This window comes from Erinaceus europaeus, chromosome 1 (assembly GCF_950295315.1).
Source record: "Erinaceus europaeus chromosome 1, mEriEur2.1, whole genome shotgun sequence".
NCBI lineage: Eukaryota > Metazoa > Chordata > Mammalia > Eulipotyphla > Erinaceidae > Erinaceus > Erinaceus europaeus.
Genome location: NC_080162.1, coordinates 81,279,163 through 81,350,698, shown reverse-complemented (window position 1 = coordinate 81,350,698; position 71,536 = coordinate 81,279,163). Strand labels below are relative to the sequence as shown.

The 71,536-nt window shown below is 46.2% G+C and overlaps 1 protein-coding gene across 1 annotated transcript; it reads left to right on the top strand.

Moving 5' to 3' along the window:
- Nucleotides 1–14,192: 14,192 nt before the first annotated feature.
- Nucleotides 14,193–62,911, top strand: TGM2 (transglutaminase 2). Its single transcript, XM_016187505.2, has 13 exons — nucleotides 14,193–14,350; nucleotides 18,656–18,835; nucleotides 26,478–26,720; nucleotides 29,528–29,646; nucleotides 38,818–38,946; nucleotides 39,889–40,066; nucleotides 46,204–46,339; nucleotides 47,519–47,622; nucleotides 50,390–50,632; nucleotides 54,352–54,624; nucleotides 59,291–59,451; nucleotides 60,392–60,528; nucleotides 61,702–62,911. Exons 1-13 carry the CDS (start codon nucleotides 14,341–14,343, stop codon nucleotides 61,850–61,852), a joined length of 2,064 nt encoding a protein of 687 aa, XP_016042991.1. The 5' UTR covers nucleotides 14,193–14,340; the 3' UTR covers nucleotides 61,853–62,911.
- The last annotated feature ends 8,625 nt before the right edge of the window (nucleotides 62,912–71,536 follow it).

The window sequence follows — 71,536 nt, the reverse complement described above, 5'->3', positions numbered from 1 at the left end:
CCCAAAACCTAGATATATACCAGTTTCTGTGAGAGAAAGCATATGTTCACACATATCCATAAACTACTACAAAATATATACCTGAAAGCAGAAGTACACTAGAGTTTGCAGTGAATATCCCCCTAACACTTCCTCTCCACCATTCCAAGCTTTGGGTCCATGATTGCTCAACAATTTGTTTGGCTTTGTATGTTAACTCTCTTTTCAGTCACCAGGTTCCAGATGTCATCAGGATGCCGGCCAGGCTTCCCTGGACTGAAGACCCCACCAATGTGTCCTGGAGCTCCGCTTCCCCAGAGACCCACCCTACTAGGGAAAGAGAGAGGCAGACTGGGAGTATGGACCAACCAGTCAACGCCCATGTTCAGCGGGGAAGCAATTACAGAAGCCAGACCTTCCACCTTCTACAACCCACAATGACCCTGGGTCCATGCTCCCAGCGGGATAGAGAATGGGAAAGCTATCAGGGGAGGGGATGGGATATGGAGATTGGGTGGTGGGAATTGTGTGGAGTTGTACCCCTCCTACCCCATGGTTTTGTTAATTAATCCTTTCTTAAAGAAAAAAGAAAAGAAATAAACTAATAAATAAACACACACACACACAAAAAAAAAGAAAGTAAAAAAAATATTGCTTGATATTAGAAATCTTTTGCAGCTTAGTAGTTTGGTGATGCCTTCATGATCAGAAGCATGCATGCTTTATGAGCTGCATTTAATTAGCCTAAGGTAAAACTGGCCTCGTTACCTGTAGTTTCTAAGTCAATTTCCAGGACTGATCAGTGACGCTGAGGGCTTACTGTAGCACAATTGTTCTCGCTGGTGGTGATGTTTCGAGTGGCTTTCACTTCTCTCTTTTGGCTCCTCTGTGTTTTACAAATTTGAACAGTGAGCACACATTAATACCAATTAGGGAAAAAAAACCACAGATGTTCTGCCAAAGCCACAGAACACAAAACACGCCTGCCTCACTTCCCTGTGCTCCACAGGACCTGGCACAGAATGGGGCTCTGGATTCATTGCAACCCAGGTCTGGTGACCAATGAGTGCTCCTCCAGTCACAGCCTGAAGGATTTCTCAGGCGTTCCCAAGGAGCCCAAGGCTAGAACTGAGCATCAAGATAGTCTTGACTCTAACACATCAGTGCTTTTCTCCACAAAAGTGAGCCAAGTATCAAACCACATGTCCTTTCCCAAGTGCCAGTCTCCAGTGCCCGTGGAAGCTGGGCCAGGGTGAGGTCATGCACTAGGCTCTTTACAAGCTAGATCAGTGACTCAGCCCTGCCCATCCTGTGCACCCATCAGGCCTGAGGGCCATTGATGCTTTGGCCAGCCAAGCCAGCAAGTGGGCCTGACGTCACTGCAGCCAGCAAGGCTCAGTCAGGGAAATGTGTTGTGGGTTCTGGGAGAGACACACGTGTCCTCCAAAGCAGTCCCTCTAAATCATGGGTAATCCCTCAGTAGGTAGTTTGTTAAGGTGTTAGATCACGCTAAAAGTGGCAAAAGGGGGCTGGGCAGTGACACACCTGGCTGAATGTGCAGGAGTTACAATCTGCAAGAGGGAAGCTTCACTGGTGATGAAGCAGGTCTATAGGTGGCTTTCTTTGTCTCGCCGTCTCTATCTCCCCATATTCTTTCAGTTTCAATCTGTTCTATCTAATAAAAGTATTTTTTTAATTAAAGGAAAAAATTGCCACTGGTGAAGGGAGTAGTGGATTCATAGTGCCTATGCCAAGTCCCTGGATCACTCTGGTGGCAATTAAAAAACAGAAAAGAAAAGAAAAGAAAAGAAAAGAAAAGGAAAGGAAAGAAAAGAGTGAGCAAAAGGAGTGTCCTGATGAGTTCTATGACATCCAGAGCCACACTTGAGCCAGTAAAGGCCAAATGTTCCTACCCCACCAAGAGCCAGCTCTGCTTCACACTTACTGCAGGGGACAGAACACCTGGTCATAGCTGGTCTTCTTCCTCCTCAAGACTTTCCTGAGCGTTGGGGGACATATTATTCAGCGGGGATCATTGGCCAGCACTTCATGAATCACACTGATTAGTCAGACAGGAAAGCTGAGACTCCAGAGCAAATGGGTTCTGGTCCTGGTTGTACAACTAGAAAAGGGAGGGGTCTGGCAATGCCTCACACAGTTGAGCACACATGTCACAATGTACAAGGGCCCTGGTTCAAGCCCCTGCTCCTAATGTGCAGAGGGAAAGCTTCATGAACAGTGAAACAGTGCTGCAGGTGTCTCTCTTTCTCTCCCCATATTTCCCCTTCATTGATTTCTCTCTATCTCTAGCAAATAAATAATAAATAAAACAAAAATTTCAAAAAATAAACAAGGATAACAAGCATGAGGGCACTGCATCTATCATGGTCTTCAAACTCAGGGCAGGGCCAAAGGGGAGAAACAGAAGGTTGGGGACCATTCCTATAGGCAGCTTTATTTCACAGGACACCTCCCACACATCTCCCACACTCAGGCCCAGCACCAGCTACAGAGACAAGGTGAAAGAAAACATTTTCACTCCTAACAGACTGAAAGCCTCATTCCCCTTTCTGGTCTCAATTTGCCCAGCTTAAGAATGCCACCCAGGGATCTTAACAATCACTAAACCCCAACTCTAAAATTGCCATGATTAATAATTTTATCATCTTCACCCTCAACCTTGGCCTTGACCATGTGTCTCACCTGATTAAAAGCCTGCCTGTGGTTCTCTATGCCCCAAGTTTGGAGTATGAGACCCAACCCTGCTGGGGTCTGCCACCCCCGCTTCAGCAACCTTAACATTCCCTCCAGGTTCCTCTAAACTCCAGCCCCACTGTGCGACTCCCCCTTCTCGAGAATGCCTCACACCAATACCCCCTCTCTGACCCTGCACACAGAGATGAAATCTTCCTATTTGCCTTTGCCGTCTTGCAAACTCCTATTCGTACCACAAAGCCCCAGATTAGCTCACCTCCTCTGTGAGATGTGCCCAGATCTGCCACACAGAAAGATTCTTGGCCCTGTCAGGGTTCCCTCAGACCCCCATACCCTCTAAAGAATTTATGGGCATTACTGCTTATGCAATGAATACCCCCATGGCCCACTGAGAGCTCTTTGGCAACATGAATGGTGTCTTAGTCATGACTCAGGATACAGTAGAATTTAACAGATGTTCAGTAAACCATTTTTGAAGACTAGAACCCATAGTGTGAAATCACACATCTGAAACTTAATAGTTTTGTAAAGCTTATCTAAAACATTAATGAAAGGGGGGGGCATAATTAAACCCATACTCTGCCTGTAACTCCATGGATCTCTAGTCTGGGTCTCAATGTCCCTAACTACAGAATGGGAAGGTTGAGGGCGTCAGGTGGTAGTGCAGTGGGTTAAGCACACATGGCGTGAAGCACAAAGACTGGTGCAAGGATTCCGGTTCGAGCCCCTGGCTTCCCACCTGCAGGGGAGTTATTTCACAGGTGGTGAAGCAGGTCTACAGGTGTCTATCTTTCTCTCTCCCTCTCTGTCTTCCCCTCCTCTCTCCACTTCTCTCTGTCCTATCCAACAATGACAACATCATCATCATCAACAACAACACTGATAACTACAACAACAATAAAAAAAAAGAGCAACAAAAGTGAAAAACTATTTAAAAAATGGAAAGGTTGGATGGGGGTCACAGTATGATGTGCATGACCTTTGTCTCCCCGCAAATTGTGATGAGCCAGAAACTCTAATGACTCAACCAGTTTACATAAGAATGAGTCTAGATAAAGAGGAAATTGAAACACAGAAGTTAAGCAACCTCCTGGGCCACACAGCACCTAATTCTGTGCACCAAATCTTCACCCTTACTGCACTGAGTTACCCAAGTTCACTGCAGCCTGCCCACCATTCAAACATAGCTCATGTGGCTTGGGCAAATGCTGTGCCTTGGCCACCATGACAGAGAAGGAGCATCTCAGATAACAAGACTAGCAGAGCAAAATCTCCAGATGGGAGCAGGTTGAGGTGGGAATGGGAGGACAATGAGGGAATATGGAGGGTATTATAGGAGGAGAGGTTAAAAAAATGGAATGACAATGTGGAGGTCTTGGGAGCCTGATGAAAATGTTGATTTCAATCAGAGTGAAATAGGAAGTGGTGCAGATTCATGAACAGAAGAGTGGTATAATCTAACTTATATTTTAAAAGAAATAGTTTTGAGAGCCAGGCTGTGGTGCACCCAATTAGGCACACACATTAACACGCATAGGGACCTTGGTTCAAGTCCCCACTCTCCCCTCAACCCCCGAAGAGAAAAAGCTTTACAAGCAGTAAAGCAGGGCTGCAGTATCTCTCTCTCTCCATCTCTATCTCCCCCTTTCCTCTAAATTTCTTTCTGTCCTAGCTAAAAAAAGAAAGGAAGGAAGGAAGGAAGGAAGGAAGGAAGGAAGGAAGGAAGGAAGAAAAAAAAGAATGGAAGGAAGGGAAAATGCAGGCACCAAGCCCCAGTGGTAACCCTTTTGGCAACCAAAAAAAAAAAGTAAAAGGAACACTTCTGACAGCTGAGTAGATGGATCACATAGGGAGCAGGGAAGTCTGATGTGGGTAAAAAGATGCTCAGAGGGAGTCAGGAGGTAGCGCAGCCGGTTAAGCGCACGTGGCGCAAAGCGCAAGGAATGGCGTGAGGTTCAAGCCCCAGCTCCCCACCTGCAGGGGAGTCGCTTCACAGGCGGTGAAGCAGGTCTTCAGATGTCTGTCTTTCTTTCCCCCTCTCTGACTTCCCCTCCTCTCTCCACTTCTCTCTGTCCTGCCCAACAACGACATCAGTAACAACAACAATAATAACTACAATGATAAAACAAAAAGGGCAACAAAAAGGAATTAAAAAAAAAAAAGATGCTATGACTTAGGCCATGATGGTGGCAGCAGATGTAATGCTAGATATTGGAGGGTTTTTTTGTTTGTTTGTTTTTTTGTTTGTTTTTGCCACCAATGTAGTCACTGGGGCTTAGTACTGGCACTATAAATCTACATCTCTCATTGGCCTTTTTTTTTTTTTTTCCATTTTTCCACTTTATTTCATAGATATAGAGAAGTTGATGGGAAGTGGAAAGAGACCTGTTGACCTACTTCACTTCTCATGAAGCTTCCCCCTTGCAGAAGGAAAGTGGGGGCTCAAACCCAGGTCCTTGTGCAGGATAATGTGTACACTCAACGAGGTGTGCCACTGCCCGGTTCCCTCTGCAGGTATTTTAATAGGCAGTCATCAGGAGTCTCCTGGCATGTTAGGAACTGGTCTGAGCATATGGAGGGGCAGTCATGGTTGATTCCAAAATTTGGGGTCAGATCTGAGACAAATGGAATGATGGGAAATCTGGGTCTGGAATGAAGAGTGAGGACCAGGCTGAAGATGCAAATACAGGAGCCATAAGTAGGCAGGTGATATCTAAAGCTACAAAACTGAATTCCTTGCACAGTGACAGAAAACCACTTGAGGAAAATAACAATTCGGGGCCATAAGGAGGTGGTAAAAAAAACCACAAGAAGGGGTAACAAGCACACAGAAACTGAACATAATGGGTGCACACTGTCATCAGCATTCCCTTTCATTCACACCCCAGAGGTGACATAAAGAGAGCAAATGGGATGAAAAGAATGAGTCACAGAAATGGTCCACACATGTGAGCTTTCTCTTAGGTCCACTGCTACCCTGTGCAATTAGTCATATATCTGGAGTGGAAGGTTGTTACTCTTGTTATGCCCATTATTTGGATGAGAAAACTGAGGCATCAAGACATAAAGATTTGCATAAGGTAGTAGGCAGCTGGGTATTGCTGAACCCTGATGCCCTCCCTCTGCCCTGCATCTGGGCTTTGCATTATACCCGGGCATCCAGGAAGGTGGTGATGTGATATGGGGACATGGTGTATCCTGATGTAGGATCAGACTCCAGTTACTCGACTGTCAGCTAGCCAGCTGTCTGCCTGCACATAGGGAAGCATAGGGTTAATCTCATTTGAGCCTCTAGAATGTGCACAGAGTAATTCATTTTATTTCAAGAAGCTTAAAAAGAAGAAGAAGAAGAAGCTAGCCTGTGTCAGGTCTTATTTAGAAACCTGAACATTCTGAAAAATATTGACAAAGAGAGGGGCTGCTTGGGTTAGAAGAGTTTCAGCAAAAGGGGTGATGATAATTCAAAGTGACAGGGGCATTTTTTTTCCTTAGGCTGGGAAGGCAGAAGGTGCAAATTGCTCCCCTTTTTTTTTGAGGGGGGGAGGTCAACTAGCTGGGGTGCAAGCATGGGAGACCATCTGCAGAGGGGCACAGGTGGGTGCCAAGGGATAGATGCTGGGTTCCCTCTCCCTGGGGGCCCCTCCCTATTCCTTCCATTCGTGTATCAGAGGACTCCACTTTTAAAAGTCACAGCATGTGGATATCAGAGGCTCCAGGGACATCATAAATTTGTCAGTTGATTCACTCTTGTCATCTCTCACGTGGACAAACTGAGGCCTCAGAGAAATGGAGTGAAGTCTTTATTAACATTTGTTAGAATCTGCTCTGTGAAACTACTTCCTTTCCACCAATTAGGATAAGGACTTAGGAAGGCAACTGGGATTTAAGTCCCTTCTGTGGAAAGTTGTTTAAACTCCTTGAGTCTTAGTTTCCTTGGTAAAAACAAGGACAGTTATCCGTAGGACCCTCACTCCACCCTCTCTCAGATTCCATGGGAGAATTAGATGATGGAAATGCAGGTGGATTCATTTAGCTCTTTGGCAGCATGACTAGGTGCAAACTCAGGGCAACTTAACAACATTCCAAAAATTCAGTTGAAAGTTTATGGGGATAATTCACAGGTATTTACCCAAAGGAAATGAAGACATATGTTCACATAGAAGTCTGTACCTGTATATTTGTAGAAGATCTGTTTGTAATCTCCAAGAACATACCAAATGCCTTTCAGCTGACCAATATATCAACTATGATGTCATCAATCAGTGGAACACTACTGTACAATAAAAAGGAATGAATTTCCAAGAGTCACAAAGCAGATGAATCTCAAAATGCATCGTGTTGAATGAAAGAAGCCAGACTGGGAAGGTTAGATAGTGTGTGACTCCATTGATGATACTCTGGAAAAAGCAAGAGTGTTGTGCACTATCTCACAATGGGAGGGTGCCTTCAGTTTGGTTGGTTTCCCTGTTGCCACAAGGGCACAATATTTATAGTTCCCTAAATTTGCCAAACAATTCCCTGGGTCTTGCTCCAGGACCTGTAGCTTCTTATAGCTCTAAGCAGCAGCCTGAGCTCCATCTGTTGAAGCCACTTGGTGACTAAGTGGTTCCATGCTGGCCCTTTAAACTTGCCACATAGATTTGACGTGATTGCCAATATGGCTCCCACTGACAATACTGTGCTGCATTTCTCCTGGAGTTCTTCTCTCCCTACCTTCCTGCCCCACTGTCCACACAGTCACCAACCTTCAAATAGCGATGTTTCTATACCAGAAACCACAGTTTTTCTCTGATGAAATTCAGAGTTAGTTAACTGTAATATTTGTTTTCTGGAGGAGAGCCAACTTGTTGAAACTAGGTTGCCATAAGTCCATCCTGGAAGTTTGGAGGGTGCCTTCAAAGCTCTGAGATATCTCCATTGGATGGGCTATTCTGGGGAGAGAAATGAATTAAAGTCTTAAATTTCAGGCTCAATCAAAATGGCAGATACTGGCTAATCTGTTCACAACTGAGAAGACTGTCCCATGGACCTGCCAGGACTGGTTCCCTGGACATGCTTAATGGAGATTATTCTTTGCTCAGAAGTGACCTACTTCTGTATACTGCCATTATGATGACAACATTTCTACCCTATAGTGCCATGTTGGCTGGACCTGTATCCAACCCAACCAGGACCTGACCAAATATAGAAGGAAGATAATAATAATAATAACAATAATAATAAGACAGCAATAATTTCTGGGGCCAGAGGGGTACCAGTACCAGCTTTCCATAGGCCCACCCACTGCTACCCTTACTACTGACTCATTTTGCTCATAAATATCCCCTCTCCTCATCTTTCAGGGAGGATTTTAATCTTAAATTTCCTCTTCTGTGATCCACAATAAAAATTTCTGAAAGACTTACCTTCTTTGATCCAGTTCAGGTCAGACAAGCATCTAAAGTCCCTTTGACCAATCTGGCAACAAAACAATCGGAACAATAACAGTGACTGCCAGAGAGAGGAGGGGAGAAATGCCTGTGGAAGGGACTAAAAGAAATGTTTGTGGGAGGTGGGTGGCAAACCTCTATGTAATTGTAGTGTGGTAGCATGGCTGTACATGTTTGTCACTCAACAACAACAACAAAAGGTGAATTGTGATGCAATAACTGATTTCTTAAAAAAAAAAATCTAACAAAAAGTTAAAAGGCCTCACTAGAGAAAGTATAAGTGAAGTAATTCTGGGAATGAATCAAAGAGAAAGCACTTGTTTTTTTTTTAATTTATTTCTTTATTGGGGAATTAATGTTTTACATTCAACAGTAAATACAATAGTTTGTACATGCATAACATTCCCCAGTTTCCCATTTAACAATAAAACCCCCACTATGTCATTTATCATCCTTCAAGGACCTGTATTCTCCACACCCAGCCACCCCCACCCCAGAGTCTTTTACTTTGGTGCAATACGCCAATTCCATTTCAGGTTCTACTTGTGTTTTCTTTTCTCATCTTGTTTTTCAACTTCTGCCTGAGAGTGAGATCATCCCATATTCATCCTTCTGTTTTTGACTTATTTCACTCAACATGATTTTTTCAAGGTCCATCCAAGATTGGCTGAAAACGGTGAAGTCACCATTTTTTACAGCTGAGTAGTATTCCATTGTGTATATAGACCACAACTTGCTCAGCCACTCATCTGCTGTTGGACACCTGGGTTGCTTCCAGGTTTTGCCTGTTACAAATTGTGCTTCCAAGAACATATGTGTACACAGATCTTTTTGGATGGATGTGTTGGGTTCCTTAGGATATATCTCCAGGAGAGGAATTGCAGGGTCATAGGGTAGGTCCATTTCTAGCCTTCTGAGAGTTATCCAGACTGTTCTCCACAGAGGCTGGACCAATTGACATTCCCACCAGCAGTGTAGGAGGGTTCCTTTGACCCCACACCCTCTCCAGCATTTGCTGCTGTTACCTTTTCTGATGTATGACATTCTCACAGGAGTGAAGTGATATGTCATTGTTGTCTTTATTTGCATTTCTCTGACAATCAGAGACTTGGAGCATTTTTTCATGTGTTTCTTGGCCTTTTGGATCAAAGAGAAAGCACTTGTGTTGAAGACAAAAAGGTTCAAAATTATAGGAAAGTCTGGTTAGCTGAGTTTGGGTCTCAGTCTCTGCCCTAGTTAGAATTGGATAGGGCCATTTTTGACTAACAGCTCCATTAAGCTTATACAGAAAAGGGCAGCTACCCAGAAGCAAAGTGGTAGACCAGCTATCTCTAAAAAGAAGACTCCATTGATTGATGAAGCAACTCTGAACTCTGCTCCTCCAGGATTAAGGGCAAATCTCCCTTCTCCTGTGACAATAGACATGGTGAAAATTGGGTTTCATACTAACTGGGTCAAGTTGAATGTTACTTCAGACCTATAAGCAGTGGGTTCAGTCAGTCACCAGAGTGTCTCATCTAATAGACAAGAAAAACAAGTGGTCAGTTTGGCCAAAAAAGAGTTCAGTTTAGTCAAACAAGCTCAGCCACTGCCCTAGAAGGTTATTCATTTCCATGAAAGAAAGTGTGTTTGATTCTTATTGACTGAACTGGGTGTGTCAGGCAGACACAGCAATGACTCAGTCTGAGTGGGGAAGATGCTCAGGAAGGCTGGAGAAGAAGTGGTAGTTCATTCTCAAATTCCCTGGCAGCCCCAAATGGCCGTGAGAACTTAGCCAGCCAGCCATCCTAAGACAACTCCACTGCATGAAGTTCTAGCAGAATCTATTAAAATTATAAATTTTGACTTCTAACAATCTCCCACTGTCTTTTCAAAGTTGTGTAACCTTAGAAAAATCATTTCATTTCTCTAAACCTCCTTTTACACAAAGCAAACAATTTTGGTGGCCAGGTGGTAGTACACCTAGTAGAGTACACATATTACAATATTCAGGGACCCTTGTTCAAGCCCCTGGTCCCTACCTGCGGGGGGGGTGGGGAACAACACACACATATCATGAGCAGTAAAGCAGTACAACAAGGGTCTCTCTCCCCATTCCCTCTCAATTTCTGACTCTATCATAAATAAATTAATTAATTAACATATTGTAGAGGCCAGGTGGTGGCGCACCTGGTTGAGCGCACATGCTACAGTGTGCAAGGGCCCAGGTTCGAGCCCCTGGTCCCCACCTGCAGGCGGAAAGCTTCACAAGTGGTGAAGCAGGGCTGCAGGTGTCTCTCTGTCTCTCTCCCCCTCTGTCACCCCTTTATCTCTCCATTTTTCTGACTATCTCTATCTAATAAATAAAGATAAAAAACATACTATAAAAGATCTTGAAATTCACTCTTTAAGTGTGTGTGTGTACTTCATAAGTATTTTAAGTTATACACAGGGCAGTGAAGTAAACAGAAATTCTTAGTAAAGGCATCCAAACTCTAAACATCAGATGTGGTGACTCTCAAACCATAAATTTCCTCTTTACTTGCCATGTGTTGTACTTGTGGGTTTGGTTTTGTAAGATGGCACCACTACTGACAAAAGCATTTTCTAGGTTGGTTGTAGGTTTGGGGGGGGTTACATTTATTTTTTACTTTTATCTCTGCTTTTACTTTTTTCCATGTACTTAGCCAGCATTTCATTATTTTGGAATATTTTCATCATTTATAAAAGCTTAGTCATAAGTGTACAGTAGATTATTCTTTTCCTTTTTTAGATTTAATATTTTTAATTACCTTTATTTATTGGATAAAGGTAGCCAGAAACCAAGAAGGTAGGGGTGATAGAGAAGAAGAGAGGAAAAGAGACCTGCAGACCTGCTTCACCACTTGTAAAGCTTCCCCCCTGCAGGTGGGGACTGGGGGCTTGAACCTGGGTCCTTGCATACTATAATACGTACACTCAACCAGGTGTACCACCACCCAGCCCCTAGACTTAATCCTCAATTACCTAAGTGATACATAAAAAGATTCCCTTCCCCCTTAAAATGTTTCTTGTCTTTCAGGGGGATTAAACCACCTTTAATCATCATTATTTTCACCCCACCCCAGTCATGTTCCCCAATACAGTTCACACTACTATCAGTAGTTTGGAGTAGTCTTTCCAAATTGTCTTGTGTATCTCTGCATTAAAAAATTTAACATATATTTATGTATCTTTCTTCCTAGAGAATGAGCAGATCATGGAGTTAGATTCCATATCATGTTCCCAAGTTGCGTCTTTGCTTTGTGATATGATTTGGAATCATTCCCATGTCCATAAGCAAAAGAGTCCTTGTCCTGTTGTTGTTTTTTTTAAAAAAAAAAAAAAAAAAACTGCTGGGTATTATTCCTGGGCAGCATTTATTTATCCCTCCCTCTTTTATTGGGCATCTAGGTTGGGGTGGGTTTTTGCCATAACATTGTTGCAAAGCCCCTGCTTGTATACATCCCTTGGGCACACTCACAAGTGTTTCTCTTAGTTTTTGATTTGAGAATGAGGTAATATTTGCAATATTTATTCTTCACTTTTTAAAAATCAGCGATATAAAACAAAACATGCTACTGAGATAGAATTCACATCCCCCAAATGTTTACCCATGGAAAGTATGCACTGTGATGGTATTTCTTTTTTGTTTATTCACAGATTTGTGCAACATTTCCTACAGTCTATTTTTAGAACATTTTCTTCACCTTCAAAAGAAGCCCTGTTAGCTCTCATTCCCCAGCCGCTCAGCTCCTAACATCCAATAACTTGTGACTTTACCTATATTGGGCGTTTCAGACAAGTAAACTCATTTAGTATGTGGTTTTTTGTGCCTGACTTCTTCCACTGAGCACAGTGATTCTGAAGTTTATCCACATGGACCATCAAATAATCAACCTCTCTTTTTAGCCTGATGTAACATCCTCATAAAAAGTCCTTGAAGGGGTTGTAGAGATAGCATAATGGTTATGTAAACAGACTCTTGTGCCTAACACTCCAGAAAAGTCCCAGGTTCAATCCCTCACACCACCATAAGCCAGAGCTGTGCCTCTCTCTCTCTCTCTCTCTCTCTCCATCTCTCTAAAAAAATTAAATAAATAAAATATTTTTTAAAAAATCCTTGAAGTAGGCACGCTAAGATCACTCATGAATGCATGTGGCAGAGCTGAATATGAACTCAGATCTGCTGAGTTCTGATGAACCATGCTGCTGCCAAGTGAGTGAGAAGTAAATGAATGAATGAGTGAGTGAGTGAGTGAGTGAGTGAGGAGTTGGAAGTGTCTTGTGGGCTCAGTGTGAGTATCACAAAGTCCCTTTACTCCCAGGATACCTCTGAGACACTCATGTCTGCTGGTGACTGTCTTAGAGGCTGGACAGAGCAGAACTACTTAACCCAACACAATATGGCCACAGGCACTGCCAACACTAGAGCCAGGGCTGCTAGTGCAGGCTTCCTGGCAGCTCCTTCTCCTGGTACCTCTTACTTGAGTGCTGCTTCTCCCCCAACATATCAAGTCGCCATTCACCTCTCTGAAGCTTCTATTTCCATCTCTGTAAAAGCCCTCAGAGCTGAAGTGGCACTGTGAGGACAAGATTCATCACCAGAAGTGGGGAAAGCAGATGCATTGTGAGGAGGCAGCCGAAGATACATCACCAGGTCAGTTTCTCCCTCTGCAATGTGAACACTCTGGGAGGACATCCCCATTCAGGTGTCTTGTTGTCTGTTCCCACAGTTTGGGTCACCCACAGCCATTAGATCACTACCACACACCCTCTCTGAGGGCCTGAAAGGTCACATCCCCTTCCTTGACCTCTGCCACAAACCCCCTGATCTATCATCCCTACCTCATTTCATCCCACCTCAGGGGAGTCAGCCCTTCCCTGAACTCCTTTTGGCCAAACGCTGCTCATCTTCCATTAGTCACCAATTGCTAGAAAAGTTGCCCTATCATGGACCCACCCACCACTGCCCCTCCGCCCTCTCCTCCCAGCTAAGCCATCCAGGGTAATCTCTTACCCAGGCACCCTTATCCCTGAGAAGTGACTGATTCCACTCAGGGCCTGAGAGACTAGTTAGGTTGTGTGAACTCATGTAATCTCCTCAGCCTTTCTGAATCATACTCCTTTCCCCCTCCTTCTCTCCCCTCCTTTCTTTCTTTCCTACCTTCCTTCTTTCCTTCCATTTTGCCCTTCAATTCATCTCTTTCCTCCCTCTCTGATGACACAAAGACTTGCTGAACATCTACCATACATCCAACAGCAGGGCTAAAGCATGAATTGCTGCCCTCAGAGACCTCACTTTGCAAGGTCTGTAAGATCAAAGGTGAACCAGGCGCTGAAGACCCTCCCTGGGGGAAAGATATTCCTGCCAACAGTGTAGCAGGGCTCCTTTTCCTCCACACTCTCTCCAGCATTTTGTTTCAATCTTTTGTATGAGGGCCATTCTCACAGGAGTGAGATAATAGCTCATTAGTTTTAATTCGCATTTTTCTAATAAAAAGTAGTGTTGACCTGTCCCCCCGCATCTGTCTACTGAGTTACTGTACATCTTCTTCTTTGAAGACACAGAGTTCCTTTCAGTGCCGTAAGTACCTCCTGCCTGGTGCCTGAGCTCAAACCAGAACACACACACATACATACACACATGACAATACAGGCACCCTGCCCAGCCCTGTGTGTGTCTTCTAGATCCCTGGTCTGACCTGACTGTGCGTCCCTCTGTGTGTGTGTCCAGGTAAACGGGTGTGTGTGTGTGTGTGTGTGTGTGTGTGTGTGTGTGTGTGTGTGTGTGTGTGTGTGTGTGTGTGTGTGTGTGTGTGTGTGTGTGACCTGACTGTGCGTCCCTCTGTGTGTGTGTCCAGGTAAACGGGTGTGTGTGTGTGTGTGTGTGTCCAGGTGTCTCTGGGACCCCAGGTTTAGCTGTGTGTATAGGGTGTCTGATCTAGCCCGTGCTGCCCCACCCTGAGTTCGCCTCGTTCCCCCAGGGGGCGCCCTTGCCCAAGCGCGGCAGCCTACCTCCAACCGGCCCTGGGTGCGTCCCAGGAGGGGTGTGAGCCCAGAGAGAGGCAGGTCGCTGCCTTCCCACAGCCCCACCCCGGCCCGCCTCGCCAGCGGCTATAAATTCCCTGCTATCCCAACCCCGTCTTGGCTGCACACAGGGGTCTCCTTGGAGGGTCCTACCACCAGTTGGACGAGGCACTGCACCCCCTACAAGACCATGGCTGAGGGTGAGTACTGGAGTGAGTGGAGCCACCGACCCTGGGATCCCCGAACTTCTTTGGTGCCTGGTGCCACAAGAGGCACGACCTGGGTTTGACTTGATTCAAGAGTTTCTGAATGGGACAGCAGCTGGGGCAAAGCTGAGAGAGGCCTGCCTTCTTGGTTCTGCTTGGGGGAGCAGCGACAGAGGCGGGGGTGGGGGGGGTGTCTCTGCCCTCCCCCCCACACACACCCATAGCCATTAACCCTTGCCTCCCTGAATCAGAGGAGGCAGCGGAATGTGTTACAAAAGTGCTATCCTTAACCCCCAGCCCAGAAAAGGTTGTCATTTGTCCTTGTTAGAGCTGGCTCAGTCCCTGTGGTGCACCAGGTGCAAGACATTGGCCTGACCTCAGAGCACTTCTTCAGGATTAGTCCCTGCCAGCCTGGAGGAGGTATGTTTGCCTCTGGTGCTGCATGCCCAGCCTTGATAGCTGTTTGGCTCCAAGGGTAAAAGGGGAGGTTGCAGCATCCTGTGGGGGCATAGGCTGAGGGCAGGCAGGTCCTGTTAGGTTTCTTCTTGTCCTCAAGTTCAGCAACCCTAGTCCCCAGCCACTTGTTGAGTTTCAGTTTCTCTTCCTGTCAAACACAGTAACTCCAGTACTTGGGATTAGGATACACTGATTTCCTACCTGCTTCCTGACATACACATGCACACACACAGTGGGGAATGCCCCTGCATTGTCATTGCAGAACCAAGAGTCTGGGCTGCCCGAGGTCAAGTCCACTTTGAGTTGGCCCGTGCACAACTGCCATGCCAGGAAGGAGATGTGGTGAGAAAGACTTGTGGAGAGGAAGACTTGGGGACATTATGTGGCCCTCTCTGACCTGCTGTGTGGTCTCAGGTCACTTTTGTGGGCCCAGATCCTCAGTCATGAGATCAAAAACAGAGTTGCAAAATGTCACCTAGGTGATCACTTGTCCTCAATGCAATTGTCTCCCTGGTCCCCAAAGATGAGGTTCAGTGAGGAGATGTCGGTTATTATAATGGCCCATCATCTTTACTACCAGCAACCCGCTGGCAAGGAAGACTTCAGGTCTCCCTTGCTACAAAGATCCTGTGGTCCTAGACCAAAGTCTTTCTGCACCTTGGAACTAAGTGTGCTTTTTTGGAAATGCTTTCTCAGACAATGACATACACAAAATCGCCCATCTGTTCCAGAGCAGGGAATGACTATCTTTGTGAGGCTTCTGAGGCAGGGGACAACAAGATGCTTCTTTCTGCTGAATCTCTCTGGGGTTTCCGTTTTTCCCAACCAGTGTTTCCTCACCCCAGCAAACCAGTAGGAGGGTCTCTCCTCTTGTGATTGCCCTCCACTGTGTAGGAGGTGAAAGAAGAGGAAAGGAGGGTGAGGGAGGAATACGGAGAAAATGAGGGGGACTGAGCTCCTAGTGAAGTGCTCACCAGGGCAGGCTCCAGTATCAGATCCCAAGTGGACCTGGGCCACATAATGTCTCCCTCTGCAACAAAGAGGCAGTGATGAGCATGGTGTTGTGAGCTTTTAACTGAGATTATCCACGGAGAAACCTTGGGTAATCACTGAACCTTAAGTTTGCACTTGGGCAGGAAACCCAGATGGAAGTCCTAATGGAAAGACCCATTCTGAGTGTGGCTGGGCAAAGCCCCCAAACTCCTGAGAGGGCCTTGCCACCTACCTCCTCCCCTCCACCTTCCTAATCTTGCTCTGGGGTGGGGCAGGTGGAGTTTGCTAAGATTCATGAAGTTCACCCAGCTCTCTCGCCCCCAACACTACTCGTCTCCTACCCCTCATTTCTGCTCCTTCTGAAGCTGGAACTAAAACTTCACATATCAAGCTCCTACCTGGGGGCAGAGGTAGGGACTCTTAACACCCTCACCTTGACCTCACAGCAGCCCTTAGAGAAGGAGGCACTGAGAGGGAGAAAAACTTGTCTAAGCTCACAGAACAACACAGTAAAACTGAAACACAGGGGCAGAGATTTCCCAAACCTCTGTCATATTTGTTTGTTTGTTTTAGATAGAGACAGGGAGAAATTGAGAGGAAAGGGGGAGAAAGAGGAGAGAGAGAGACACCTGCAGCACTGCTTCACTACTTGTGAAGCCATCCCCTTGTAGGTGGGGACCAGAAGCTTGAACCCAGGTCCTTGTGCACTCAATGTGTGTACTCAGCCAGATGAGCCACCACCCAGTTCCACCCCTGTCACTTTATTCTGGAAAATATTGAGCACATATACAAGTAGAGAGAATAGTATAACACATATATCTGTTTTAATCATCCAATCCCACTAACTGCCAACTCATGGTAAGTCCTGCTTCCTTCGACACACCCTACCCCACCTCTCATAGCCCCCAATATCATTTAATTTCATCTGTATGTATTGTCTCAATGTTTTTCTCTAAAGGATAAGCACTTTTTAAAAAATAAATAATCAAACTTAACAGAAAGTTTTTAAAAAATATTTATTTATTCCCCTTGTTTTTATTGTTGTAGTTAAAATTGTTGTTATTGATGTTGTCATTGTTAGATAAGACAGAGAGAAATGGAGAGAGGAGGGGAAGACAGAGAAGGAGAGAGAAAGATAGACACCTGCAGACCTGCTTCACTGCTTGTGAAGCAACTCCCCTGCAGGTGGGGGGCCGGTGGCTCGAACCAGGATCCTTATGCCAGTCCTTACGCTTTGGGCCTCCTGAGCTTAACCAGCTGTGCTACCGCCCGACGCCCAACAGAAAGTTTTTAATACCGAACCAGTAAGATAGCTCACTTGGATAATGTGTTTGCTTTGTCAAGGGTATGACCCAGGTTCAAGTCTGGTCTACATGTTGCTGAAGGAAGTTTCTGTGCTATGGCATGTTTTTCTCCTATTAGTTGATTAATTGGTTGGTTGGTTGGTGGTTTTTATCTCTGCCTCTGTCTTTTTATCTGAAAAAGTCAGCCTGGAGCAGTGAAGTCTGAGTGACGACCAAAACTAAATAATAAAATTAAGTAAATTCCTTTTTTTTTTTTTTGGTGGGGGTGGGGGAAGGGGCTGGGGGGCGGACACGAACATAATTAGCATATTAAGTAAATTCTGTACTGTTACCACTATTTCATCAATGTTCACATTTCTAGCTTTCCTATGCATGAGGTGTATGTTTTTAAAACAGAAATTTGTTTTGTTTTGTTTTTACCAGAGCACTGCTCAGCTCAGGTTTATAAGGGTGCTAGGGATTAAGCCTGGGACCTCAGAGCCTTAATATGAAAGATTTTTTTGAATAACCATTATGACATCTTCCCAGCCCCCTATTCAAACTTTTTTTCACCACAGCTATCACTGGGACTTGGTGTCTGCACCATGAACTCATAGCACCCAGTGACCACTTTTCCTCCCCCTACTCCTTTGTATTTGGAGAGAAATTGACAGGGGAAGAGAGAGATAAAGAGGGAGACAGCAAGCGAGACCTCTGCAGCAGTGTTGCTGCTCATGAAGCTCTCTCTCTCTCTCTCTCACACACACACACACACACACACACACAGGTACTAGAGTCTTAAACCCTGATCTTCGTGCATAGTAATGTGTGCACTCAACCAGGTGGCCACTGCCCAGCTCCAAAAATACAGGGCTTTAAATATATTTTTTTATGTCTCCTAAATCTCTTTTAGTCAACAGATTATCCCTTCAACTTTTTTTTTTTCACTTTCTTTCTTATAATTGATTTGTTAAGAAAACTAGATCTGCAAGTTCCCGGCATGTGAATTTAGTTGAGTGCATCCTGGTTCTGTGTTTAACATGTTTCTCAGTCCTCTCGGTCCTCTGGGTTTCCTATAAATTGAAAACTGAACCTAAACGGCAAAGCCTATGTAATTAATCCCAGTCAAACACAACCTGTGTTTTACCAAAAGAACCCTTCCCATAGAGTAGCAGAGCTCATGTTTCCTAAGCATCTATTATATGCCAGGAGGTAGAGAGGGAGAGACACCTGTAGCACTACTTTACTATTTGTGAAGTTTCTGTTACAGCAGGTGGGGACTGAGGACTCGAGCCTAGGTCCTTGTGCATGGTAAACTGTGCATTCAACCAGGTGCACCACCACCTAGCCCCTGAATAATTTTTTTTTTAATTGTTATTAAAGGACTTCGGAAAACTTGACCCCTGCCACTCTCTGACAGGGGGAAGGGTTGGTTGCTCAACTCAAGGAGGCCGGTTTTTATAGAAACCCAGGAGCCCTGCACCTGGGCACCACTGGTATGTAGTTGGTGGTCACAGCTGGCAGAAGGGTGCCACCGTAGCTCATGCCTCTGCTGCTGTCTCCACAGAGCTGGTTCTGGAGAAGTGTGACTTGGAGCTGGAAGCTAACGGCCGTGACCACCACACGGCAGACCTGTGCCGAGACAGGCTGGTGTTGCGGAGGGGCCAGGCCTTCCGGCTGACGCTGCACTTCGAGACCCGGGGCTACGAGGCCAGCATGGACAGCCTCACCTTCACTGCGGCCACCGGTGAGTGCCCCCAGCACTGCCCATACCTCCCCTCCTGTCTAGAATGTCCTGTCCTGGTGTTTCATTGTCCAGACACAGGACAAATGAGATGGGATGTGTTCAGGGTAGTATAGCCATAGACCAGAGATAGCACAGAATGGGTGACAACATTCTTCTCTGCCCCTGGGAAATTCCCAGTGGTCACTGATCCCTGTTACAGAAGAGGAAGCTAAGTCTCTGAAAGCCCAGTAATGTCATTCTAGGTCACCCAGCCTTTTAGAAAAGCCATTCCTGGCTGTGACTTTTTAGGACATTGGGCTCCTAAAAAGCTTTTGTCACTGGGGGTGGAGGGCTACTCTGCCGACCTGTAGACATCCTGCCTGCTTTTTCCCACATCAAAACAATGTTTCCGCTCTTATCAACAGCTCTTCTGAAAATCCATGCAAGCAGGCCAGGCCTCTGGGATCAAGCCCAAATCTGGTCAGGGTAGTGGAGAGAACCCAGCTGGCTCTCATCCTTTGAGTAGGCAGTTTTGTGTTCCTATAATTCCTCCCCCAAACTTCTCTGGAAGGCTAGTGAGGCAGCCAGGGTTCTGGCGCCAAATGGACTGCCTCCCTGCTGTGTGACTTTCAACAAATGCCTTAGCCTCTCTGAGCCTGAGTGATGTGAAAAGCCTGACTTGGGGGCCCTGTTGACATCATGGGCTATTGCTGGCTTTGCCCCTGGGCAAGAGATGGGCAAGAGGACATTGAGGCCCTTGTCACCTCATCTTCAGATGATCAGTGGCCTGTCTTCTATTGTCCCATGTTTCAGGGCAAGTGGCCTTCAATGCCAAAATGACTGGCTTATCCAGTCCCGTTAACTACCAACCCGTACTGTTTCCTGCACCACCCACAGCCCCTTATTGTTTGGAAGTGAATCCCAGCTCTCACATCTCTCTCTTCCTAATATTTGTTCTATTGATTCAATCTATGTAGATTTAATTTCTTTTTCAATTTTTATTTATTTTATTTGCTAGGACAAAGAGAAATTGAGAGAAGAGAAAAGGGATACATATATGGAGAGAGAGAGACCTGCAGCACTGTTTCACTACTCAGGAAGCTTCCCCCCTGCAAGTGGGGACCAGGGGCTTGAACCCATGTCCATATGGATTGTAACATGTGCACTTAACCAGGTGTACCATCACCATCCCCACACACATCTCTTCGTCTGTACATCTTTTTAAGAAATAAACTTAACAGAAATTCCTCAATACTGAGCCAGCAAAACCAGGCATCTGCAGGGCCCCAGGTTCGAGCCTGGCCTCTGTTGCCATGAAGGAAGACTGAGTTAGCCTCTAGTGGGAATGGCTCCCTCAAGGTCAGTGAGGTACTGCCTTGCTGGCTGGGGCTCTAGCTCAAGCGTGAGAAAATCCAGCTCTTTCTGAGGTCTCCCAGGGCTCAGGGGCAGCAAGTGGGAGTTGAACCGCCTGGCCAAGGCCCACGTTTACCTGGAGACTGTTTGATAAGGCTTATCACAGCACACAGACCAACAGGACATCCTCTTCATTCCTTTCCACACTCCCCACCCATCCTCGCAGGGACACACCCACTCCCCAGGGGCACCTCATACACACACACACACACACCCAGCACCCTTGGGGCACATTTTGACAGATCTGGGGCCCCCTGATCTTTCCAGCCTCAACTTTCCCCTCTAGAAAGCAAATGGTTGGAGTATGTACATGACAGTTCCGGTCAGGAAAGCCAGGCCTGGGATAAACCCCCATACCTGCAGAGCACCCACCGCATGCAGCTGGCATCTTCCCTCCCTGAGGCGTAATGAGCCTCTTTTTTACAGATATACACACTGAGGCCCAAAGAGGGCAAGTTGCTAGTGCAGGTCACTCAGTGAGTTGTGGACAAAGCCGGATGGATCCATAACCTGACCCCTAAGTTAAGGCACTATGTTGCTGTGACCCAGCTGTAGTCCTGTTTACCTGGTTAGGAATGGGGCCTGGAATGGAAGGGGAGTGGCTACTGGCCTAAGCAGCCTGTGACCTATGGTTTCCATTATTCCTTCTCCTCTTCTTTCTCCTCCTCTTCTTCTCTTTCTCCCCCTTCTCCTCGTTCTACTACTACTTTGTCTACTCCTCCTTTTTTTTTTTTGTGGAGCTGGAGTCTTCCCTTGAGCAATTTCACTAGCTCCAGGCTACTTTTCCATTGAAACGGAGACACACCACAACACTGGAGCCTCCTCTAGTGTCATCGCAGCTCCCATGTGGTGCTAGGACTTAGGTTTGTGCCACATGCTTGACAAGGCATGTGCCCTACCTGCTGAGCTATCTCTCCAGCTATCTCTCATTTTCCCTCTTCCACTGTCAATATATCTCCCCCTCCCCCTTCCTTCTCCTTCTTCTTCATTTGTTGAGGCAGCCTGGCATGAGGTAATGAGATTCCAAGTTCAAGGCCAGAGGAGCTACGAAACTGACCTTCTCACCCCAGTAACTAATCTCTGTTGTCCAGTCTCTACAGTCTTATCTCAGAACTGAGCCAAACAGCCTTGACCACGTCCACAGCCACTGCGGGCAGCTGCAGAGTATGTTGTATCTCTGGGCTCACTCAGAGTCTCTGTCTGAGTGACCCCGGGCGGGTAGATGGGTGGGGAAGCCACAGACACAAGACACAATAGCAGGAAGTCAGGCCTCCCTCCTCCAGGGTTGACTCTGGTCAGAATTCAGCCCGGTCCCCACCCCCCACCCCCCGCCTGATCTGGGCACCTTCTTCCTACATTAGAACATTCTAGCTTTATGGTCAGCATGGGCTACCTTCAAGGAAGTGGAGGCCCAAAGAAGAGACTGAACTGGCCAAGTAGCTCAGAGAATGGAGAGAGTGGCCCAGCCCTGAACCTCCCCACATGCTATGTGTCCCACCCAACCAGCTGGAGATGGCAGGCTCTGTAATGGGATACAGGCCAGTCAACAAACACCATCCTTGTTACAGGAGTGAAACTCTGCTTCCCTGCAAGGAGGTGTGTGTGGGTGGGGGGTGTTTGAAGGGTGATTGGGGAGTGAGGTCACCCTGAATGGGTGAAAGGAGCCCTTACGAGGCTCATAGAAGGCTTGACTCTGGAAGGTTCCCCTCAACCACCCCCACCCAGCCCTCTGCCATGTGGTGTGGCATAGTATCCAGGCCCCCAGGGTAATCTGTGTCCCATTGAACCCTATGGTGTCTCTGGTCCCACAAAGTGCCTTGTTTCAAAGTTTTCATAAGGAGTTTTCAAAGCCTGTTTATATGAACAGTGACAAGACTTTAGGGACAGTCTGTCTTCATGTCATCCTCCAAGCTGTCCTGCAGGAAAGGGTGTGTGGGTCCATGTGTGCATATACCTAGCTGCAACTAGGACAAAAGAAAGAGAGAAATGTCCTTCCTCTTTCTTTATTTCTTTCTCTCTTTCTTTCTTTCTCTCTTTCTTTCTTTCTGCCTTCTTTCCTTTCTTCCTCTCTTTCTTTCTTTCTTCCCCCTTTTCCTCTAGAGTTGGCATGGGGGGACAAGGGGAAGGAGGACAGAATTAGGCAGCATTGGGGCCTGAGAAACAGCCTGATCTGGTCTCTCCACATCCCAAGTCCTGAGTGCTGTGTGACCTTGGCTTAGTCACCAGCCCTCTCTGATCAGCAGTTTCCTCAACAAAGAAGAAAATGTGCTTATTGTTGGATTATTGTTTAAATGTATTTATTTTCCCTTTTGTTGACCGTGTAGTTATTATTGGTATCATTGTTGTTGGATAGGGCAGAGAGAAATGGAGAGAGGAAGGGAAGACAGAGAGGGTGAGAGAAAGACAGACACCTGCAGACCTGCTTCACCGCCTGTGAAGCGACTCCACTGCAGGCGGGGAGCCGGGGTCTTGACGTGGGATCCTTACACCTGTCCTTGAGCTTTGCACCATGTGCGCTTAACTGGCTGCACTACTGCCCAACCCCCCTATTGTTGGATTATTATCTAGAGCTTGGTGCCTGCAGGACAAATCCACGCTCCAGGTGGCGATTTTTCTGTTTTTTTTTTTTGCATTATTTGATAAAGCAGAGAGAAATTGAGAGGGGAAGGGGAAATAGGGAGAGACAGACAGGCACCTGCAGAACCTGTCTTATGGCTCATGAAGCTTCCCTCTTGCAAGTGGGGAGCAGGAGCTTGAACCCAGGTGTTTGCACATGGTAGCATGTGCATTTTACCAGGTGTGCCACTGCAGGGCCCCCAAGAAATGTTTTCTGACTTGTCCCAAAGGCTGACATGTCAATAGTGAGAGTCTATAGAACCTGGCCCAGGTTATCATGGTGACCAGAGAGTTGATCATCCAAAGGGGGCATTTCAGAAAATGAAGCAGCACCATTGATAAGTGTGCTAGGACCACAGACATGAGCTGGGTGGCTGGGCTGAACAGGCTCCCACTGGCCTGGCTTTATCCTTCTTGGTCTCAGTTTCCCTGTCTATAAAGTGATCAATCTCCACATTTCACTCCAGTCTTTAAAATTTGTTTTTTGGCCTAAGAATTTTAACTGGGTTTTTTGTTGGTTTGTTTGTTTTATTGCCACCAGGGTTATCACAGGGGTTCAGTGCCTGCATGATAAAGCCACTGCTCCAGGTGGTCATATTTTTTTCTTTTTATTATTTTTTATTAGATAGGATAGAAAAAAATTAAAGAGAGGGAGAGACAGATAGACACCTGCAGTAACACTTCACCACTTGTAAAGCTTCCTCTCTGTAGGTGGGGAGCAGGGGCTAGAAGCCTGGTCCTTGCACATGTATGTGCCTGACCCCAAGAATTCTAATTGTCAATGACTTCTTTTGTCTGTTTGTTTGCTTGCTTGCTTGTTTTTCTTTTTCTTTTTAATTTTTTATTTATAAAAAGGAAACATTAACAAAACCATAGGATAAGAGGGTTACAATTTTGCACAATTCCCACCACCAGAACTCTGTATCCCATCCCCTCCCCTGATAGCTTTCCTATTCTTTAACCCTCTGGGAGTATGGACCCAAAGTCATTGTGGGATGCAGAAGGTGGAAGGTCTGGCTTCTGTAACTGCTTCCCTGCTGAACATGGGTGTTGACAGGTCGATCCGTCTGTCTCTCTCTTTCCCTAGTGAGGAAGGGCTCTGGGGAAGTGGACCTCCAGGACACATTGGTGGGGTTGTCTGTCCAGGGAAGTCTGGTCGGCATCATGCTAGCATCTGGAACCTGGTGGTTGACAAGAGAGTTAACATACAAAGCCAAACAAACTGTTGACCAATCATGGACCTAAGGGCTAGAATAGTGGAGATGAAAAGTTGGGGGGGGGGGAGTCCTCCATTTTGTAGGTAACTAGTAGACATATTTTAGTTAAATTCCAAAGACTCTGTGGCTATACTAGGGTTTTTTTTTTCCATTTTCTTTTTGCCCCCGAGCCTGAAATCTGATATGCCAATGGATCCAAGTTATTGTCTGGGGAGATAATGAGATGGCTGGAAAAGGGACCAGAAAGCTGGATCAGGGAAGAGAGTAGCTCCCTAATATGGGAAAGGGGTATAAATATTGTTGACTGTAAACCCCACCGATTTGATGTGATCTGGGGTCCATATTCAATTTAGGAGCCTATGTGACCTCTGCATCCCTATAGATCCGAACTCTCATTCTGTGGTCATGAGTAGGAACATTCCAGGCTGCCCTAATGTCGACCCATCTTCCTCAGGTGTAGCATAGAGTATGTTGTCCATATTCCCTTTGGAGGATGGAACAGTCTCTACCATTGTTGATCCAAGTTGAGGGCAAGGTCCTATGGGGACCCACAAAGGGGGTCTATTGTGTAGTTCCTGGTAGAAATGATCGGTAGCAATGGAGAGAGGGATTTATTTGAGGTCTAGGCCCATCAAGTCTGTTTGGGAATCTCAGGACTCCCCGATTAGGGCCCCAGCTAATGGAGTGGCCTGCTAGTGACTAAAGAGTCATCATTAAAGTATGCCAGTCTCTTGCCCTTATTCAGCTTTTGCAGTCCTTGTTTTGATAAGGTTAGCTTTGGAGTGAGTGAGAGAACTGTAATATGTTAATGGTTTCTTTTGAAAACATCAAGGATAGCTCACATCTATTGTGCCAATGTTATGTGCTAGTCACTGTTTCAATACTTTCTCACTAAGTTTGCTAAACAGTCATAGGAGCCAGTAGTAGAGATACCTATTAATTTATTGAGGATTGTGGCCAGGCACTCACAGTGTGCTTTTATATGCCTCACCTCTGAATCTCACAGTGGCTTTATGTATAGTGACTACAGTGGTGCCATTTTACCAAAAAGGAAGCCAAGGCACAGACAAACTAAGCGAATGGCCTAGAATCACAGAGTCAGTTTCTGGCCTATAATCAGACCTTCCTCAGCTTGTGCCATAAGCACATTTTCTTCTTTGATGAGGAAACTGCAGATCGGAGGGGGCTGGTGACTTAGCCAAGGTCACAGGACCAGAGTGGTCCAACGGGTTTGGGGCATGGAGCGACCAGACCCAGGCTGGTTCTCAGGCCCCAGTGCTGCCTGATTCTGTCCTCCTCCCCCTTGCCCCCCAATGCCAACTCTAGAAATCCAGGAGCTTTTAAAGGCTTACAGCTGGATCCTGGCATTCAGACAGGGCCTGGGAGGCCTGTGTCATGCGTGTTAGTTCATGGTTATATTTAGGCCTCCTGTGGGTTGGGCTGTTGGTGAAGAGGCAGGCCCCTCCAGTGAGTAGGCCCTCATGGTGTCAGTGGAGGATGGGCAGAACTTCATGGAGGAGCTGGAAGAATAAAAATAAACCTTCCTTGGAAGCAGCCCAACTGAGCAGAGAAGGCTCTGTTTCTTTTCTCAACTATTCAAGAGGGTGACCAGCCCCCCTCAGCCTCCCATGACTCAGCCCCCTGCCTGTGCCAGGCCCTTACTTCCCCTCCACCTGAGAAGTGGCCATTTGAAGTCTGGCCCTGTCTCTCCCTGAGCCCTGAGAAGTCTGTAGGGAGTGACCCAGAGCTCCAGGCTCAGATGCTAACTTTGTCACATGCCCCTGGGACAATCTTCTCCAAGTCCATTTTCCTACATGTTCTGAGAACTTCCTGCTCAGAGGAAGCAGGAAAAGATTAAGAACACCTCACTCAATGAAAATGTGGTCTGGGATGCTCATGCCCAGATCCAAGGTGTTGCCCATGGCATACAGAGGCCAGAGGCCGAAAAGGTCCCAGAAGGCAGATTCCTGATGGCTACACCGACCAACAGCAAGGGGGAGATCACATGTGGCTCCATGTTGCTCAAAAGCTGACTTTCCTTTTCTGAAATGGAGAGCAGGTAAAGGCTTCAGGCACCCAGTTCTGCCCATGCTGCAGATAGGCACATTGAGCCCATATCAGGCATGTTCTGGTCCAGAGTCACACAGGCCCAAAGCAGGGGGGCTGAGACCAGACCTCACGCTGTGTGTCTCCTCTTCTGAAAGCTGTCTGTCTGCTCAATGACCTAGTGTGTGCCTGCAGTTCCTATATATTCACTCGAGTTTGATGCTCACTTTACAGAGGAGGATGGCACCTCATGCCAAAGTCCCCTAAGTGCTTAATGATGGGAGTAGACCCCAGATCACACCCCAGCCTGAACAGCCCTGGCTCCCTCCCTGCCCAGCCTTGGCTCATGGTGCTGCTCTCTTCCTTCATAGGCCCGAATCCCAGCACGGAGACCGGGACAAAAGCTCGATTCTCACTGTCCAGTGCCGAGGAGGAAGGCGCCTGGGCAGCCGCTGTGCTGGACCAGCAGGACACAACACTTTTCTTAAAGCTCAGCACCCCGGCCAATGCTCCCATTGGCCTGTACCACCTCAGCCTTGAGACCTCCACTGGCTACCAGGGCTCCAGCTTCATGCTGGGCAACTTCACTCTGCTCTTCAATGCCTGGTGCCCAGGTAAGTGGTACTGCTCCCTTGGGTAGGGTGGGGACACAGGCAGAACTAGAGGCTCCCATGGAGGTGCATAGGGTGAGAGGAGGATGGGGAAGTCATGCCAGTGCTGTGTTTTGCCTCACAGAACCTCCATGCTATGAGGCCATCTGTTATTCCTATTTGCAGATAAGGAGCTGGGTTTGTGGCAGCCCATCTTGCTTTTCCAGAAGCACACAGAAACCCAAGGCTTCCCACCCTATGGCACTGTGAGCATGTTGTGGAGGTGGCCTGGGTGCAGAACCCCCACTCAGGTGCCCAGCTGATGCCCAGGTCTGGGATCTGTTTGAGGCCTCCTAGGATGACTTGGGTGAAAGCAGCTAGGAGACAGACAGGAGCACTGTGGTTACTTCAGTGCCTGCTTGTACACTGGCTCAATTCTTCCTCTCAGCAGCCCCAAGGGGTGGTGTCAGGTCCACTTTCCATAGGCAGGAAATAGGCTCGGAGTGGTTAAGTGGACTTTGGCAGCTCCTTTAATAAGTGGGCAGAACCTGATGAAACTTGAGTCAGAGGGGAGAACTCAGAATGCTGAGGAGACCTCAGAAGGAGGGAGGTGGTGGGGCTGCCCCTCACTTCTCAGGCCTCAGAGTCCCTCTAACTCACAGGGTAGTTGAATTGGAAGGTCTCCTTCCTGCTTCTCTAGAGTAAGGTAGGAATGAGGACAGGAATGTAGGTGCTTCTCCTCAGAGCCTGGGCCTGGGACAGACCCTGTGGTCTCCCCAGCATCCACTTCTCACTGGGCCGCAACTGCCGGGATAGCCTGAGGGTGCTTCTTCCCAAGCAAGTGCTCTCTGGGTTGGAGAGAACTTGACTGGAGCCAACCTAGTAGGCTGCTGCGTGGGAGAGGGATCAGGAACTCCTGCCAGGCTAGCGTTGCAGGAGAAAGACTCTGGGACTCTCAGAGCTGGAAGGCAATTCCAAGTGTGTTCAAACAGAAGAGCAGCTGTATATATACTTGCCAAGTAGGGTGGAAACAGGATGTGACATAGAGAGGGTGGAGCGAAAAGAGAGTGGTGGAAATCAGGGTGTGTCTAGGAGAGGGGGCGGAGCAAAAGGAGTGTGAACCAATGGGGATTAAACCAATGCCCTGCAGGCAGGGCGATTCTAGTGGTTATGTAAATAGACCTCCGGGTTAAGTAGGGGGAAGCTGTGTACTGCCCAACACTCAACTTTATTTTATTTTATTTCTTTTTTTTTTTGCATTTGGGGGCATTTTACAACATATGTGAACAGAAAGATGCCTCTTTATTTTCCCCTTGTACACATTGTGCCTTTTGTTCCTTATTAGAAGAGTAAGATGTAAGCTGAGGAAACAACATACTAGTTTTGCAAATGACTGTCATGCCTGAGGGTCCACAGTCCCAGGTTTAGTTCCCAGCACCACCATAAGCCAAAGCTGAGCAGTGTTCTGGAACCTCTCTCTCTCTCTCTCTCTCTCTTCATATATGTAAATATATTGCTCTCGAGAGTTGGGTGGTATCGCAGCTCCTAAACACACGTGGCACAAAGCACAATGACAGGCGTAAGGATCCCAGTTCGAGCCCCCGGCTCCCCACCTGCAGGGGAGTCACTTCACAGGCAGTGAAGCAGGTCTGCAGGTGTCAAATATATATATTACTCTCATTAAAGTAAAATATAATACTTTTTTAAAAGTAAAGCAAGAAGGGAAGACATCCTTTCTGCAGATACACAGAGAAGTAACTCCCCTTTATGCCACTACCTTAGGGAACACAGCTGTCCACCATTTTGGCAGGCTGATGCACCTCAGATTGGGGTATGTATTTTTGGAGACATAACTGTCTTTACAGATTTCTCTCTGTCTCTCTCAAGCATAAAAGGATCCCACAGAACAGATTACCCACCAACCTAGTTACTTCCCTCTATAATGTATCTTCAAAGACTTTCCACATAGAAAGGAGGGTCTGCACACATCTGCTGGCTCTTCAGAAGAGTCAAGAATTCCCAGCAGGGCCTGGTCCCACCCCTGGGGCAGAAGTCACCTCGGTTGTCTCATCACTGGCAGGTGTCGCAATGAGTACCCTGGCCCCGGTGGCCCTGTGGCCAAATGGAATGGCTCGAGAGACAGAGGCAGCCCTGCTTGCTCTTGTGTGCACTTTGATTTCCCTCTGCCTGATCCAGTAGAAACTAGTTGGTGGAATGTGGTGGTTTTTGTCCCCCCTCAATAACATCTCAGGGTTTTCAGAGTTCAGGGGACAGGGTTCAGGGAATGTCCCTGCCTGGCAGGTTAAGGTGGTGGTCAGCCAAGCAGTGTTGTGATTAACTTGACCCACATCCTAGGGCAGGAAGTTGGGCATTGGTGGGGTGGGGTGTAGGGCCGAGAAAGCACTCTTCCTGGAGGACATAGTGTGTGCAGGCTTGTGTCAGGGCCAGCTGGCCTCTGAGCTCCCTCCAGGGAGCCACTTTGCTCATGTGAGAGGCTTCTTCCCCTCAATGGTACCCTCTCTACTAGACTGAGCCCCGGTTGGGCATGGGGATAATTTGATGAGCACTGACACTATCACTGGGGAGGTAGAGGACACCGTGGCTCTTTTCACCCTTTCTCCCACTTGACCAGGGATGCAGAGTCATAGCTCCTCTGTGAAGGCTGATGATGACTGCAGTGTCAGAGCCTAAGAGGTGAAGAACTCATGGTGTTCAGTCACTTTCAGGTTTACTTTCTTCCCAGCTGTAAGAGTGAGCATAGCTGACCATCCCACAGAGCCTTGGTGGGGGGCCCCAGCACTGAAAGCCCTCTCTCCCCTCCCTTCCCGCAGCGGATGCCGTATACCTGGACTCAGAGGAGGAGCGGCAGGAGTATGTGCTGACACAGCAGGGCTTTATCTACCAGGGCTCCGCCAAGTTTATCAAGAACATCCCTTGGAACTATGGTCAGGTAGGTCTCCCCACACACCTCAGCCCCACAGTGTCAGAGACAGCCAAAGCCTCCAAGATGTGAGAGGAACTTAGAGGAGCCCACCCCTATGCAGTCTGGAGCTCAGAGAGGGGCCGGGCCAGACCTGACATCACAGAGCAAAGACTGTCCCTGCCCACTGTGGGAGCTGCACCCCAGGACTAAAAGTGGTGAGAGAATAAGGGAAGCCTTTAGGAGTAGTGGGTGTGGGAGGTATATGATGTCTCATTTTCAGACAGTAGGCAGCACTTGGAAAATGTTTACCACATGCTAAACATAGGCAGCTTTAACTCATTGTCTAGATCAGTGTTTCTTTTTATTTTGCCTCAATCCCAGGTTTCACCACTCCAGGCTGACTTTTTCAGACAGATACAGAGACAAAAGGAGAGAAGGAAAGATGCCACTGCACCAAAGCTTCCCTCTTTTTTTTAAAAATTTATTTCTTTATTGGGGAATTAATGTTTTACATTCAACAGTAAATACAATAGTTTGTACATGCATAACATTCCCCAGATTCCCACTTAACAATACAACCCCCACCAGGTCCTCTGTCATCCTTCATGGACCTGTATTCTCCCCACCCACCCACCCCAGAGTCTTTTACTTTGGTGCAATACGCCAATTCCATTTCAGGTTCTACTTGTGTTTTCTTTTCTCATCTTGTTTTTCAACTTCTGCTTGAGAGTGAGATCATCCCATATTCATCCTTCTGTTTTTGACTTATTTCACTCAACATGATTTTTTCAAGGTCCATCCAAGATTGGCTGAAAACGGTGAAGTCACCATTTTTTACAGCTGAGTAGTATTCCATTGTGTATATAGATCACAACTTGCTCAGCCACTCATCTGCTGTTGGACACCTGGGTTGCTTCCAGGTTTTGGCTATTACAAATTGTGCTGCCAAAAACATATGTGTACACAGATCTTTTTGGATGAATGTGTTGGGTTCCTTAGGTTATATCCCCAGGAGAGGAATTGCAGGGTCATAGGGTAGGTCCATTTCTAGCCTTCTGAGAGTTCTCCAGACTGTTCTCCACAGAGGCTGGACAATTGACATTCCCACCAGCAGTGCAGGAGGGTTCCTTTGACCCCACACCCTCTCCAGCATTTGCTGCTGTTACCTTTTCTGATGTATGACATTCTCACAGGAGTGAAGTGATATGTCATTGTTGTCTTGATTTGCATTTCTCTGACAATCAGAGATTTGGAGCATTTTTTTCATGTGTTTCTCAGCCTTTTGGATCTCTTCTGTGGTGAATATTCTGTCCATGTCCTCCCCCCATTTTTGGATGGGGTTATTTGTTGTCTTGTTGTTGAGTCTGGCAAGTTCTTTATATATGTTGGTTATTAAATGCTTATCTGATGTATGGCATATAAAGATCTTCTCCCATTCTGTGAGGGGTCTCTTGGTTTGGGTAGTGGTTTCTTTTGCTGTGAAGAAGCTATTTAATTTGATGTAGTCCCATAGGTTTATACTTGCCTTAGTCTTCTTTGTAATTGGATTCGTTTCATTGAAGATGTCTTTAAAATGTATGCGGAAAAGAGTTCTGCCAATATTTTCCTCTAAGTATTTGATAGTTTGTGGTCTAACATCCAAGTCCTTGATCCACTTGGAATTTACTTTTGTATTTGGTGAAATACAGTGATTCAGTTTCGTTCTACTGCATGTTTCAACCCATTGTTTCCAACACCATTTGTTGAAGAGACTCTGCTTTCCCCATGTAATAGTCTGGGCCCCTTTGTCAAAGATTAGATGTCCATAGGTGTGGGGCCTCATTTCTGGGCTCTCAATTCTATTCCACTGGACAGTGTGTCTGTTCATGTTCCACTAACAAGCAGTTTTGATGACAATGGCCCTATAATACAGTTTGAGATCTGAGAGTGTGATGCCTCCAGTTCTGTTCTTTTTTCTCAAGATTGTTTTGGCAATTCTAGGTCTTTTCTGGTTCCAGATAAACATTTGTATCATTTTTTCTATTTTCCAAAAAAATGTAGTTGGGATCTTGATGGGGATAGCATCAAATCTGTAGATGGCTCTGGGTAATATATTCATCTTGATGATGTTAATTCTTCCAACCCATGAACATGGAATATCTTTCCACTTCTTTGTGTCTTTTTCTATTTCTTTGAGTAGTGACTCATAATTTTCCGTATACAAGTCTTTCACTTCTTTGGTTAGGTTTATTCCTAGATATTTTATAGTTTTTGTTGCTATAGAAAAAGGAACAGGTTGCTGGATTTCATCTTCTTCTAACTTAGTGTTTGCATAGCGGAATGCCACTGACTTTTGAATGTTAATTTTATAGCCTGACACATTACTGTATTGCCTGATGATTTCCAAAAGCTTCTTGCTGGATTCCTTAGGTTTTTCCATGTATACTATCATGTCATCTGCAAATAAGGAGAGTTTGACTTCTTCTCTTCCAATCTGTATGCCTTTAATTCCTTGCTCCTGCCTGATTGCTATGGAAAGAACTTCCAACACTATATTGAATAGTAATGGTGACAGTGGGCAGCCCTGTCTAGTACCTGATCTGAGTGGAAATGCTTCCAGTTTTTCACCATTGAGTATGATGTTGGCTGTAGGTTTGCTATATATAGACTCCACTATCTTGAGGAATGTTCCATCTATTCCCATTTTTTGTAGTGTTTTGATCATAAAAGGATGTTGTATTTTGTCAAAGGCTTTCTCTGCATCTATTGATATGACCATGTGGTTTTTGGTCTTGCTTTTATTGATGTGGTGATCACATTGATTGATTTATGTATATTAAACCAACCTTGCATGCCTGGGATAAACCCCATTTGGTCATGATGAACATTCTTTTTGATATACTGCTGTATTTGGTTGACTAGAATTTTGTTCAATATTTTCGCATCTATGTTCATCAGAGATATTGGTCTGTAGTTTTCATTTTTTGGTTGTGTCCCTATCTGCTTTTGGGATCAGAGTGATGTTGGTTTTATAAAAGCTGGCAGGGAGTATTCCAGTGTCTTCAATCTTCTGGAAGACTTTTAAAAGTAGAGGTATTAGTTCTTCTTTGAAGGTTTTGTAGAATTCATTTGTAAAACCATCTGGTCCAGGACTTTCATTTTTGGGGAGATTTTTGATAACTGTTTCAATTTCATTAGCTGTGATGGGCCTGTTCATGTTATCCACTTCCTCTTTACTTAGTTTTGCAAGTTGGTAGGTATCTAGGAAATCGTCCATTTCTTCCAGGTTCTCTAGCTTGGTGGCATATAGTTGTTCATAGAAGCCTCGCATGATATGTTGAATTTCTGCAGTGTCTGTTGTGATATCTCCTCTTTCATTTACTATCCAATTTACTTGGGTCTTCTCCCTTTTTTGTTTTGTGAGTTTGGCTAAAGATTTGTCGATTTTGTTTACTCTTTCGAAGAACCAACATTTACTTTCATTGATCTTTTGTATGGTTTTCCTATTCTCAATGTTATTTATTTCTGCCCTAACTTTAGTGATTTCTGTCCTTCTGGTTGTTTTAGGGTTCCTTTGTTGTTGTTCTTGTAGGTCTTTAAGATGTGCAATCAGGCTGTTTATTTGTGCTTTTTCTTGTTTCCTAATTTGTGCTTGTATAGCTATGAACTTCCCTCTTAGGACTGCTTTAGCTGTGTCCCAGATATTTGGTAGCTTGTGTCTTCATTTTCATTGAAGTCTCGAAACACTTTGATTTCTTCCTTTATTTCCTCTTGACCCAGAAGTTGTTAAGAAGTGTACTGTTGAGCTTCCACACTTTGGGACTGTTACTAATCTTTTGTTGATTGTTAAGTGTTAGTTTAATTCCACTGTGGTCTGAGAAGATACTTGGGATGATTTCAATGCTCTTGAATTGGTTGATGCTGTCTTTGTGGCCTAACATATGGTTTATCCTTGAGAATGACCCATGTGGATTTCAGTAAAATGTGTATTTCAGTTTCTTGGGATGAATGACTTTGAAAATGTCCAATAGTTCTAGTTTATCTATCTCTTCATTTAGCTCCCTTATGTCTTTATTGATTTTCTTCCTGGATGATCTGTCAAGTTGAGAGAGTGGGGTGTTGAAGTCCCCTACTATGATTGTGTTACTGTTAATATATTGCTGTAGCTCTTTCAGTAGAAGTTTGATGTATTTAGATGGCTTCTCATTGGGTGCATAGATGTTAATAATTGTTAAGTCCTCTTGATTGACTGATCCTCTGAGCATTAAGTAGTGTCCATTCCTATCTTTTTTAATCTTATCTATTTTAAAGCCTATCATGTCAGATATGAGAATAGCTGTTCCTGCCCTTTTTTGTGGGCCATTGGCTTGAATGATAGTTTTCCATCCTTTCACTTTAAGCCTGTGTTTGTCTTGTTGAGTTAGGTAGGTTTCCTGTAGACAGCATATTGTTGGGTTGTGTTTTCTGATCTATCTTCCTACTCTGTGTCTTTTGATAGGTGAATTCAGGCCATTGACATTTATTGATATCAAAGATTGAAGATATTTTAACGCCATTCTTGTAGAGTTTTAGAGTGTTTTTATATATGTCCTATTTGTGGTGGTCTGGTTGTTTATAGGAGTCTTTTCAGAACTTCTTTCAGGGCAGGATTGGTGATAGTTGATTCCTTCAACTGTTGCTTGTCTGAGAAGGTTTTGATGCCTCCATCTAGTCTGAATGACAGTCTAGCAGGATATAGCATTCTTGGTTGAAAGCCTTTCTCATTGAGCACTTGATAGATATCTTGCCATTCTCTTCTGGCCTGTAGTGTTTGTATGGAGAAGTCTGCTGCTAATCTTATGGGTTTTCCTTTGTAGGTGACTCTTTGTTTTTCTCTTGCAGCCTTCAGGATCCTTTCTTTATCCTTATTCCTTTCCATTCTAAGTATGATATGTCTTGGTGTCTTTAGGTCTGGGTTAATTCTGTTTGGGACCCTCTGGGCTTCTTGAATCTTTATGTCTTTGATGTTGTTTAGACTAGAGAAGTTTTCAACTATTATGGCCTGGAAAATGCTTTCTTCCTCTCCTTCTCTTTCTTCCTCTGTTAAGCCAATAATGCGTATATTGTTTATTTTGAAGTCATCCCATAGGACTTTATTGTTGTTTTCAGCATCTCTTAATCTCTTTTTGAGATCTCTTACTTCTTTTTTAGTTGTCTCTAATTCATCCTCAATCTTGCTAATTCTGTCTCCAGCCTCATAGATTCTATTCTCTCTGCCCTCTACTGCTTTCTGGAGTTCATCTATTTTGTTGCCCTGCTCTGACACTGTTTTAGCTTGTTCAACTAGTTGCCTTCTTAGCTCAGCTATTTCAGCTTTCAGCTCTCTAATAACCATGAGATAATTAGTATTTTCTTCCATATTCTCATTTCTTGTTCCTGCATTTCTGATTACAATTTTTTCAGATTCTTTACTCACTCCTGTTATTATTTCCTTAGCTAATGTTTGGATGTTGAACTCGTTGTTTTGTGCTTCAACCTCTGGAGGACTTTTAGCTGGACTCTTGTCCTGGTTCGATTCTCCAATATTTTTTCTTGTTGTTTTAACCATTTTATATATTATGTTATGAGTTCCCTTTATCAGTACTTTTCAAATTATTGATCACTATTGCCTGGATTGACTTGTGTCTAAGTAAGTTAATTAAAGTGTTCACAGTGGTGGATGTTAACAGTTGTTTCAATCCCTGAGTTGGAGCTCAGTGGTTTAAAAGCCTCTTTTTTTTTTCTTCCCTTTAGGCTATGGGAGCCTGAGGGCTTTTAAACTATCAATAGGCTTCTTAGCTTAATCACTGACTCCTAACTAAGAGATAAAGCAGGGTGTGGCAGAGATAATCCAGTGGTTATGCAAAGAGACTTTCACAGCCCCTCAGCTATGCCACCGAGGTATAGGTCTTCTCCTGAGTTTCCCGGTTATATCTCTGTCCCCTGGTGTCCCTCCCTGTCGCTGCTCCAGATTCTGAGGGTAGTAGCAATGGAGACTCAGAGTTGCACTTGGTGAGTCTCTGGGGAGTCCTCTCCTCCCTTCAGCTTTCCCCTTGTTGGTGGAACAGACTGGAAGTGGTGTCTCAACTGATTAACTGCTGAACTGTTAGCAGTCACTTAATCTTTCCTTAGGCTCCTCTCTCCTCTCTGTCACCAGCCACATGTGTTTGTACTCACGGGTGATTTACTGGGTTTCTGTGGTCATTCTAGTCCTCTCTTGTTTTGGTCCAGGGTGGTCTCCTTTGGTATTCCTAGTTGATCCAGGAGAGGAGAGGAGAGGAGAGGAGAGGAGAGGAGAGGAGAGGAGAGGGGAGGGGAGGGGAGGGGAGGGGAGGGGAGGGGAGGGGAGGGGAGGGGAGGGGAGGGGAGGGGAGAGGAGAGGAGAGGAGAGGAGGGGAGAGGAGAGGAGAGGAGAGGAGAGGAGAGGAGAGGAGAGGAGAGGAGAGGAGAGGAGAGGAGAGGAGAGGAGAGGAGAGGAGCGGAGAGGAGAGAAAGCGATCTGCTGCTCATGGCTCTGCCTCTGGAAGTCCTAAAGCTTCCCTCTATGTGATAGGGGCCAGGCTTGAATCTGGTTCACACACACGGCAAAGCAGGCACACCCTAGGTGAACTATCTTGTTGGCCCTAGGCCAGAATTTCCTAAACTTGGACTTGCATCAGATTTACTGGAAAAGTGTGTTAAAACACAGGTTTGGGGGACCAGGGGAGAGCTCACCTGGTAAGGTTGTAAGAGGAATTTGAACCCTAGATTCAAACCCTGGTACCACAGATGAGCACCGCAGCACTGTGGGAAACCCTACATGCTCACATCATCATGTATTATGTCTCTTTATTTCTTTCTCTGCCTCTCTCTTTCCCTCTCTCTATATGAAATAAAAAGAACAAAAATGCCAGACTGGGATTGATAGAACTATGTATGTGCAAGGCCTCGGACTCATATCACCATAGTTTCTGATCCAGTGGATTAGGGTGGAGGCTAAGAATAAATCTTTACCTTTTTAATTAAATTTTATTAGGTTTTATTTATTGGATAGAGACAGCCAGAAATCGAGAGGGAGAGGGTGATCAAGAAGGAGGGAGACACCTATAGCACAGCTTCACCACTTGCAAAGCTTTCCCCCTACAGGTGGGGATGGGGACTCGAACTCAGGTCCTTGTGCCTTGTAACATGTGTGCTCAACCAAGTGTGGCACCACCCAGCCCCAGAATATATATTTCTAACCAGTTTCCATGCTGCCTATCCAATGACCATACTTGGAGAACTACTGGTCTGGTTGTATCAGGTAGCTACTGCTATGAAATAAACAATCCCCAAACACAGAGGCTTAAGCAGCCACCATGAGGGGCTTCTCATGGATCTATGGGTCATCATGGGTGACTGCTGTCTCAGCTGGGCAGGTCACCTCTGTTCCATGAGGTCCATCCTCCCTTAGCAGACCAGCCTTGCTAATTCCCCAAAGCAAGACTCTGAGGTCCACCATCAGCCTCCCATCAATATTCTTTCTTCCTTCCTTCCTTTCTTTCTTTCTTTCTTTCTTTCTTTCTTTCTTTCTTTCTTTCTTTCTTTCTTTTTTAAATTCCCAGCAAGGTTATTGTTAGGGCTCCATGCTTGCATGATGGATCCACCACTCCTGGTGATTATTTATCCCTTTTTTTTTTTTATTTAAGGAAGGAGACATTAACAAAACCATAGGATAAGAGAGGTACAGTTCTACACACAATTCCCGCCACCCAATCTCCATATTTATCCCTTTTTAAAAAAAAATACTTTGTTTATTTTAATAAGGGAATGGAGAAAGAGAGAGAGACATTCCTGAGAAGCCTTATGAAGTATAGTCATCTTATCCCTGGTCCCTCAGACTCTGGGTATGTTTGGGGTGTTGATCTCCTGGGGTGGGTTTTACTTTCTCTCAGCAACTCCCACCCCCACCCCGCCTCCAGCCAGCCTGAGGGACACTCCCCATATGACCAGCAGCTCAGAGGTGACTGGCCAAAGCTTCCTCATCTCAGTATCTGAATCACAATGGCAGTCCGTTGTGGGTTGTAAATGCAGTGATGGTTTGACCAGGATACATAAAATCTATTCAGAATGAATTGGTTCTCATTTCCCTTGTCTGTATTTCCCCACCCTGAGAACTAGCTCAAGGCCAGGCCCTTCCTTTCTTTCATTTTTCTGGGTTCCTATTCTGTGGCCAGGCTTGTGCTGGGTTGAAGTGCATAGCCCTCATAAAGTTTCTAGAATCCTTCACCATGCAGAACGATAAAACCAAAAGGAAGGAAGGCATTCAAGGGGGCCAGGGCAGGCTCTGATGTAGGCAGTCCTTGAGTGGGGCACCGAAGGCTGTGTGCAGTGTCTTCAGTGAAGTGATCTAGAGTAAGAAATGTCTCTGGATGTCAGGCTGACGACAGGACCTTTGAGCAGAGAAAGCTTGAGTCATGGAGAGCTGCACGAAGGGGGACCTGTGATGAGGTCTGGTGGGGGATAAGACCCCAGACTCGGGAGTGAGGGTTAGATGGTAGTCTTTGAGACTTAGAGTCTTTGAGAGTGTCCGATGGAAGGTGCCATGGAGTACTGCTTTTGATAAAGAACATTTTGTGTTGTGCTGCAAGGTGAGAAGTTTTGACGTATAAAGGAAGTGTATTCCTAGCAAAGGAAATGGCAGGTGCAAGGGCCCTGGGGTAGAGCATGTGAGTGAGAGTGGTGAGTGATGAGGTCAGAGAGGGAAAGGACAGAGATCTAGATTTTACACTGGGTGCCATGGAACCAGAGGAGCGTTGAGATTAGCTGCATAACTGGAATTTTCTCCAGTCAGGGCAGTGTGTGCAGCTGGGGCTGGGGCAAGGAGACCCGGTCAGCTCTGCAGGGTGAGTCAGTGGAGAGGAAATGGGAGCTCTGGCTAAGCCAAGATAGGAAAGGGCCAATGGCCATCCTGAGGTCATGCTGTTGGGAAGGGAAGTTCCAGGGACACAAACTTCCCAAGTTCCCCTAGTCATTTCTGGATGCAGACATATTCCTCTCACTTCCTCATGTCCTCAGCCATTCTCCCACCCTACCCCCTCCTGGGCCAGATGAAGCTGGCATCACAGAGTTGCAGTAGACACCAAACCTCTCTGGGGTGAGACATCTGCTGGACATCAAGTCAGTCTGCCTGGAGGAGGTGACTTCTCAGCTCCTTCACTTGATTCTTGTTTCCTCTGACAGTTTGAAGATGGAATCCTGGACATCTGCCTGACACTCCTGGATGTCAACCCTAAGTTCCTGAAGGACTCTGGCAGGGATTGCTCCCGCCGTGCCAGCCCTGTCTATGTTGCCCGGGTGGTGAGCGTTATGGTGAGTGCAAGGCACCTCCCCCCAGGGTCAGCCATGATGGGCCCCATTAGTTTTCTCCCTTCCTGTGAGACCAATAGCCACACCTCCTGCTGGGCAGGGTGGTATTAATGGGGGACCCAGTGGATAAGTAAGTCTCAGACAAGAGAACTTGTCTGAGAGGAAATCTACACAATGACATCAATACCAAATGGTCCCTCCAAGTACTTTATTCATTCATTCACAAATGGAAATAACCTCATGAGACAGTCTGTAATTAAATAGAGCTTTTATTCTAGTGGATGGGTGGGTGGGAGGAGACAGACATCCGTCAAAATGTCCCTTGAGGACTGGGGAGACTTTCATGCCTGAGGCTCTGAGGTCCCAGGTTCATTCCCCAGCACCACCATCAGCCAGAGCTGAGGAGTGCTCTGTGGAAAAATGAATGACAGCCTGCTGGTGCATTTGAAGTGAGTCAGGTGTGTGAGAGTGATCTTACTTCAGTGAGGTTGGGGGGTGGGGGTCTTTAAACTTCCACTTTAGTGGGAGTTCTGAGGGCCTGGGGGCTGGACACGTGCTGCAGAGGTAGGTGGGGCCAGCCCAAACCAGACCTCGGGCCCAGGGTCAGGATAATGACTTTCTTTCTCAGGGCAGTAGTGTTTGGGAAAATGAGGACCTGGGCAGAAACTGGTTTTGGAAAAATTCAGAACACCGCTTGTCAGTCACTAGACAAATTCACATCAAGATTCCAGCCTTGACCCCCTGCATCTCTCCTCCCTTCTCTCTCTCTCTCCAACCCCAGCCAACCTGATCTTACCATAATGTCACTCCTCAAGACTTTGCCCCTCCCTGCTGCTCCCCTACCCTGGGGATCCCTCCCTGCCTGTTACTTAATGCTAAACTTGGGCTTAGCCTGGCCCAGCCACTACCCTCTCCTCAGGCGCTCTGATGTCTCACTGCTTTCAGGTCAACTGCAATGATGACAAGGGCGTGCTGCTGGGACGTTGGGACAACGACTACGGGGATGGCGTCAGTCCCATGTTCTGGATCGGCAGTGTGGACATCCTGCGGCGCTGGAAGAACTTCAGCTGCCAGCATGTCAAGTACGGCCAGTGCTGGGTCTTCGCCGCTGTGGCCTGCACAGGTGAGTGGCACCCCGGGGTCCTGGGACCTGCCGTCAGCCCTCATGAGCTCCAGGACAGGGCTCAGGGAGCACTCACATGAAAATCAAAAGACCCCAGTTTTGCTCTGGTCTTGCTGATGTCACCAAGGCCACCAGAAATGCTACCATGTGGCCTGGATCAAGTGGCTACCTAATCTGGTCCTTTTCCCAATAATCACCCCTCAGGTGCATGTTAAGATCAAGGGATGTCAAGGGGCAATGGGCAGTGGCACACTTGGTTAAGTGCACACATTATCATGTGGAAGGGCCCAGTTTTAACTACCCACTCCCCACCTGTAGGGGGAATCTTTGTGAGCTGAGCGCTGAAGCAGGTCAGCAAGTGTCTCTCTCACTTTTTCTTTATCTTCTCTCCCCTCTCAATTTCTCTATGTGCTATCAGATAAAATGGGGGGGGGGGAATAGAAGACAGAAAAAAATACCCACCAGGAGTGGTAGATCCATCATGTAGGCACCAAGCCCTAGTGATAATCTTGGTGACAAGAAAGAAAAAAAGAAAGGAAGGAAGGAAGAAAGGAAGAAAGAAAGAAAGAAAGAAATTTTTAAGTATGTCATTGGGATATGGTGTGGGCTCAGAATGAGGAATCTGAGCTTTGAAATCAGTGTGAATACATTTTAAATCCCCACTCTTCTACTCACTTGTTCTGCAATTTTGAGCAAATAACTTCTTTATGGGCCTCAGTTTCCTCCTCTATAACATGAAACAGTGGTATCTCCCTCCAAATGTGTGTGTGTGGGGGGGGTGACAGCTGCTCAGCACAGAAGTTGGCCTTGTGCAGCTTCTAGTTAATGCAACCTGATTTTTTAAAATTTCTTTATTGGGGGATTAATGCTTTACATTCGACAGTAAATACAATAGTTTGTACATGCATAACATTTCCCAGTTTTCCATATAACAATACAACCCCCTCTAGGTCCTCTGTCATCTTTTTTGGACCTGTATTCTCCCCTTCCCACCCACCCGCCTGAGTCTTTTACTTTGGTGCAACATGCCAATTCCAATTCAGGTTCTACTTGTGTTTTCTCTTCTGGTCTTGTTTTTCAGCTTCTGCCAGAGAGTGAGATCATCCAATATTCATCCTTCTGTTTCTGACTTATCTCACTTAACATGACTTCTTCAAGCTCCATCCAAAATCGGCTGAAAACGTTGAAATCATAATTTTTTATAGCTGAATAGTATTCCATTGTGTATATATACCACAACTTACTCAGCCACTCATCTGTTCTTGGACACCTGGGTTGCTTCCAGGTTTTGGCTATTACAAATTGTGCTGCTAAGAACATAGGTGTACACAGATCTTTTTGGATGGGTGTGTTGAATTTCTTAGGATATATCCTCAAGAGAGGAATTGCAGGATCATAAGGTAGGTCCATTTCTAGCCTTCTGAGAGTTCTCCAGACTGCTTTCCACAGGGGTTGGACCAATTGACATTCCCACCAGCAGTGCAGGAGGGTTCCTTTGACCCCACACCCTCTCCAGCATTTGCTGCTGTTACCTTTTCTGATGTATGACATTCTCACAGGAGTGAAGTGGCATCTCATTCTTGTCTTTATTTGCATTTGTCTGACAATCAGAGACTTGGAGCATTTTTTCATGTGTTTCTCAGCCTTTTGGATCTCTTCTGTGGTGAATATTCTGTCCATGTCCTCCCCCCATTTTTGGATGGGGTCATTTGTTTTCTTGTGGTTGAGTTTGGCAAGCTCTTTATATATTTTGGTTATTAAACTCTTGTCTGATGTATGACATGTAAAGATCTTCTTTCATTCTGTGAGAGGGTCTCTTGGTTTGGGTAGTGGTTTCTTTGCTGTGAAGAAGCTTTTTAATTTGATGTAGTCCCATTGATTTATACTTGCCTTAGTCTTCTTTGTAATTAGATTCGTTTCATTGAAGATGTCTTTAAAATGTATGCAAAAAAGAGTTCTGCCAATATTTTCCTCTAAGTATCTGATAGTTTCTGGTCTAACATCCAAGTCCTTGATCCACTTGGAATTAACGTTTGTATTTGGTGAAATACAGTGGTTCAGTTTCATTCTTCTGCATGTTTCAACCCATTGTTTCCAGCACCATTTGTTGAAGAGACTCTGCTTTCCCCATTTAATAGTTTGGGTACCTTTGTCAAAGATTACATGTCCATAGGTGTAGGGGCCTTACTTCTGGGCTCTCAATTCTATTCCACTGGTGAGTGTGTCTATTTATATTCCAGTACCAAGCAGTTTTTATTACAATGGCCCTATAATACAGTTTGAGATCTGAGAGTGTGATGCCTCCAGTTCTGTTCTTTTGTCTCAAGATTGTTTTGGCAATTCTAGGTCTTTTCTGGTTCCAGATAAACATTTATAGCATTTGTTCTGTTCTTGTAAAAAAAAATGTGTTTGGGATCTTGATGGGGATAGCATTAAATTTGTATATGGCTCTGGGTAATATATTCATTTTGATGATGTTAATTCTTCCAACCCATGAGCATGGATTATCTTTCCACTTCTTTGTGTCTTTTTCAATTTCCTTGAGTAATGACTCATAATTATCTGTATACAAGTCCTTCACTTTTTTGGTTAGGTTTATTCCTAGATATTTTATTGCTTTTGCAACCTGATTTACAAAAAATTTAAGCTCTTTGTCGGGCTGGCTTTGCAGGAAGAGACAGACGACCAGGAACTCATGGCTGAGCTGTACGCAGTATCTCTTTATTCATGCAGAACACAGCACAATCTAAGCCAAGCTAAGCTAAACTAAACTAAACTAAATATAATCAAAATCCTGTCCTTATATATACTGGCCCAGTAGGGTGTAAACTGGATGTGACGTAGAGAGGATGGAGCAAAAAGAGATTGGTGAAAATCAGGGTGTGACAAGGAGAGGGGGCAGAGCAGGCAAGAACTCTACCACTGAACCACCAATGCCCTGGAGGGAGGGTGGTGCTTAGTTAACAGTGGTTTATGTAAATAGAATACAGTGTTAAGCAGGGGGGATTAAACCAAATGAAACAAAAGGGGTTTTTAGAAGCAGAATTAGAAGCATACCAACAGCTCTTGAAAACTCAAGTCCAACAAATGTTAGAGATAGAGATTGTCAGGGCCAATATACAATCCTGTGAGCATCCTGTGTTGTTTCAAGGTTAGCATCCTGTGGTGTTTCAAGTTCAGAATCTGGGCCTGAGGCCCGAATCCAAACCCAGCTCTGCTTCTTACCCACTGTGTGTCTTTGGGTAAATTGCTAAGCCACTCTGTTATATATAACTATTGTGATCTGTAATAAGGGCATAGCAACAGTGTCTTTCTAGGGAGAGACACGGTGGTTGTACATAAGATTTACATGTGGGAAGTCCCAGATTCAATCCCAGAGCTGCTACTAATAGCCCAACCTGAGCAGTGTTCTAGTAGAAACAAACATATAAATAATAGATCCTTGGAACTGGGTGGTGGTGCATGTGGTTGAGTGCTCACATTACTTTGTACAAGCACCCAGGTTTGAGCCCGCCAGTCCCCACCTGTAGGGGTAAAGCTTCCCAAGCAGTGAAGCAGTGCTGGAGGTCTTTCTCTCTCTTGCTCTTTCCCATTCCCTCTTAATTTCTATCTCTATCTATTATATAAATTAATGAATGAAATATAAAAAAAATAATAGAGCCTTTACCCAGGGATAGTTGTAAGGATTAAATGAGTTAGAATGTATGCAGTGCAAAAAATTATTTCTGGTGCATAACAGCAAATACTTGTATAGTACTATTGGCCATTATTATTATTATTATTATTATCATCATCATCATCATCATCATTATCTTTATTATCAAGAAACCTAAGAAACTTATCTCAGCTTTTCTGAGTCTGAGACCAGATCTTAGACCCTGAGCAGTGCCCTCACCAGCCCTCATCTTGTCCTCTTCCACTTATGAGGCCCCCTGGCTGAAGCTCCCAACTGGACTGGGCTTCCTCTACCCTCCCCAATGAAAGAGCCTTCTCACACTCACAGCCCAGGATGTTGTGACTGGTTCAGGGGTACAGTAGCCCATACGCTGTCTCTTAGCACTCTGCAGAGTTGCTGTAGCAAGATGCTCACTCAGGTCTTAGACACTGGTGTCTCTAAGCCCCAGGCAAGTTGCCTGTAAAATGGAAATGACAGTAACCCACCTAATCCATAGGACATGTCCAGGGGTGTGAGTTTCCAGGGGCAGCTGGAGTTCCTGAGCTGAATCTTAGAATGTTCTCTCAGTGTCTGTGGGTCGGCTGCCACTGACAAGAGAGGGGGCACTGGGACACTGCTAGCCCACCCTTGGTCCAGGTCAGACAGAGGCGCCACACCCTCACTGCTGCTCTGAGTCACCAGCTTGGAGGAGCAGCTATTCTTACAGGGGAGATGGTGGGGGAATTGGCTTTCCCAGGGTCACACAGCTGATGAGTGACACAGCAACTAGGCAAGAGGTGACAGCCGTTGCTGCTTCTTCCTGCCTCCTCCACACCCACACACCTACCGTCAGACTCCCGGGCCACTTGGGAAGCTTTTGCCCCAGAGGATAGTGGGCACAGGACCAGGGTCACTTCCCTGCCCCAGTGAAAACTAAAAGTAAAACCGAATTCCTACAGGTCACCTTGCATAAGACTTTCTGTTTCATTTCTTTTTTTAGCTGGCTTTTTGTTGTTGTTGTTGTTCACTGGACCTTTGCCCTACTCCCAGCAGACATTCCCCTCCTCCCTCTTTTAATTCTAGATAGAGACAGAGAGGAAAAGAGAGAGGTAGAGAAAGGAGGAGAGACATCATTACACTAAGCCTCAGGTCACGGAACTTGCCTGGTATTGTTCATGGTGCACCTATGTAGTGATGGGGGCTTGAACCCAGGTCCTCTGCCCTCTATGGAGTGAGCTATCTCCCAGCCACGGAATTTTCTTAAACCTTTGCAACAGATACCAAAGGCACTTTGACAAATGAAGGAATGGAAACACCCATGATTCCATTTGGCTGGAGCACCCAGCGGGACTCCTGCAGCTAGGCAGAGGCCAGCCCACTTCTCCACCTCACCGCAATCCCCCTTCTTCAGTGAGGGCCCACTCTGCCTCTCCCTGCAGTATGCTTTGACCTCCAATGCAGTCCTCGCCTCCATGATGACGGTGTCCCAACACATTGGAGAACCCCTTAGCAATGAGCCTGTGCTAGAGAGGAAGACAGGCCCGAGCAGAGGAAGACTAGGCCCTGGAAGCACAGCCCTGAGCAGCACGGTCTTCTTGACCGTCCCTATTCTGGTGCTGCCCTGCTCTAAATCTCTCTCATTCCTTCACTCTTTCCCCTTTCTCTCTTCCTTCTCTCTCAGTCACACTTGCCTCTTCCTGCATTTGGCTGACTACTGTACACTGATGTATACAGGGCTCTGCAGATGTAACATAAGACAGGGCCAGTGAAACTGCTCACTTGGAGAGTGCATGTGTATGACCCAGGTTCGAGCATGGTCTCCACAGCATTGAAGGAAGCTTTGGTGCTGTGGTGTCTTTCTGACTCTCTTTCTGCATAGCATGGCATGGCACGGCACATAACACTTAACAGTCCTCCCTGCCCTCAGGGTTCTTGTTGCAGACTCCCTTATCTATGTACTTGAGGGTAGTGATGACTCACGTATTTCAATGAATGTAAATGATGGGGTGATCTCACTGGCTGGGAGGCCTGCCTGGCCCCAGGGACAGGGACCTGTGCCAATGCCCGGTGGCTGGTGGGAACGTGGAGTGCAAGGAGGCATATGACTGGAGCAGACTGCACGAGTGGTGGTCTAGGGCCAGACCCAACAAGGCCAAGGGCCACAGTAGAAAATCTGGCCTTAGCTGCCCCCACCCCCACCCCAGGTCATGGGGAGCCATTGAAGGCTTGGTAGAGGATTTGTTATCAGGTTTGTGCTTTAGAGTCTCCTTGTTTAGCAGGGCTCTGAGGGGGATGGTGTGACCATCCAGCCAGGAGAGGGCCCTTACCCAAGCTGGGGATGGGTGGCAAACACTCTCCTTTACTAGGTGCTGGCAATGGTGCTCCCTGAGGGACAGCTGGGCACATGGCACAGCTCTGCCTCCAGAGCCTCCGACCACCCCCATGACCCCCTTTTCATGCTGTGCCTTTCTGCCCACCTCAGTGCTCAGGTGTCTCGGCATCCCCACCCGAGTGGTGACCAACTACAACTCGGCCCACGACCAGAACAGCAACCTGCTGATTGAGTACTTCCGCAATGAGTTTGGGGAACTGCAGAGTGGCAAGAGTGAGATGATCTGGTGAGGTGGGGCCTGGGATCTGGGCAGGGACGTAGTGGAGTGGGTAGAGGAAATCTGGGAAGACTTCTCAGAAGAGGTCACATCTCTGCTGGGTTTATAAGTTGACCAGTATTTGACAGGAAGGCAACAGGGCTTGGAGAGGACTCTCCACCAGGTTAGAGACAGCGTGAAGGAAGAGCAAGAATAGAGAATGTCACACAATACCATGCAAAAGGATCCGAGGTCAAGTACCCCCTCCCCACCTGAAGGGGGACACATTATAAATGGTGAAGCAGGTCTGCAGGTATATCTCTGTCTCTATCTCTATCTCTCTCTCTCTTTTTTTTTTTTTGTTTTGCCTCCAGGGTTAGCTCTGGGGCTTGGTACCTGCATTATGAATCCACTGCTCCTGGAGGCCATTTTTTTTCCATTTTATTGCCATTGTTGTTACTATTGTTGCTATCATTGTTACTGTTGTTGTTGTTGGATAGGACAGAGAGAAATCGAGAGAGGAGGGGAAGACAGAGGAGGAAGAGAGACACCTGCAGGCTTGCTTCACCTCTTGTGAAGCGCCCTCCCCCCCCAAGGTGGGGAGCCAGAGGCTCGAATCAGGATCCTTACGCAGGTCCTTGTGCTTCGCACCATGTGTGCTTAACCTGGTGCACTACTGCCCAGCCCCCCGCTCCCTCTTTATCTTCCCTCCTTTCTCTATTTCTCTGTGTCCTATCAAATAAAGTAGAAAAAAAAAAAAAAGAAAGAAAGAGAGAGAGAGAGAGAGAGAGGGAGAGAGAGAGAGAAAAGAAACGAAAATGCCCTCTGGGAGAAGAAAGAAAGAAAGAGAGGAAGAGAGAAAAAGGAAGAAAGGAAAAGAAAATGCCCTCTGAAAGCAGTGGATTCATAGCGCCAGCACTGAGCCTTGGTGGCCATTTAAAAGAAAACAAAAAGAAAGAAAGTTTAGGCTCAGTGCATGAAGGGGCACCAGTGATGGTGTTACCTGGAGTCTGGAAATCCATGGAGCCAAAGGCAACAGCTTGTCACTAGAGGCTTCAACGTGGAACAGAGACTCCCTGGAGCAAGGGACCACAGGGACAGGGCTGGAGGAAGGGGGCTGGCAGTGTGGGTGTGGGCTGTGGGCCCAAGGAGGCCACAGTGAATATTTGTTTGTATCCCACCTGATGTTCTGCCTTATGTCTACAACAGGAACTTCCACTGCTGGGTGGAATCATGGATGAGCAGGCCAGATCTGCAGCCCGGGTACGAGGGGTGGCAGGCTCTTGACCCTACACCCCAGGAGAAGAGCGAAGGTGGGTTAGCGGGGGAGTCCTGGCACCCAGAGGACTCACTTGAGTCCCTCGGTTGGTGGCTGACAGCCGGGATTCTGACACAGAGCACATGGTGGTTGGGGGGAGGGGAGGGGCAGTGCACAGTGCTTCTTTCAAAATTTGAAAATGATTCATGCACATGGTGGGAATCAGAAAAAAGGGAGTGTGAAGGAAAAAAAAAATCAGGTGGCATCTTTGTTCTCTTCCCTCTGAAAGAAGTATCACTAATACTCACAAAGCTCATGGTAATGTGTGGTCTGTATGGATGTGCGTGAGAGACAGACAATACAAAGGCAAAATTTGGTGAAGCTAAGTGCACCCTTTCTCAAAATGAAAATTTGAAATGTAAAGCATAAAATACCTGGAGTTACAAAGAAAAAGAAACACATTAGATTAAAATACAGTAATAGGTGAGGGAGATAGCTTAATGGTTATGCAAAAAGACTCTCATGCCTGAGACTCCAAAGCCCCAGGTTCAATCCCCTGCACCACCCTAGACCAGTGCTGAGCAGTGCTCTGGTTAAAATAAATAAATAAATAAATAAAATTATCAACATTAAAATAGAGTATAATGATACGCGCTTTATATAATGAAGTCTGCTGATAGAGTTAATAAACTCTATAGTTTTATTGTGTAGAAATGTACCCCTCTTGTCCTGTAGTCTTGTCAATATTTCTATTTTACAAATAAAAACTTTTAAAAACCTCAGCAGTTCAGTGGTCAAGATGGGCATAAATCATATTTCCAGCTGTTTGTGATAACTATACAGGGAGATGTCAATATCAGTGTTTCTTAGAGATGACAAGTCATACATGCATCTAAGATTATGTATTTTCACAAGGAATGTCCTATCAAAATTTAGTGAAGCTAGAGACGTGATATTTTATCCCCTCCAAGTTCATGGAGCCCTGAATTCTTTTTTTTCTTTCAATTTTTATTTATAAAAAGGAAACACTGACAAAACCATAGGTTAAGAGGGGTACAACTCCACACAATTCCCACCACCAGAACTCCGTATTCCATCTTCTCCCCTGATAGCTTTCCTATTCTTTAACCCTCTGGGAGTATGGACTCAAGGTCATTGTGGGATGCAGAAGGTGGAAGTTCTGGCTTCTGTAATTGCTTCCTCTCTGAACATGGGCATTGACAGGTTGATCCATACTCCCAGCCTGTCTCTCTCTTTCCTTCGTGAGGTAGGGCTCTGGGGAAACAGGGAGTTCTGAATTCTATTTGCAGATGCCTTCAGCATCCATGGGCCCCAGTTTAGAAACCTCACAGGTGGGGGCTAAGAGATAGCTCACCCAGTAGAGTGCATGCTTCATCATACTTGAGTACCCAGGTTGAACCCCCCCCCCACCCCAGTCAACCACACAAAGCGAAAGCTTTTTGAGTAGGGGAGCAGTGTGTGATGTCTCTTGTGTCTTTATTTCTCCTGCAGCATCATTCACCTTCTAGCTTAAAAAAAAAAAAAGTCCACATGGATCAGTGGAATCATACAGCCCCTATAAAAATTCTGATGGAGGAGAACAAAACAAAACAAAAACCTCAGTGGTGTGTGGGCTTTTGTTCTGGCTCTATAGCTTTTTCCTGTATCATTAGCAACTCTCTATCAGATATTTTCCTGTGACTTGAATCTTAATTAAATGTTACTGGGCTCCATCAGATACATGTACAGTAAGTACTACAGCTACTCAGTTAAAATTTGTGACCAGCTTGAGGCAGTTATAAACCCCACTGAGATAAACACCCCTGAGCATTCCTGGTCCCTCCATTAACATATATAACCCCTAGGATGCAGCCAACTCTGAGTGTATCGCTCAATACAGGCAGTAAGCACAGCAGAGACTTGTCCTTTGCTTCTTCCAGATGCCTTGGGATACACTTCTCTTTTTGCATTGTAGCACTTACCTGCCCTATGGGAATCCTTATTGGGCTGGAACCAATATCATCCCCATATAAAATCAGCCAAGATCACTTAGCTAAGGATTTGAACCCCAAAAGCTGGATTTCAGAGTCTCTGAACTCCTTCCTTCTTTTCTCTCTTTCCACCAAATTTATCACTGGGGCTCAATGCCTGCATGACTCTTCTGTTCCCAGTGGTCATTTTTTCCCCTTTCTTTTTGGTGTGTGTGTGTGTGTGTGTGTGTGTGTGAGAGAGAGAGAGAGAGAGAGAGAGAGAGAGAGAGAGAGAGAGAGAGAGAGAGAGGGAGAGAGAGAGGGAGAAAGGGAGATAGAGAGGGAGAAAGAGGGGCCATGAGGTGGCACACCTGGTTAAGTGCACACATTACAGTGCATGAGGATCCAGGTTCAAGCCCCTGGTCCCCACCTACAGGGGGAAAGCTTCACAAGTGGTGAAGTAGGGCTGCATATATCTCTCCGTCTCTCTTCTTCTCTATCTTCCCCTCCCCTCTCAATTTCTCTGTCTCTATTCAATAATAAATAAAAATATTTAAAAGAGAGAGAGAGAGGAAGAGGAGACATTAACAACACTGCTTTTGTGCTTGTAAAGTGGGAGCTGGGGGCTTGAACACGGGTCCTCATGCACGTTAACCCATGTGATCTACCTGATGAGCCAACACTCCTCCCCACACCCTCTGTTGCCTTCCTAGAAATGGATTCAAAGAGTTAGAGGACTTCCAGATTTTTTTCTCCACCTGGTTAAATTGTGGGAGTTTAGGGAAGGGTGCCCCACCCCCACCCCCACCCCACCACCCAGACCCATCTCTCCTTCCTCCTGCCCCCAACCAGGAACTTACTGCTGTGGCCCAGTTCCCGTTTGTGCCATCAAAGAGGGTGACCTGACCCCCAAGTATGACGCCCCCTTTGTCTTCGCTGAGGTCAACGCTGATGTGGTGGACTGGATCCGGCAGGACGACGGGTCGCTTCATAAATCCATCAACCGCTACCTAGTTGTGGGGCTGAACATCAGCACGAAGGCTGTGGGCTCTGACAACAGGGAGGACATCACCCACAACTACAAGTACCCGGAGGGTGAGTACCCTGCTTGAGAGAGAGGCACAGAGTGGGAGAATATGTGTGCATGAGCTATTTGGCAGCCTGCATGCAACCAAGACCTGTAATTTACACATATTTACATCCTAACGACTTCCTTAGAACAGGGGAGGTGGCTCCGGCCTAGAGCACAGGCCATGCTCTAGCATAGTAGTCTGCTCACTCGCTCTCTCTCCCCTTCTCCTAAAATAAATCCTGCCCTTTTTTTATTGCAGCATATTTTCACCAGTGAGGTTGGTGGGAAGTCCTGGAGGACCCTGGAAGAAAGGTTCCTGGAATACCATAGTGTTTATTTTTGCAGGGCTTCCCACACTACTGTGGAAGGGAGCTTGAAGGCGTATGGGGATGGGTTAAATTAAAGAGAAATGAACCAAGAAAAACTTAATAAGAGAATCTCAGCCAATCCCAAAGATGGGTTTTCTTTATCCTTTTGCTACTAGTGTTAAATTAGTATGGGGAAGGACCCCATTTATATATTATTTAATTTTTTAATTTATTTTTTATTGAAGGGGTTAATGCTTTACAGTGCAATCACTGACCTATGCATACAATTTCATTATGTAATAGGCCCCCAGAGTTTTCTTCCTACCCTCCCTCTCCTTCCCTCCCCAGAGCCCTTTGCTTTGGTTCAATACACTATGTACAGTCCATGTTTCACTTTGTGCTCTCCCTCATTAACTTATTTTTTACCAGAGCACTGCTCATCTATGGCTGACGGTGGGCTGGGAATTGAACCTAAGACCTTTGATGCCTCAGGTGTGAAAGTCTTTTTGCATAACCACTATGCTATCTCCCCAGCCTCATTTACTTTTTTAGATTGAATTTAACACATCCAACAGTCAATTCAATATAATATAATATAATAGATTTTATTTTATTTATTTTTATCAGAGCACTGTTCGGCTCTGTATTATGGTAGCACTAAGGATTGAACCTGGAGAGCTCAGAGCCTCAGGTATTTTGCCCCCACCTGCAGAGGGGAAAGCTTCACGAGTGGTGAAACAGGTCTGTAGGTATCTCTCTGTCTCTCTCCCTCCCTATCTTCCACTCCCTTCTCAATTTCTGTCTCTCTTCAATAACAAATAAAAATATAATTAAAAAATCTTTTTGCATAGCTATTATGCTACCTCCCCTGCCCAGTAGATATTTTCTCATCATCTTCTGTATCCCAGCTCACCCAAATAATATTGTATCCATGCTCTAGTTGGAATGGGTGCAAAGGAGGAAAAAATGTTGACCTTAGGAAAGCGTAGACCTGACCATTTGATAAAAGAATTAGCTATATGGGGCTCAAAGGTGGCGCATCTGGTTAAGTGCACGTGTTAAGATGCACAGGGACCCAGGTTCAAAGCCCTCAGTCCCTACCTGAAGGGAGGAAGCCTCACAAGTGAAGTAGTGTTACAACTCTCCTTCCCCTCTCTACTTCTCCCTCCCCTCTGAGTTTCTCTCTATCTTGTCACCAAAAAAAAAAAAGGTGTTAGGAGCAGCGGATCTGTTATCCATGTGCTGAGTCCCAATGATAACCCTGGTGGAAAATAAAATAAAATAAAATAAAAATATATATGTATGTACCTAGTAATGCTAGGGGAAAAGTAAAGATAGCACAGAGGAATAGTAAAAGGAAACTCACCAAGTAGAGACTTCAGAGAGAAACAGTCCCCTTGCAAACACCTGGAGGTAAGCCTTTGTTTCGTTTTTTTTTTGTTTGTTTGTTTTTTTTTTTTTTACAGTCCCCTTTGTATGGGTGCTGTGTATCAAGCACTATTGTAGGCATTGGGGGGGGGGGGAGGTGGCATCAAGATAGCTAAAACAGTCTTAGTTCTTAAAAGAGGTTGAGAGGGTAAAGCACATGAACAGAAAATACCTTGATGAGTTTAAAAACCAGAAAAGCCATAGTAGGCAATAAATTGGCAGCTGTGAAACTCCAGAAGACAGTGTAACTCATTCATCCTGGGGAAAGAGAAGTCAGAGGTTCCCAGGAGGAGGAGTCATTTGAAGAATCTTGAGGAATGTGTAGGAGTTCACCCATGGGAAGCAAGTAAAATATCCGTTCCTTCTGGCTGAGAAATGTAGAGCAGGAAGATCCTACAAGACTGTTCAGAGTCACCAAGCCTGCCTCATCCCAGCCTCCCCCTCAAATTTTTAAATTTTTTATTTTATTTTATTTGTAAAAAGGAAACACTGACAAAACCATAGGATAAGAGGGGTGCAACTCCACACAATTCCTACCACCAGACTTCCATATCCCATCCCCTCCCCTGATAGCTTTCCTATTCTTTATCCCTCTGGGAGTATGGACCCAAGGTCATTGTGGGTTGGAGAAGGTGGAAGGTCTGGCTTCTGTAATTGCTTCCTCACTGAACATGGACGTTGACAGGTGTATCCATACTCCCAGCCTATCTCTCTCTTTCCCTAGTGGGGCGGGGTTCTGGGGAAGTGGAGCTCCAGGACACATTGGTGGGGTTGTTTGTCCAGGGAAGTCTGGTCGGCATCATGCTAGCATCTGGAACCTGATGGCTGAAAAGAGAGTTAACATATAAAACCAAACAAGTTGTTGACTAATCATGAACCTAAAGGCTGGAGTAGTGCAGATGAAGAGTTGGGGGGGGGGTCTCCATTTTGTAGATAGCTAATAGGCATATTTTAGTTATATTCCAAAGGGCCTGTGGCTATACTAGTTGTTTTGTATTTTTTTTTAGCCTGAAATCTGATATGCAGGTGGATCCAAGTTATTGTCTGGGGAGATGATGTCATGGCTGGAAAAAGGACCAGAAAGCTGGATCAGAGAAAAGAGTAGCTCCCAAATATGGGAGAGGTGTATAAGTATTGTTGACTATAAACCCCATCGATTTGATGTGATCTGGGGCCCATATTCAGCTTAGAAGCCTATGTGACCTCTGCATCCCTGTAGATCTGAGCTCACATTCTGTGGTCATGAGTAGGAACATTCCAGGCTGCCCCAGTATTGACCCATCTTCCTCAGGTATAGCATAGAGTATGTTGTCCAGCCTCCCTTCGGAAGATGAAACATTCTCTACCATTGTTGATCCAAATTGAGGACAAGATCCTATGGGGGCCCACAAATGGGTCTATATTGTTGTTCCTGATAGAGATGACCAGTAACAATGGAGAGAAGGATTTATTCGAGGTCTAGGCCCATCATGTCTGTTTGGGAATCTCAGGACACCCCAAATAGGGCCCAATTTTTTAAATTTTTATTTTTTATTTGTGATTAAGTGGTTTACAAAACTGTAAGATTACAGTATATAGTTCCATACCACACCTACCACCAAAATTTGCATTCCAACCCTCCTATTTCCCACAGATAACCTCTACAGATCTCACAGAGTCTTAGAAACAGTTTACTTGATTCTGGTTATTTGTTTTGTTTTGTTTTGTAGAATCTGTATACAAGCGAAACCATCTCTTATTTCACTATGCACAACAATCTTCAATTCCATTCATTTTGTCCCAAAGGACACAAAAATAGTCTTTTTTGATTGCAGAGTAGTAATTCATGGAGTATATATCCCATAATTTCTTTCTCCAGTCATCAAATGGGCGCTTAGGCTGCTCCCACTCTTTGGCTATTGTGAATAACGCAGTTATGAACATGGGAGGTGCACTTGTTCTCTTGTATTAGTGTTTGAGTGTCCTTTGCATAAATCCAGCTTCCTTCTTGTTGGTCTCTGCTCCAGGGTCCGAAGAGGAGAGGGCAGCCTTCGAGAGGGCCAACCACCTGAACAAGCTCACGGAGAAAGAGAAGACGGAGCTGGCCATGAGGATCCGTGTGTCTGAGAGCATGAGCATGGGCAGTGACTTTGAGGTTTTTGCCCACATCACCAACGACACAGCCGAGGCCCGCAGCTGCCGCCTGCTGCTCTGCGCCCGCACGGTCAGCTACAACGGGGTGTTGGGCCCTGAGTGTGGCACCAAGCAGCTCCTTGACCTGCCCCTGGAGCCCTACTCAAGTAAGGCCTTGTGTTCCCGGGGCAGTTGCTGACCACTCACTGGCCCTGTGGGTCACTCACAGACGCCTTTTTAATTCTCGATCTAGAGCAGCCCCCTTCCCAAGCACCCTGCAAACAGCATCCCATTTCATTCTTATATTAAGAGTGGGGTGTGGATCCTTTTGAAGCACCCATCCCCCACCTTTCTAGGTAAGAAGAATGAGCACAGAGAGCTTAAGTAATTACCCCACGGCCACACAGGTCTGAGCTTGAACTGGAACTATTAGCAATGGTGCTCTTTCAGGCCTCTTTCTCCTTCTGTTGTCTTGTCCACCATCCCAGACCCTCTGTTGCACTCTCCCAGCAGCTCCCTTCCTCTGGCTCCACCTCCTCTCCAATCTCTTTCCACAGCCTCTGGAGGACCCTTCCCTGTTCCTCTAAACACCCATGGCTTCAGAGAGGAGAGGCTATTGGCCGCAGCACTCTCTGTGACCGTGGCCATGTCCTCTCTCTGTGCTGTTTGGTGTGGTGGTCGGTCACCTATCCCATGAGGCTCTGGAGCACCTGGGGTGTTCCAAGCACAGTGGTGGAGCTAATATCCTGACTTCATTTAGACTTAACCAATGCGACCGGGAATTGTCCTGTTGGATAGTGTCACTCTCACAGCAACAGGCCAGGGAAAGGGGCTTTTTCTCTTCATGGGGAGAGAGTCTTGGTGGTCTCACACACTCACTGAGGGTGGTCTCACACCCTCAGGTCTTCACTCTGGGTACCTGATGTGTTGGGGTGAGTGGGTTTAAGATGGCTCCCAGCACTTAGCCTTAGACACGCAGTCTCTTGCATCCCAGTTTCTGGGTCAGACACCAGCACTGTTGTTTTCTTGATCTCTTTCTCTGCCGGGTCTTATAACCATGCCTAACTACCTCCCTAAAAATAAGCCTGTGGTCCTGAGAGGACTAGTTGCTCTGAGGCCACTTTAGTGAGACAGCACAGAGTCTGATCGTCTGCCTCCCTGAATCCCAACTCCATTTTCTGCATTTGGAGCCTTCAGGCTAGGGGTGAGGGGTGGGGTAGGGTGTCTGGGAGCCATAAAGGCAGACCCTGACTCTCCCATCATGGAGACTAGTGACAGCTCCTGGGCATGAAGCCGTGTACCTTAGTACCCCACTCTCCAAATCAAATACAATCCTGGAGTCAGGACTGGCCAGCAAGAAGGGGCTGTGCACAAAGCAGGCACTTTTTACCTAGAGCCAATATGCCAGCACACTGAGATGGTAGAGACGTGGGGTGGTGTCTCTGCATGCTTATCCTCTGCTCCCATTGCCAGGCCAGTCTTATGGCTGCTCCATTAGGGCTTGTCCTCCTCCCCACTGGGTGAGCTGTGATGTTTCTCAGTTTCTTTCTGTTTTTTTTTTTTAATATTATTTATTTTCTCTTTTGTTGCCCTTTTTTTTATTGTTGCTATAGTTATTGTTGTTGTTGTTGTTGTTGATGTCATTGTTGTTGGATAGGACAGAGAGAAATGGAGAGAGGAGGGGAAGACAGAGGGGGAGAGAAAGATAGACACCTGCAGACCTGCTTCACCGCCCGTGAAGCGACTCCCCTGCAGGTGGGAGCTTGAACCGGGATCATTACTCTGGTCCATGTGCGCTTAACCCACTGCGCTACCACCCAACTCCTCTCTCTCTCTCTTTTGTCACCCAAGTTTTACTTTATTTATTATTTTTATTATTTTATTTATAAAATGGAAACACTGACAGTACCATAGGGTATGAGGGGTACAATTCCACCTATTCTTTATCCCTCTGGGAGTATGGACCCAGGATCATTGTGGGATGCAGAAGGTGGAAGGTCTGGCTTCTGTAATTGCTTCCCTGTTGAACATGGGCGTTGGCAGGTTGATCCACACTCCAAGCCTGTCTCTCTCTCTTTCCCTGCTGGGGCAGGAATATGGGGAGACGGGGCTCCAAGACACAGAACCCCACCATGTGTCTTGGAGCCCCGCCTCCCCACATCCTCGGTTTCTGAGGGCACTTGTCTTGTGTGGTAAGCCCTGGGTTTGGTGGTACAGATAGCGCCACCTGCTGGTTCCTGCCCCATCCATCCCCCCCCCCCCCACCGCCATTCCCCAGGCTCCAGCCTAAGGTGTTTACAGCATAGAGGATCTCTCCTGCTTCAGAGACCCAGGAGAGACAGCCTGCAGGGGATGGGAAAGAAGGTCAGAAGCCAGTGTGTTACAGTCTGGGCAGTGGAGTTGATTCAGGATACTTTAATGGGGCCCCCAAGGCAACAGATTCTTCACACAAAGACCTCACACTTTGCATGCTTATTATTCTTTGGTGATAAGATCTAGAATTCCATGTGTTCCACATGAGCAGGAAATCAGGCTTGGGACAGTGAGCAGAATCCAGTTGCCTCCACCCTTCCGCCTTGACCTGCTGTCCTCTCTGCCCTACCCACTCTCCCTCCACCCTCACCCCCTCCATGTGGGTCCCTGGAGATGCTGCCAAATGGCATCAGGGGTCATGCTCAGGGCAGAGTACATAATTGAAGAAATAGTCTCTCCTTCCCTCAACCAGCACCTGGGCCCAATGCCAAGGCATGGTGTCTGGCCGAGGGACAGAGGTTTTCAGTGGTCCAGCCCCACCCTGTCCTCAGCCTCCCAGAAAAGTCAACAGAAGTACATCCTCCAAGCCTCTAAGAGGACAGTTCTCTTCTTTCCCATGGAGCAGGGCATAGTTTCCACTCTGTTCCACCAGGCTAATCCTGGAACTTTCACTGCTCATTCTCCTTTTGGCAAAAGGCTTAGGTTTCTCCCCCAGCACTAAGTCATCTGCCCAGAAGCTGGGACAGGCCCAGTCTGGGCAGAGAAGGCCAGAGGGCTGGCTCACTGGAGCAGTGTTTTCAGAGAGGGGTGCAGACAGACCCCAGTGTGCATGGCTGGGCCTGGACCCCTGGCCTTGATGTAAGGCTTTGTTTGCTGGTCCCTCACTGTCCTGTCAGTGACCTTGAGGAAACATCCCAGCAGATCCTTACTGTTCTCAGAAGCCCTAAAGCTCATGAATCTTCCAGGGTTGTTTTTTTTGTTTTGTTTTTGTTTTTTGGATAGCACAGAAAGAAATGGAGAGAGGAGGGGGATACAGAGAGGGGGAGAGAAAGATAGACACCTGCAGACCTGCTTCACCACTTGTGAAGCGACTCCCCTGCAGGTGGGGAGCCAGGGACTCGAACCGGGATCCTTATGCCAGTCCTCGCACTTTGCGCCATGTGTGCTTAACCCACTGCGCTACCACCCGACTCCCTGTTTGTTCGTTTTTATTTTAAATACAGAGCTCCAACAACAATGAAAAAAAAAAAAAACGATGACATCAACAACAATAAAAAATAAATAAATAAATACAGAGCTCACAACAGATAAGAATATTTAGCTGGAATTGAATGTTTGGTTGTGTTTGTTTCATTTATTTATTTAAATAATACTTTATGCTTATGTTGTTGATGAAGTTTATTTCAAAAAAAAAGATTACAGTGGGGCAAGGTGGTGGTGTGCCTGGTAGAGAGCACAGATTGCCATTCTTGAGGGCCCAGGTTCAAGCCCCCTATCCCCACCTGCAGGGGCGTGGGGAAGCTTCACTTGTGGTGGAGTAGGTTACAGTTTTCTCTCTTTCTCTCTGTCTCTCTCTCTACCCCTCTCTAGGTCTTTCTGTCACCCTGTAACAAAAGAAACATAAAGAGGGGGCCAGGTGATAGCACACCAGGTTGAGCACACATTACAATGTGCAAGGACCCAGGTTTGAGCCCCCACTCCCCACCTGCAGGGGGAAAACTCTGTGAGTGGTGAAGCAGTGTGGCAGGTGTCTGTCTCCCCCGTCTCTAAGATCCCTATCCTCTTGATTTCAGGGTGTCTCTATCCAATAAATAAAAAATAATAATTTTTAGTTAAAAAATTAAACATGAAGAGAGAGAGAAAAATGACTTCCAGGAGTGGTAGAGTCATGTAGACACCAAGCCATTAATGAAAATAGTCACAGATGGGGTGGAGCAGGAGTGAGGGGCCAGAGAAATAGCTTAAGTGGGGAAGGCAACTCCTCTGAAGTCCCAGCATCACATGGAAGTACTATGGCTCTGGGGGAATTTTTTGCATTGTGGTGTCTCTCCCTCTCTCTTTCTCTGCCTGTTTCTGTCTATCTATCTGAAAAAGTAGGCCTGGAGTAGTGCGTTCACAGCCCCAGAAACACATACACACACAGACACACAGACACACACACACACACACACACACACACACGTCAAGTGAATAGTCAGAGTCTGGGACCTACTGGTCTGTGGTGGAGATCTTTGCAGGGACAGGAAAAGAGACTCAAGGGACAGAAGGGATTTCCCCAGCTTCTCTAGGACTGAGTGGGAAAAAGCAGGGTGGGATGCATAACTTACCCAGCACCACCAGTCAGCACAGGTCAGAGGCAGGACTAGAACCTGTGCCTGTGAAGCCCCACCACTGTGTCCATAGGCTGTGCTGCCTGCCCTCCCTGTTTCTGGGAATACAGGAGCCAGGGCAGGTGGAGGACAGGCCTGGGATGTTTTGCAGGTGTCTAAGCCCAGCCTTGTGAGTTCTGTCCCTTCCTGTCTGCTCCTCAGGGTCTCAGGGGTTTGGGGTGTCATGACTCAGCCTCCTTGTCCCCTGCAGAGCAGAGCATCCCCCTTCATATCCTCTATGAGAAGTACGGAGACTGTTTGACAGAGTCGAACCTCATCAAGGTGCGGGGCCTCCTGCTCGAGCCAGCCACCAACAACTACCTGCTGGCAGAGAGGGACATCTATCTGGAGAACCCAGAAATCAAGATCCGGGTAAGGGGTGACAGCAGGCCAGGGCATGGGACAGGGATGCTCAGCTGCTTCCTTGCAGGCCAGAGCATGGTGCAGCTGAAAAAACTGGGGACCAGTAGCTTCCAGAAATGAATCCCAGAATCCCACAGTGCCAGGGTATAGAATTTCAGGAGCTCAGAGTAATGAGCTCTTAAAAACTAGCCTCCAAAAGCTGGCTCTGCACACCCTGACCTTCCTGGAGAGCCACAGAGGGGCAGAAGCGCTAAGGACATAGACCAACTGCTCAGGTTACAAGGCCCCACAAGATCTGAGGAGGACATTGGATGCTTAAAATCCCCTCTTAGCTCTAGAGTCTGAGTGGAAAGGGCTTAAACTGGGAGTTAGTCATCTATGTCCTCTCCTCACGGTGTGGCCCTGAGGATGTTACCACTCTCTCTGAGCCCTGTTTTCTTCATGGGAAGGAAAGCTCATGGGGACTAACTGATGAGGGTATGTGAGCTCCAAGGAGAGAGGGAAAGACTCTCTGCTGTTTACCACGTGTTTGTAACAGCTGCCTTTGGGGTTCTGGGGTAGTGGCTTCACCAAACGTATTGCTGTGATGGTGTTGATGGGGATAAAAAGTGCCAGTTGGTGTTGAACCCTTGCACTGTACTGTGTGTTTTCTCTGTGCTTCCTGTGGAGTGTAGGAATTCTTGCAAACTCCCACATGTCACATGAGTTAACAAACTGAGGCCACTGTGTGAAAGAGACCCGGGCTGGTGTTATTATCTGTGTTCTTGAGAAGTGGAGACTGAGATACAGAGGCAGGGAGTCATGGTGGCAGAGCCGGGAATGGATCTCCTCAGCGGCCCTGGGACCACAGTGCAGCAGATGCAGAGCTGGCCCAACCAAGACACTCCCTGCCCTTAGGGAACCCCTTCCTCAGTGCTGTCCCTGATGCCTGCCCCCTGCCCTCTTCCAGATCCTGGGAGAACCCAAGCAGAACCGCAAGCTGGTGGCTGAGGTGTCTCTGCAGAACCCACTGGCCACGGCGCTGTCCGGCTGCATCTTCACTGTGGAGGGGGCTGGCCTGATGGACGAGCAGAAGGCTGTGGCCATGTAAGTGCAGGTCATGCCATCCAGGCCTGGGAACCTGGGGGACAGTGCTAATGGGGGTTGCCTGAAGCCTCCAACCCCAGCTCACAGCCCCTCCTCTCACTCCCCTCACCCCTGTTTCTCCATATTCACAACCCCCAGAGTCCCCTCAAGAAACACAGGTGTCTACTTCTTGATGTCTACACTCACATGGACATGTATCCTCACATATTTGTCTACAGAGAGGGAGAGGGAGAGGGAGAGGGAGAGAAAGAGATACACCGTTTTTTCCCACCAGCATTATCAATGTGGTTCAGTGATAGCACTACAAATCCACCGCTCCTGGTGGCCGTTTATTTATTTTTTTTCCTTTCTATTTTGTTTTCAGTAGGACAGAGAGAAATTGACTGGGGAGAGAGTAGAGAGAAGAGAGAAAGATAAGTACCTGTAGAACTGCTTCACAGATCATAAAGTGTCTCCTCTGCAGGTGTGGAGCTGGGACTCAAACCCTGGGTCCTTGTGCATGGTGATATATGCACTTAACAGGGTGTGCTGGCTCCTACATGTACCTCTGTTTTGTTGTTGCAGTGCACTTTATTTTTATTATATAGACAAAGAGAAATCTATAGGGAGTGGGAGTAGATAGCATAATGGTTATGCAAAAACTCCCATGCCTGAGGCTCCAAAGCCCTAGGTTCAATCCCTTGCACCTCCATAAGCCAGAGCTGAGCAGTGCTCTGATGAAAGAAAGAAAAGAGAGAGAAAGAGACAGAGAGAGAGAGAGAGAGAGAGAAATCTAGTGGGAAAGGAGAAATAGAGAGACATCTGCAACACTACTTCACCACTAGTGCAGCGAGAACCAAGGCCCTCACACATAGTAATGTGTGTGTTGAACAAGGGTTCACCACTGGCTGGCCCTACCATGCACTTTCTCCGAAGTCAAGAACACAGAGCACATAATTGAAGTGCAGTATCACAGGTGTGACCACCTGATTATTATACCAGGTGGCTTCAGTGCTCAGAGAACAGTAAGGATCACTTATTGTCACTGGCATTCAGCTGACCTGGCCCAGGGACCCTGTTCTATGTCCTCAGCAGTCACCTGTCATCCTGGCTTCTTCCAGCATGTGGGTGTGTGTGTGTTGGGGGGAAGCTAGGCCCCCTCTCCTCACCCTCTCTTATTCACTCTATCCACAGCCCAGACCCCGTGGAGGCAGGCGAGGAGGTGAAGGTCAAGGTGAACCTGCTCCCCAGCCAGGTGGGCCGCCACAAGTTGGTGGTCAACTTTGAGAGCGACAAGCTGAAGTCTGTAAAGGGCTTCCGGAACGTGATCGTCGGCCCTCCTTAAGGGTCCCTCTGTGCCCCGCCCCGCCCTGGCCAGCAACCTCAATCTTTCTCCCAAACTCACCAGCGAAATCTGCCCCTTCTTGGGCCCCAAATCCCCAGGGCAAGGGTGGGCTGCCTATGAGGGCTTTTTGGAATAGAATGTTAATCCTGCCCATCTTGTCCCCCTGAACCTGATGCCTCATCCTGCTTCCCTGTAAGGACTGTTCTGTGCCTCCAGAGTAAGAACTCTCACCTCCCTTTCCAGCCCACATGCCACCGAATCAGAAATTGGTGCAACTGTGCACGTTGGTCGAATCAAGGAATTCTACTCCTAGGGTGTGTCCTCCGCCCCGTCCCTGGGTCCAGCAGTGGGGTTGTGGGGATTTGCAAGGCTAAGAGAGGACAAGGTGTGGAGACCAGTTAGGACCTTCTGACTCTATTGATGAGAGAATGTCAGAGGGGTCATCTGGGACCTGATCAGCAAAGACCCAGTTGTCAGTAGCTGAGGAGAGAGGGGACTGGAGCTCTGCACTGGAGATCCCTGCCTATCACAGCCAGCCCTGCTCCCAGGGTGTTTCTGAGCTTCCCACTGTGCCCAAAACCATCCTGCCCACCACAATGAGGTTCCCCAAAGCCTCAGCTGCCCGAGATGGCCACTCACCAGTAAGCTAGGCACCTCAGCCACCCATCCTGGCAGAGCACTTGGCCCTGAGCAAGCCCATGAATTTATCACCTCTGATGTCTCTCTCTCTCTCTCTCTCTCTTTATCTCTCTGACTGGACTCCCCTCAGGCTGACAGAGGGAATGGGAGGGAATTATCTGTCCTGGGTGAGGTCACAGCATCCAGAGTGCCCAGGACCCCAGAGAGGGCTCAGGGGACAGCCATGCTGGTGCACTTAAGACTTTCTGCTTTGCACAGAAAAAAATCATAAAATGAGCCACATGTCTATGTTCTCTATAAGCACAACATCATTTCTCTATGGTTCTATAAAGGCTTTTTGATTGCAGGCAGTAGGTATGCTTTTGAGCCACAAGGAGCAAGCACAGAAATAAAAGAGTTTATTTTTCACATGCAGACAAAGTTTGGTCTAGTTCTCTTTACTTTTTTTTTTTTTTTTTTTTTTTTTTTAGGGCTGGAGTTGGGGGGTGTTGGTGTTGAGCTCACTCACATTGGGACCAACTACATTCTGGTCCAAGTCCAGATTCTTCTCTAGGTCCTTTCTTAAACAAACCATGTTTAGGTCACATCAAACTTTCTGGATGCCTCCAGACACTCCATACACTTACTAATTAATACTTTAGCTTTTGTGGGTATAGTTCTGTGAGCTAGGGTGCCCTTTCTCTTCCTTATATGCCTTTCAAGCTACTACTCAGCCTATGTTATTTACCATAAAAGTCATCTCCTCTGTGGAGCCTTCAGATTCCTGCTCAGGCCTTCAGGGCCTTGGGACATGGACCAACTCAGACACTTGTCACGAAGCATTTTGGTTCTATACCAATATATCTGTCCCTTTCCCTAGTATATCTGAAATCCTCAAAGGGCTAAATGTTTCTTAAATAGCCACTAATGAGTGCTGAATTGGGCCAGGTGGTGGCACACTGGGTTGCTCACACACATTACAGTGTGAAGGGACCCAGGTTCAAGCCATCGGTCCCCACTTGCAGGAAGGAAGCTTCATGAGCAGTGAAGTAGTACTGCAAGTCTCTCTCTCTCTCTCTCTCTCTCCCCCCTCCCTTCCCTCTCAAATAATTTCTGTCTGTATCTAAAGTAAATAGATAAATAAATTTAAAAGTAAACACTGAATTGGTAAATTTATACATTTCATCTTTTTTAAATTTTTTTAAATTTATTTGCTTATTGGATAGAGACAGCCAGAAACTGAGATGATGGGGGGGGAGAGAAAGAGAGAGAGAGAGAGAGAGAGACACCTGTAGCACTGCTTTACCACTCATGAAGCTTTTCCCATGCAGGTGGGGGCTGGGGACTCGAACTGAGGTCCTTGTACACTATAACATGCGCACTCAACCAGGTGAGCCACCACCCAGCCCCTATACATTTCATCTTAACTCCCATAAAGAACCATGACACTGGAGGATGGTCCATGGACAGTAGTGTTGCGGTGCCGCTTTCTTACAGCAGTATTATGATGTATCTCTCTCTCCCTTCTCTGAAATAAAGAGTGAGCAGTTTGACTCAGTGTCAGTAATATCACACATGAATGATGCTCCAACACCATAATAAAAAAAAAATGGTCTTCGGGAGTCAGGCAGTAGTGCAGCGAGTTAAGCACATATGGTGCAAAGCACAAGGACTGCCGTAAGGATCCAGGTTCCAGCCCCCAGCCCCCCACCTGCAGGGGAGTCGTTTCACAAGTGGTAAAGCAGGTCTGCAGGTATCTTTCTCTCCCCCTCTCTGTCTTCCCCTTCTCTCTCCATTTCTCTGTGTCCTATCTAACAACGACGACACCAATAACTACAACAATAATAACTACAACAACAATTTAAAAAACCAAGGGCAACAAAAGGGAAAATAAATAAATGAAAAGAAAAAACAGGGGCAACCAAATGGAAAGTAAATATATATATAAAAAAAATTTTTAATGGTCTTATCTACTCACTCCCAGAACATGGATGCTGCCTAATAAAAGTAAAATCTGAGCCCCAAATTTATCACTTTCCTAGTGCCACATTTTAAAAATATATTAAAAAGAAAGGGCGGAAGAGAGCAACACCCAAGCACCACTCCACTATCTATTCCTTGGCACTGTCCCTGGTGCTCCCACGTGCTGCTGGGGATCAAACCCAGGGCCTCATGACTAGTAAGGAATGTGCTTTGCCCACTGAGCCAACTCCCAGTGTCCTAAAATACATCTAAATAGTGTTTTTTTTTTAAATCTAGCCCAATCTGTCTAAATTATTACTTCAACCTGCAATCAATGTAAAGTATGTCTGCATTATTTTTTGTATAGGAAACCTTTGAACAGTGGTGTGTATTATACACAGTCCACTTCAGTTCAGACCAGCTACAGGTCAAGTGCAAATCAGCTACAAGTGATCACCAGGTACTGTGTGCTGTGGTTCAGGTCTGGCCTGATTCCAGAGGCCCAAACTTGGGGACTTGGCCCATCCCTCTCAGTCTTCCCTAAGGAAACACTAATACGTGTTTGTTGATTGGTTAGTTGATGGAGCATTGTCTCTGCCCTCAGGAAACTCACATTAGAAGATAGGACATGGACCAAAAAGGAAAAAGAGAGGGAGAGGGAGAGAAACGAAAACACAGCACATTGTTCTCAGTACTGAATCTTTCATTCTTTGAAACCTACAGCCTGATTTTGGCCTGGATTGACCGAACATTTGGCTATTTCAGGCAGAGAGGTAGTTTATAAGGGAAAAATGATTCCAGGTGTTTCCGAAATGCAGGAAGAGCGGGAAGAAGGGAGAGAGCTGTTCAAAAACCACCAAGCAGTTACTGCCCCATATGGTTGGGAGCTCATGAGGCTGTGCTCAGTACCAAGCTGCTGGAGCTGTTGAAACCTGGGTCCCTGAGCCAGCAGAGACGGGACCTCAGTGCCTGCCCAAATGGTCGTTGGGGGGAGCCAGAGGGAGGCTATTACCTCCCACCCCCCAGCTGTCACCCCCACTGGAGCATACTTACCAGAAACTAGTTGGCAAGGGGCCCTGGAAAAATAGTTTCAGTCGTCCAACCTACTGGAAATCAGAGATGGCTGGGCAGTGAGGAGGAAGGGGGAGCGAAATTGAGTATGTACTTGTGCTCTTATGCTAAGTAAAGTCATACCATCACTTCCACTCAAGAAACTCTTATACAGTATTTTATTTTATTTATTTATTTTATTATTGCTGTTATCATTATTATTATTATTTGCTTCCAGGATTATTTCTAGGGCTTGGTGCCAGCATTATGAATCTACTGCTCCTAGAAGCCATCTTTTTTCCATTATTGTTGTTGTTGCTGCTGCTGTTGTTTTGGGTAGGACAGAGAGAAATTGAGACAGGAGAGGAATACAGAGAGAGGGAGAGAAAGACAGACACCTGCAGACCTGCTTCACCACTTGTGAAGTGACTCCCCCTGCAGGGGGGGAGCCAAGGACTCAAACCAGGATCCTTATGCCAGTCCTTGTGCTTTGCACACCTTTTTTTTTTTTAATCTTTTAATAACAATTTTATTATTTACTTTTGGTCAAGACAGAGAAAAATTGAAAGAGAAAGGAGAGGGAGCTATAGAGGAATAGAGAGACACCTGCATCACTGCTCCACTGCTTGCAAAGTTCTCCCTGCAGGTGGGGGTCTTGAACCAGAATCCTGGTGCATGATATCATGCATAACACCTTCAAAACTGCTCCCAGGAAGCCTCCTCTGTGAAGCCTTCCTGTACTGCAGCCAACTGCTTCAACCTCTAGTTTGACATCAACATATTGTATTAGCATATTAGCAGCCATGAATGTTGGGGAGAATTGCTTTTGTGTCTGCTCCCCATGCTGGAGTACCCTGTAAGCAGCATCAGAGCACAATCTCTGTGAAGGGACTGCCAAAACTGAGACCTGCCAGCTCTCACTCCCAGGCCTGAATGCCTGACACCCTAGTGGGGACAGGACTGTTCCAACCAGGATTGCCTGTGGTTGGTACTTGCACTGGTCCTTCTTGACCAGCCCCAAGCCAAACTCTAGAGAGCCCACAAACCAGGAACCCAGGAGAGAGAAAGATACCGATACAGACTCATTCAGGTCTCTTTCCAAACCAGAGGAGAAGGCAGAGTCTGAATTCTTTCATTTACTTACTTTATCTATTTTTTATTGCCAAACAGGGTTATTCTGGGGCTTGGTGCCTGCACGAAAAATCCACCATTCCTAGCAGCCAGAGAGTCAGGCAGACCCAGCATTGAAGCCCGGTTCTGCCATGAGTTGCCTGTGTGTCTTCAGGCAGGTCTTCACCAACCTGAGCCTCCACCTCCTTCTCTGCCCAGTGAGGAGGAGCTGGCATCTGTTTCAGGAATGGTGCTCTGGTTGCAGCAAAATGGTGCTCACTGAACACCTAGCAGACTCCTAGCACTTCAGAACCCCAACAGCAGGCCCTTTCAGCAGTTCAGAAACCTTTACACACATAGACTTACTTGTCCCTCAGATAAGCCTATTGAATTTTGTCGCCTCTGTTTTCATGGATTTCATAGTCACACAGCTTATAAGTTGCAAGACTGGGTCTTGAACCCAGGCAGCCTGCTTCTCCCACCTCCAGCCCAGCCCAGGGTTTCTGCCCTTCTTTCCCAATATATCCAGGGCACATGGTGAGGATTTCACACAAACCCTGGCAGTCCTCTCAGGGGGTGCAAGAGGAACCCTGAATGGTTCAGTTTTGCCACCCCCAAAATTTCCTCTCTTCCTTAGCTGATTTTGTTTACCTAGGATGCTCTCCAGCTCACCCCTCAGCCTTAGAGCCAAGCCCAGAATAATACAACACTCAGGGTCCACAGAGGAGGACCAGAAGGGGGACTAAAATGGGGGTTATGAGAAGCACGTACACTTCTGGGCCAGAGCCAGGTCAGCGCACACACACAGTCCTGCCTCCCCCTGCCCTTCCTGACAGGCCCAGTCACACACACACACACACACACACACACACACACACACACACACAGGACAGGGTGAAGTCCTGCCTTCTATTTCAAGAAGCAAAGCCCAGCAGGACCCACTAAAAGAAGAAATGACTAGGGGGAAAAAATAGATGGTGCAAACTGCCTTTGGCACATAGAACCAATCATGATAACCTGGTATGAGAGCTCACTAACACTGAGTCAAAAAAGGAGACACCCAAGACTATAAATCTCACAGGAAGTTCATGAGCAGCAGGCAGCATGGAGTGCTGGGAGTCAGGATCATGATTTCCCTGGCACGGCAAGGAGTGGCCAGGATACTAGGGGGACTTGGGGAACAAGGCTGGACGGTTGAGATTTTACCCAGCAGGTGCCGCGTAAACAAACACAGCATACTGTGAAAATGTGTCAGCTATATAGGCACAACAGTATTCTCTTTTATCTGTAATATTCTACATAAATCAATTTTTTAAAAATGTGGTGTTCAGAGGTTCTAAAATTAAGTCCAAAACAGATTGGAAGGAAGATAATTCAATTCCAGAGTTTCCTCCATATCATCTTCTTGGAAATGGGATTATCAGAGAGGCAGAGCACCTACAAGATTGGGAGATTTAAATATTATGTTTCAGGGTGGTAGGGGAAGAACACACAATGATTATACAAGAAGACTAGCTGGTACTGGCCCCCAGAAAAACAAGCCATGATTGAAAGTTGAGAATGTTCAGCCCCTACCTCATCCTCTTGAGAAGGGAGGATGACTGAAAATGAAGGTAGTGATCTGTCATGCCAGCACAGTGACCCCTTCATAGAAACACCAATAACACCAGACTCAGGAAACTTCTAGGTCGGGGAACCTGCCTGAAAAGAATGTGGAAGCTCTACACCCCATCCCACTTACCGTGCCCTATGCAACTCTTCATCTGGGATGATCAGCTACACCTTGTTTTTATTTAATAAATCTTATTATTAGTGGCTGAACAATTGTTTGCAAAATTTTGAGATTTCAGGGATCAAGTTTCATACCCGTACGTATGTGAGTCATCATGCTCCGCGCTAAAGTTCTGCCCCTCCCTCCTAACCACCAGAGCTCTCAGAAAGTTTAGGAGTTTTCTCTTCATAATACTTGAGAAATGAGAACACATGTCCACAGAAAATTCTATATATGTTGTGCCTGGTGCCTGTCTTGGGAAACTATGGAACTTTACCCTTGTGACAGTAGAAATCAACCTTTCCTCAACAAAATGATCTTGAAATTGAACAAAAACAAAAAGTTGTATATAAATGTTCACAGCATCACTATTTGTAGAGGCCAAAAATTAGAAATAAGACAAATATCTGTCAAATGATGAACAGATAAATAGAGTGTGGTCTATCCACACAATGGAAGGAATATCATTCAACAAGGAAAGGGAGTGAAGTACTGATAGGTGTTAAAATATGGGTGAAGTTAAAGAAGATTATAGTAAATGAAAGAAGCCTGTGACAAAGGACCACAATGTTGTATGTTTTCATTTCTATGGATTACACACAATGGGCAAATAAATGAAGACAGAAATAGTGGTTACCTAGGGCTTGGGGAGGTGGGGATGTTGGGAGGTGGGGATTGACAGCTAGAGGGTATGACATCTCTCTGGGGTAATGAAAATGTTCTAAAGCTGATTGTGATGATGGGTACACAACTCTGTACCAAATGTCATTGAACTGTAAAAAAGTGTCATTGCAGTGGGGAGATAGCTCAGGCAGGATTTAGGACTTGGAAGCCTGAGGCTCCAGGTTCAACCTCCAGTAAAGCCAGAGCCAATTATTCCCTTTAAAAAAATTATTACTGACTTAATATTGACTTACAAAAGTTAGTGGGTATAATTCCATACCATTCCTACCACCAGAGTTCTGTATCCCAATTCTCTCCATTGGAAGCTACAGTAGTTCTCCCAAGGTTATAGATATGGGTTGACTATTATTTCTATAACCGTCTGTATTTATATATTTTTCCCTTTTTTCCTATAGTCCTACCTTCTCTTCCTTTGTTTTTTAGGATTTTTTTATTGTTGTAGTTAATATTGTTGTTGTTATTGATGTTGTTGTTGGATAGGACAGAGAAAAATGGAGAGGGGAGGGGAAAACAGAGAGGAGAGAAATATACAGAAACAGGGGGAGAGAAATATAGACACCTGCAGACCTGCTTCATCACCTGTGAAGCAACTCCCTTACAGGTGGGGAGCTGGGGGCTCGAACCAGGTTCCTTATGCCAGTCCTTGTGCTTTGCACCACGTGCGCTTAACCCACTGCGCTACCGCCTGACTCCCCTTCTCTTCCTTTCTATGTCGCACCTCCACCTATTATTACTTCTGAATATTCTTTTGTTTTTACTCCTCTCTCTGGGTCCTGATGGAATTGGAGTTCAGAACTCTCTGGTCATCTTCCCCTAACATTTCTCCCCTTCTGGGAGTATGGACCAAAATTCTTTTTGAGGTGCAGAAGGTGGGAGTTCTAGCTTCTGTAATTGCTTCTCTGCTGAACATGCACGTTGGCAGGTTGATCCATACCCCCTCCCCCCACCAAGTCTGTTTCTGTCCTTTCCTAGTGTGGTAGGGCTCTGGAGAGGTGAGATTCTGGTACACATTGGTGAGGTCATCTGCTCAGAGAAGTCAGGATGGAATCATAGTAGCACCTGCAACTTGGTGGCTAAAAAGCAGTAAGATATAAAGCAGGACAAAATGATTAATGAACAGAAGCCAAAATGTAAGAATGGAACAGATGAAAATAAGGATTTTAGAGTGGAAAGAAGCTAGGAAGTCTATTTTAGGTATGTTCTTAGGGGTCCATGACTAGTAATTTTTGCTTGAGCTTGATAGCTAACATGTAGGTGGACTGAAAATATTGTCTGGGAAGGTAGTATCAGAGTTGAAAATAAGGCCAGAAAGTTGAATTAGCAAAGAGAGTAGCTTCCAAACTTGAAGAAAATCTACAAATCAAATTAACTGTTTACATAATCCACCTGACCAAGGGCCCAAATCTGTTCATATTTAGCACAGAAACCTGTGTATTCTCTGAGTCCCTGTCAGTCTAATCGCACAGTCCATGGTCACAGCTAGGAGCATTCTAGGCTACACTCATTTCAGGACCTGTATTCCTCAAGTGGCAGAGTAGGATGACCCAGCCTCCTTTTAGAGAGTGGGGCAGTCCCTACTATTGTTACCTTATAGGGAGAACAAGTTCCTAGCGTGGCCTACAAGGGGGCTTATGATGACATTCCTGATGGAAGTGACCAGTAATGGTGAAGAGAGAGATTTATTAGGAGTCTAGAGTCTATTATTTCTCATGAAAGTTATTTCTAAACTATCAATAGTTTTAGTCTGAGTCACAGCATCTCAGACTTGATTCTGATTCATGAGGCCCATCTGGGCATTCTGGGTGAACTTGGGGAAATCTCTCCCCTTCTCTGGTCCTTAGTTGTACCTGCAGTCAAACAGCAGAGCAGAAAGTCAGAGCACAGGAAGTTTTGAAAACCATTGATTCCAGTATGTGCTTACACTTTGCAGGACAATTGCCCATAACCATATCTGCTCCTTGCACAAACTGTGAAAGTGTGTGTGTGTGTGTGTGTGTGTGTGTGTGTGTGTTGCTTCAGGGGATATTAAACCCTTCATTGTTCATCAAGATCTTTTCAGTTACTTCTGCTCTTACCCACTAGAGACCATGTTTCATCAGTCTCTTTTAAAAATCTCAGTAGAGGGGCCTGAAGATGGCACATCCAGTTAAGTGCACACTTGAACACATGTGCAAAGACCTGGGTACAAGCCCCTGGGTACCCACCTACAAGAGGAAAGTTTCACAAGTGGTGAAACAGTACTGTAGTTATCTCTCTGTCTCTTTCTCCCTCTCTATCCCCTTTCCTTCTCAATTACTCTCTATCCTATCAAATAAAAAATAATAAGTAAAAATAACAGTGGAAGGCTAGAGGAAATAGCACAGTGGTTTATTCAACAGACTCTAATGCCTGAGGCATTGAGGTCCCGTTTCACTCCCCACACCACCGTAAGCCAGAGTTAGACAGATCTCTGTTAAAAAAACAAACAAAACAGTAGAGGTGCTGAGGCT

Bases quoted from the DNA above. Each gene is read 5' to 3' on its own strand.
- TGM2 (XM_016187505.2), top strand. The intron at 47,623-50,389 runs GTGGGTTAGCGG...GCCCCCAACCAG, and splicing joins ACCCCAGGAGAAGAGCGAAG to GAACTTACTGCTGTGGCCCA. The intron at 60,529-61,701 runs GTAAGTGCAGGT...CTCTATCCACAG, and splicing joins GAGCAGAAGGCTGTGGCCAT to CCCAGACCCCGTGGAGGCAG.